This window comes from Anopheles stephensi, chromosome X (assembly GCF_013141755.1).
Source record: "Anopheles stephensi strain Indian chromosome X, UCI_ANSTEP_V1.0, whole genome shotgun sequence".
Classification (NCBI taxonomy): Eukaryota; Metazoa; Arthropoda; class Insecta; order Diptera; family Culicidae; genus Anopheles; species Anopheles stephensi.
Window position 1 is genome coordinate 21,731,977 of NC_050201.1, and position 59,015 is coordinate 21,790,991.

A 59,015-nucleotide genomic window follows, 5' to 3' on the forward strand; every position below is an offset into this window, starting at 1 on the left:
CAGAAGGCGCGCACCCAGCAGCTGTCGCCGTCTTCATCATCACTGATGATACCGCCACAATACATCGCCGCTGCCAAAACTGCTTTCTGTAGATTGGCACAAGACGCCTTCTCCCTAGAAATCCGACAACTGAAAAGAGGAGAAGCCTTAGCCAAGCAGTCAACATTACGCAAATTAAGCCCATTTATTGACGAGGAGGGTTTAATTCGGGTTGGAGGTCGATTGAAGCTGTCGCAACTGCCTTACCAATCGAAGCATCCCGTGGTACTTCCCAAGCATCACAAGCTCGCTCGCCTCATCGCAGAACACCATCACGAGGAGCTTAGGCACGCCGGCGGAAGACTCATACTGTCCCAGATAAGGGAAAGCTACTGGCCCCTCGACGGACGTCGGCTGGTGAAAAGCATCGTGAGGAACTGTTTCCGATGCAATCGTCAGGATCCTGCACTCGCCCAGCAGCCCATTGGCCAGCTTCCCCCTCGCGCGCCACACCTGGTCGTTCATTCGCGGTTACTGGATAGGACTACGCTGGACCGCTCTACCTGAAGCCAGCACATCGCCGAGCCGCAGTCGTTAAAAGCTACTTGTGCGTTTTCGTGTGTTTCGCTAAGAAGGCCGTGCACTTGGAGTTCGTGGGGGACCTCACAACTGCCGGATTTCTCGCTGCTTTACGCCGATTCATTTCCCGACGAGGCCTTCCATCCCAAATGCATTCCGACAACGGGAAGAACTTCGAAGGAGCCGCACATGAGCTTGGGGAGCTTTTCAAGCTTTTCGAGGACGAGCAACACCGGAACACCGTCGCTGCTGTTTGTGCTGATAAGGGCATCGATTGGCACTTCACCCCTCCAAAAGCACCACATTTTGGCGGGTTATGAGAAGCCACCGTGAAGACAGCAAAGAGGCATCTCTATCGACACCTTGGCAGCACGAGGCTTTCGTACGAGGGTTACTGCATTGTCCTTTACCAAATAGAGGCAGCAATGAACTCCCGTCCCTTACTACCGCTGTCACTCCCGCACATTTCCTGATTGGGTCATCTCTACATGCCGTTCCTGAACCGGACTACACGCGTCTGAAATCCAGTACACTCGATGATCTTCAGAAGTGGCAGCTACTGGTTCAACGCTTCTGGAAACATTGGGCAACCGAGTACCTACAAGAGATGCAAAAAACCAACACACAGTCGGGCGGCAACAACAGCAACATACTCACCGGCAGATTGGTTGTGCTGATGAACGAATAATCGCTACCAACTACGCGCTGGCCACTTGTGCGCATCCTGCAAGTACATCCCGGGGCAGATAAGATCGTGCGCGTGGTAACATTAAAAACAGCGAAAGGTATAGTTACGCGTCCCATTACTAAAATATGTGTCTTACCTACTAATCAAGACCACGCGATTTGCTAAGTTTATTGTTGTTGTTTGTTTTGACATTCGTCAAGGTGGGGAGGATGTTTGTACACAACCCTGACGTGTTGACAGTCAACGAAAGCACGATCGTGCTTTCGTTAAGTTGAGTATTAAATATAAGTGCACTAGGACAAATAAACTCTCTTACCTGCGAACTGCCAAGCAACACAAACGACGGTAATTATTCATCACTGCAGTAAAAAAAAAACACATCCGAAAACTCCCGCGAATGAACAGCTTGGTATCAAGTTCTCTGCAACGAAAACTGAGATGCATATATCTTTTCTCTTTTTAGCGGCACGACAAAAAAACAGGGAGAAGAGACTATTTGACCCGAAAATTTATGTCTTTTTGAACGGTGAAAAGGTATCAACTACCGACAATTTTCGATACCTTGGTGTTTGGTTCAATTCAAGGCTAAACTGGAGTACACATATCACCCATCTGGTGCAAAAATGCAGTAAAAGAATCAACTTTCTAAGGACAGTCACAGGATTCTGGTGGGGCGCACATCCATCAGACGTCCTGAGACTGTATAAGACAACGGTACTATACGTGTTGGAATATGGCAGCATATAATTATGAGTCGTTATTCCACACTTTATTAAATTACCGATCCGTCCGCTGTCACGGCTTGAAGCAAAGAGAGTGGTTCGCTCTATCTGCTGCGTTATCGTCCTAACGCAGGTGAGCTCTCATCTAGCAGCGCGTCTATTATTCCTTGTTTAATGCTTAACACTAGAACTTAATCTAGTTACCATAATTATAACTATATGCTTCCATTGGGCATCCATCCAACACGCATATCCTCAAACTAGAGAGGCTACAGTATCGTTGTCTTAGATTCCCACTAGGGAGCATGAAATCAACACATAACATGTCCCTAGAAGTGATGACCGGAGTGATGCCGCTGAAACTACGTTTTGAAATGCTGTCGCTTTGCCTTCTAGTCCGTTCTTCAATATCAAATCCCTTGATCGAAGAAAATTTTAAAGCACTTCTAGAGACAGGTTCTAAGAGCAAGATCTTGAAAATCTACGAAGATTTTGTTGCCCTACAAGTGCATCCTAGCGCTCCACAGGCATTAAACCGTGCTGCCCTTCCTGAGACCTACAGTTCCCTTTTAACAACAAATTCCTCGTTGCACGAGGAAATTAAGACCGTACTGAATGATCTTCGCCCGATGGTAGTTCCGGGCATTTTCAGGGATAAGTATGTGTTAAGACTTATGTATATATTCAATAGCATAGGTTCCTCTTCTCACTCCCATTCCTCTTTTGTACCCTTTCCAACCAACCGCATGGAAATTTCCATAGAGTTCTTCTCGCTTTCCTCGGTTCTACTTACTCCTTCATAACATCCGATCTACAAATATCCTTACCCTGAACACACGCATATAGGAAGACCGGATGCAAGGAAGAACAAAAGATTACCCTGGCCGATCGTAAACAATTCGCGAGAATTGGGCTGTGTACGCATCGGTCAGGATGCGTAACTACTCATGCTGACTCTCCTTCGCATTGCGGTCTCCTTTGCACTGCTTAACAATTTCTCTATTCAAAAAAGGGTATAAAAAGGGGTTGCATCCCTAATTAACAAGAGTCGTCTACAAACCTTCGTACAAGAGTCATCTTCAAATCATCGGAAAGTTCAGTTGCTAACCTAAGCTATCAGTTACGCGTCACACCAGCTAATAAAGATTACTTCAATCGTTGTGTCGAAACATTTGGTCCTTCGAACCGGATCAGCATCTAATACGAACGGTACTGTGAAAGTTACATCGGATCTCAATATCGATTTCTGACGATATTGTGAGAGATTGAAGTAATTCGCGGACGTATCTAATGCGGACGGTATTGTGAACGACACTTTATTCTTACTGAAAGCCTATTGCGAACGGCTTATGTGTGTCTAAGTTGTATGTACGTGTATGCTAGTGTATTTGTGTGTATGTGCGTGTATGCGAGTGATTGTGTATGTGCGTGTATTGACAGCGTGTGTGTACGTGCATCTTAGAAGCGAACTATAGTGCAGTGAATTAAAAGACAATGCCTATTGAACATTCGCCTGCAAAGTCAGCTGTTGAAGTAGCTGATCAAACTCAAACCTCGAACCTTGACTTCAGCTGTGAAGTGCAAGTCGATCTTAGCTAAATTGAACGTACAAGGAGCCATTTGGAATGGCAACTCGAACGCCTGGAGAAAATGTTCCAAGACAAACCAACCGAAGTGTACGCAGTGCGAACCATTTCCGATCGTTTGAAGTAGTTAGCGGAGCAATACAATGCGTTGTTTGCCACTTTCCTTGAATCGGTACCTACTGACCAGATTTCTAACACGTCCAAAAAATATGCAGAGTTCGATGATCGTGTGTTCGAATTAACGACCAGAATCGAACACCAGCTAGCGAGTCTTACACCCTTACCTGTGACACCAAACCCGTACCTTGAAACTGACCCGAAGCTGGCAGCACAGAACCGCGTAAAATTGCCAGAAATCAACCTACCGAATTTTGATGGCAACTTCAAAGACTGGCCTGCATTCCGCGATGCGTTTAAATACCTCATCGACTCCTCCGAACAATTAACGGACTGTGATAAGCTGAGCTACCTAATCGCTTCTCTCACAAAAGAGGCTCGTACTGTTGTCGATGCAATCAGCATAACTGCAGCAAAATATTCCGTAGCATGGAACCTGCTCACGGATCGCTACGAGAATAAGTATGTCCTTATTAAGATATACGTTGAAGCGCTCTTTGCAATCCAACCGATAAGAAAGGAGTGTTCAGACGTGCTAAACAGACTGGTGGATGAGTTCGAACGATATCTAAGAATGTTGGAAAAGGAAGGAGAGAATGTCGACAACTGGAGTACTCTGCTGGTGTTCCGGTTATGTTCTCTGCTAGATCCTGCTACCCTACGACACTGGGAGCTACATCGCAAATCCACAAACATTCCGACATATTCAGACCTGATTGCATTTTTGCGCAGTCATAGTCACATCCTAGTCCATTAGTAAGCCATCTAACAACAGAATACCAGAACCCGCACGCATCATTAACAGTGTTTCCAGACCACCAATGTTCAGACAACAAGCCATCCATACTACCGTCGAAAGTTCAGCAAAGTGTTTATTGTGTGATGGCAACAAACATTCCATATTCCAGTGTGAGAAGTTCAGCAATCTCAGTGTTTCAAACAGAAGAACCCTAGTGCAATCGAAAGGGCTGTGCTTCAATTGTTTATCACCATCGCATTATCGAGCACAATGTAAATCCAGTGGGTGTAAAGTTTGCGGATCCAAACACCACACCATGTTGCACCTTAACGAACCTGTACAAATTACCCCTGACACCGAACCTACCGCCGGACCCCGAGCGGGTACATCATCACCTTCGTTGGTACATTGTTCAACGAACGAAAGGAATACAACCGTGCTCCTGCAAACAGTCGTATTGCATGTTCTAGACTCAAACGGTCAACCGCATTTAGTGCGCGAGTTAACAACCTGCGTTGTCAACACAGCATTTTCTAGTGTTGTCAACCGCCACCAGCCCGATTGCACACGATCAGCAAACAGCGTCGATCAGCAAATCGTGTTGATCGTCTGATCCAGTTACCGATTGCAAAACATGCAATCGCCGAATCAGCAATAGTCATCAAGAATCGTCAATACCTTTCCCTTCCCCAACCAATTCCCAATAACGAACTTATATGTAAATCAAACTTAATAAACTCACTCCGATTTTGACCGCAGAACAAGCAAGTCTCGATTTCCTTCGTCTGTGTCCGAACCCTATAGTTTTAACTCGCGCTTTGCTTGACTCAGCATCGCAACTCAACGTAGTTACTGCACGATTGGTCCAACGTCTTCGCATTCCCAGACGACGCGAACATCACACCATCGGAGGAATTGGACAATCGACAACCATATCGATTGCAGCTCATCTCGAGCTTCAATCCAGATGCAGTAATTTCGCTACATCCGCCAAGTTTCGGATCTTAAACCAGGTGACGCGCGATCTTCCCGTTTTAAAGGTAGATACCTCGAAATGGGAGATGCCGGAACATATTGTGTATGCCGATCCTTCCTTCTGCGACCCCGGACCGATCGATCTCATCATCGGAGTAGAACTCTACTTTGAAATCGTAGAAGGAATGATAAAACTACCTTACGGAAAGCTGTCTCTGCAGAAAACTACTTTGGGATGGGTAGTATCTGGTAGAGTCGCGCTTAATCAACCTAACCCGAACCCATCTGTCGCCGTGCACGCCTGCAGTATGTCGATAGAAGACCAGCTAAGCAAGTTTTGGGAGCTTGAATCTTGTCAGTCCTCCAGTGTGCTGTCCATGGAGGAAACGCTGTGTGAAAAACAGTTTGTCGAAACAACAGTTCGGGATGCAAATGGTCATTTCATTGTGCATCTTCCGAAAAGGGAAGAGAAACTTGCTCTTCTTGGAAACTCTAAAGAAATTGCCATCCGTCGATTTCTATCTTTAGAGCGTCGACTATCATCTAACCCAGACCTGAAAAGAGCTTATTCGAACTTCATAGACGAATATCAGCAGCTAAATCATATGAAAGAAGTGACCGATCAGGAGCTAACAGAAACATCATCATCATACCATCTAACTCATCACTGTGTGGTTAGACCAGACAGCACCACGACGAAGCTACGGGTAGTGTTCGACGCATCGTGTGCATCAGACTCCGGAATATCGTTGAACGATGTTCTAATGATCGGACCCACCCTACAAGATGATCTGCTTTCCATCCTTCTTCGCTTCAGAATGCCGAAATACGTGATGATTGCAGACATTGAGAAAATGTACCGGCAGATTATCGTCAACGAAAATGACCGTCCGTTGCAACGCATCATCTGGCGTAATTCTCCAACTGAAAAATTACGTACCTTTCAATTGAATACGGTAACATATGGTACATTCTGCGCGCCGTATTTAGCCACCAAAACTTTACATGTGCTCGCTGAAAATGCAACTACAACACATCCTGAAGCTTCTGCAATCATTAAGCAAGATTTCTACGTGGATGACATGCTGACCGGCGTCAATACAATCGAAGAAGGAGTGAAAGTATGTCATCAACTGAGGGAGCTGTTAGCATCTGGTGGATTTTGCTTACGAAAATGGTCGACCAATTGCCAAGACATCTTAAAAGACCTTCCAACCAATCTACAAGACGAACGCAACACCTACGAGTAGGATTCTAAAAATGCGGTTATCAAAACGCTTGGATTGAAATACAATCTATCCGGCGACTATTTCATGTTTGATATACCGAAGTGGTGTCATGCAGATTTCATCACCAAACGGATCGCCGTATCAGATATAGCCAAAATATTTGACTAACTGGGATTGGTTGGACCCGTAATCGTTACGGCAAAAATATTTCTCAAGAATTTGTGGATGAAACAACTAACATAGGATGAACCTTTCGAGAGCAAATGATACAACTTAAAGCAGTAAGTATCCCTCGTCGAGTACTTTCTCATCAACCAAATCACCTACAAATGCATTGTTTTTGCGATGCATCAGAACGAGCATATGGAGCTGTAATTTACATTCGATCCGAAGATCCATACGGAAGAGCTACATCTAATCTCTTCACTGCCAAATCGAGAATAGCACCGCTTACCAATTCTCGCAAGCAAAGGAGAATTTGCTTACCGCGTTTGGAATTGTCTGCCGCACTCTTATCTACACATCTGTACGAGAAGGTGATCAACGCCTTAAAAACACCAGTAGAGACATTCTTCTGGTCGGACTCTACTATAGTACTTCACTGGTTGGCTTCAAATCCATCTCGTTGGAAAACTTTCGTCGCCAACAGAGTATCGGAAATCCAACATATGACGTTCGGGAAGAAATGGTGCCATGTTCCGGGGAAGCAGAATCCTGCGGATATAATATCTCGAGGAATGGATCCACATCTCCTTGAGTCATCCAGCATGTGGTGGCACGGACCCGAATGGCTCATCAAACCAACATCAGAATGGCCTGTTACCAACACAACGTTAATAGCTGACCTCGAAGCAGACGCATTAGAAGAACGTCAACAGTCGCTGGTAACACAAGTGGTACCAGTTAATCCAATCTTTGGGCTTCGATCTACATAGCCTGATCTTCGACGTTTGGTCGCTTGGCTGCATCGATTTATATACAACTCCAAGCGAATCAATCGCGAAAGCAGACGCAAGTCACATCTAACGTTAGAGGAGCTTGACATCGCTACAAAATGCTTAGTTCGTCTAGCGCAAAGTGAAGCCTTCGGTTCTGAAATGGCAGCTTTATCGAAGGGCAAACCTATAGAGAAAACCTCGTCTCTTAAGTCACTAACACCGTACGTGGAAGATGGATTGCTTCGAGTTGGAGGACGACTCCGACACGCTGCTGTACCACACGACCAAAAGCATCCATTTTTACTTCCAGCAAACCATCCACTGACCGACACAATAGCGCAGTATTATCATCGCAAGCTTTTCCATGCTGGTCCACAGCTTCGCACAACCAGCATGCAAGAAAGATTTTGGCCGATATGAGCCAAAAATCTGGCCAGAAAAACTGTACATTCCTTTCATCGATGATTTCATCGATGACCGCTCTCGACCAACACCACTGCAGCAAATCATGGGTGATCTTCCGGCTGAACGAGTGACGCCAACTTTACCTTTCATACGAACTGGTGTCGATCTGTGTGGTTCCGTTAACTATCGAGCATCTCATCGCAAGGCACAACCGATCAAAGGATACGTTGCGATATTCGTCTGCATGGTAGTTAAAGCGGTTCACATCGAACTAGTCGCTGACTTATCAACGAATGCTTTTCTTGCTGCACTACGAAGACTTATTGCTCGTCGAGGCAAACCGGCCTTGATTGAATGTGACAACGCTAAAAATTTCATTGGAGCATCACGTGAAATTGCTTCACTGACGAAGCAATTCAACAACCAATGGCGAGCAACGGTAACAACAGCATGCATCGAGGAAGGAATCCAGTTCAAATTCATACCTCCCCGCTCGCCTAATTTTGGAGGGCTCTGGGAGGCCGCGGTAAAATCCTTCAAAACTTCCTTCCATCTGCGGCCCACGTTGGGAAATGCTGTCTTCACGAGTGAAGAACTGAACACCTTACTCATCCAGATAGAAGGGTGTCTTAACTCCAGACCTCTAACTCCACTATCGAACGAACCATCAGACCTCGAAGTGCTTACACCAGGGCACTTTCTTATCCATCGTCCCATCGTATCCCTGGCTGAACCATCACTAGAAGACATCCCAGTGAATCGTCTCGACCGATGGCAACAAGTGCAGGAATATCTACGACGTCTTTGGAAACGATGGTCAACTGACTATCTATCAGGCCTGCAGCCTCGAACGAAATGGACGCAGGAAAGAAACAACGTACAGCTCGTAACAATGGTGCTGCTAAAGGAGGACGGACTACCTCCTTTCAAATGGTGTCTCGGACGAGTGACACAAATCATCGCAGGAGCAGATACCAAAATACGGGTAGTAATAGTCAAAACCAAAGACGGGGAATACAAACGATCGATTTCCAAAATTTGTGTGCTTCTGATTCGCGAGCAATCAACGGAAGAATCAAATAAGCTTATAATGTAATTGAATTATTGAGTAATTCAACGCGGGGGAGTATGTTAAGGCTTATGTATGTAGAGTGGAGAAATTTAACAAGAGTGAGCGGCGAGCAGCGAGTTGAGGAGTTAACGGCGAGCAGCGAATTGGGCTAGGGAGAAGCTATATAAGCCTCGCGTGTCGTTACGTCGGGAGATTGATCCGACGCTGCCTGCAAGTTATCGACCCATCAGTCTGCTGAGTGCTCCCGGTAAACTCTTCGAGAGATTAGTTTACTGGAGGCTTCGCGATGCAGTCGACGAGCGGCAACTCATCCCAGCGGAGCAGTTCGGTTTCCGGTCCGGCCATTCCTCCACACTACAGCTTCTTTGGCTCAAGAACACCATCCATAGAAACAAACGAGTTTCCAAATCCACCGCTGTCGTCCTGCTGGACATCGAGAAGGCGTTCGACAACGTGTGGCACAACGGGCTCATCCACAAGTTATGCAGGTTCGGGGTTCCAGCTCACCTGGTGAACATCCTGCACAACTATCTACAACAGCGGACGTTCCGGGTCGTCGTCTCCTCAACTGCCTCTGGTGCTGCTACAGTACCAGCCGGTGTTCCGCAGGGCAGCATATTGGGGCCTTTGCTCTATTTGCTGTACACTGCGGACCTGCCGACCCTTCCCGTCGGTGCGGACATGTTCCTGTTTGCAGACGACATGGCCATCGCGGCGAAGGGTAGGACGTTGGCAGAGTTGAGATGCGGCGCTCAACGTTCGCTGACCATCATCGGACAATATGCTTCCAGCTGGAAGATCAAAATCAACCACTCCAAGACCCAGGCGATGATCATCCCCCATCGCCCGTCAAAACAGCTCATCAATCCTCAAACCCAGCACATCTCCATCGACAGCATCCGGTTGCCGTGGAAGACGACGGTGCGATACCTCGGGATCACCATCGACAACCGTATGCTGTTCCATCACCACACCAAGCAAACATCCATCCGCTTGCTCATCCTACTGAGGAAGTTATATCCGCTCATGAACAGACGCTCCAAGCTACACCCATCCAACAAGATAGCCATCTACAAACAGATCGTCCTGCCCACAGCAACGTACGGCATTCCTGTCTGGCGTACCTGTGCAAGGACGAACCTGCTGAAGATACAAACCAGTTGCAATAGAATCCTTCGACTCATTCTGGACGCTCCCAGCTGGAAACGGCTTGAGAAGCTCTACGATGCAGCGAACACAGCACCATTCGACGTAATAGCAGACAAAATCATCAACCGGTTGCAGACTTCAGCAGCGGTTTCCACACACCAGCAGGTGGAAAACCTGATATTTAGAGAATAAGGTAGCTAGCTAGTTTTAAGATAGTAGTTTGATTTAGTTCCTAAGTTGTTAATTAGTTTGTAAGTTTAAACTAACACTTAGCCTAAGTGCTTACTACATCTATTAATTAACAAAAAGAACTGCCTCTTGGCATACAAAACGACAAGAGCGCTGAAAAACATTTCAGTCGATTCTCGCGAAAATATGTAAATAATGGTAATTCTAAGATATCAATCAATAAATTCTTTAACCTAAAAAAAAATTTTTTAGGAAGCAATACCCAGAGACAAATGGTTTCTTACAAAGGGTAATCGGATAGTAAAATTTTTACATGTTACACAAAATGATGAATCTTTTTCTATTACAGGGACACAATAAAATACAACATTAATTTATTTTCTTTTTTTTTCAACGAGGATGATCCTGAATCAGAATCTTCATCATCGGACATTCTCATTTATGAAATACCCGAAGATGTTCCGACACAAACCGTACAAGTGGATTTGGACTATATTCGATGCTAACTTTTGGCCATTAAACCAGCATCTAGACCTGGAACTACGGTATTTTTACCTTTTTTGCACACCCTTTGATTATATTTAGTGAATATATCTCTCTGAGCATGTTATAAATATTTGCCAACGTTTGCCACGATTTGCTATCGTTTTTGCAGATGTTTAAAATACCAACAAAATGGTTAAGGAGGAAACAGTGTACTTATTTCACTCTCATGTAACCGAGTGCATAGTATTCATTGAGTGTGAAAGAAGGTAACATATTATCTGTTAAGTAAAATGCAATTATTTCTGCAATTTTTACAAAGATAAATATTACAAATTTATTTTAAATACATTGATTTATCATATTGAAAGTGGAATATTTGAAAGGTGGAAGAAAAAGTGCAACCGATTTAATAAAACCAAATGCTAGTTTAACAAATAAGATGAAACATTAATACAATTAAAATTGAAATAGAGATAGATAAAGCATTATTCTGTCAATATTTCTGGTTGTCCATTCTGGTTGTGGTTGCAATCGGCATACAGCTGAAGTTATAATTTAATATTGGAAATTTCGTTTCTTTTTTATTGAACAATTATGATTGTTTGCTTCAAATGTAACCAGTTTTACCTTGATCTGAAGACTGAATGATATGACGCCGGCTCCTGCCTATAATAATTTGGATGATAGTGCAAGATGCCACTTAGTGTGTGCCTTGGCGTGTCGAGCAAGGGCTCTCACCTATACTTAAAATAAAAGTGTGAGACACCGATCGATTTGTGCACACGGTCCCCAGGTCGCGTTCCTCAGCTTAGATTTTCATAATCGAATTGGTATTGGTAGCGCCGACCTTTCACATGACACGATCGTTACATAATCCTATCCGTACCATTCGCCCATACGTCATACCGATTATCCTGAGCGTGTAAATAAAGTTCGGGTACGCCAAAACATATAGGAAGCATACCTTCATTTTCGCAGAACTGAATGGTGCGATACCGGCTCTTGCCTATCATCCTGATATTAGTGCAAGATGCCAATCTGTTCTTGCGCATAGGCTCTCACCTATCATGTAAATGATAGTGTGAGACGCCGATTGATGAATGACTTGGTCTGTGCTCCAGCTATATTTGGCTTGCCGGAACTATATCCACCTCCAAAAAGATAGTCGTTTCAACAAATGGGGAGTAGTAAATACAGAACCGTTCCTATCATAATCCTGTCATAAAAGACCAGCGCTACCATACCAACCTACCAAACCAGAAACACGGACAGAACAATGTTATATCTATCTTTCAATTGTAATTGTATTATTGTTTTATCATAATTGTTAAACTAGTGTGTCCTTTCATTGAATCGGTTGCTGTTGCGAGAGGAAGGACGGCGAACCCTGCAACCGGGGGAAACGGTTGTCGGACTTACAACATCCGACAGCAATTAACTGGCCACTAAACCGGTGTAGTAGCGTGTGTGAGTGTGTGGTCAGTTCGGGATCGGTCGAATCAGTACGACTGCAAAGGTCAAAGGCAGCGGAGCAAGGGTGAACCTTTTTTTTGAAGTTGATCTTTTTCTACGTAAAATCAAACCGATCGTTTATCAAGTTTCAATTCGTAGTTACTATCAAACGCCCGAAACGCGCCTTCATATTTCTTACAATTGCAATTGGTGCACTTTTTCTTTCACCTTTTTCTGTATAATGTAAATTTAAATTAAGCTTGTAATATCCATTTTTATAAAAATTGCAGAAGTAACTGCATTTTACTTTACAGATAATATGTTGCCTTTTTTCACAACCAATTAAACCCTACACACGGTTATATGAGAATATAATTAGTACACTGTTTCCTCCTTAACCATTTTCAGGTGGGGTTTTGGTTGTTCAATCTATAGAATGGTGCTCTGAATTGAGCTCTGTTAATAGGGTAGGATCCGAGGCTCCTTTCGGGGTTGGGTACACGGGCCTGTCCCAACCCCTTGGGCGGATGGTGGAGAAAGGCGAAACAGGAGGGGGGTGGGCAGACTAGGCAACTGGTCTGCCTGTACGTCGAGGGGGGGGGGGGTGGTAACCAGACGTTAAACCGAACTGCCACGAGGCCCTCCAGAGGTTCCTGGGGGCTTGAGTGCAGGGCCAGTCACCCTGCCTCAAGTAACATAACGACTACGGAAAGCTTAAACAATTATGCAATACCCGGATTCCACGATAACAGACCCCTGTACCGTCCAAAAAATAACATTCTTATGGGCTCATGGAACGTACGCACTCTCGACAGAGTCGGAGCCTTGAAGCAATTTGATGAAGCCCTAGCCATACTGAACATGGACCTCGTTGCTCTACAAGAGATCCGTTGGTTAGGGAATGGTGTGCATAACAGGCGTGGCAGTAAGCGCTACGACATTTACTTCAGCTGCCACGACCGCCACCATATGCTCAGAACGGGTTTCTCCGTCGGTCCGCGGCTGAAATCCGAAATCATCGGCTTCAAGGCTATCAATGATAGGCTATGCACCCTGCGCATGCGAGGCAGATTCTTCAACATCAGCCTCATCAACGTTCACGCCCCTACCGAAGACAAGAATGAAGAGGAGAAGGACCTGTTCTATGGCCGCCTCACAAAAATCATTGACCAGTGTCCCAGGCACGATGTTAAAATCATCCTGGGGGACTTCAATGCAAAAGTTGGTAGGGAGCCAATGTACCGCCAATACATTGGAAGTCACAGCCTACATGAGCACAGTAACGACAATGGTAGTAGATTGGTCCAGTTTGCAGCTGCAAACAATCTTAAGTTAACACGCAGGCTTGGCTCAACACGGACTCCCTAAAGGACAGTCACGTCCAACAGGCATTCAAATCCGCTTTAGGTGAGGCTCTACTACCAGAAAACGAATATGAAACTACGAGCGAACGGTGGAACGCTCTAAAAACAAAAATAATAAGCTGTGCCAATTCCACACTCCCACCACATCGGGGCAACACCAGATCTGGCTGGTTCGACGAAGAATGTAGACAAGTGACCAAACGTAAAAACTGCGCATGCCGAGTAATGCAGCAGCGGCATAGAATGCGGACATGCGCAGAGGAATACTCACGGCTCAGGAGAGAAGGGAAAAAAGTTCACCGCACCGAAAAAAAACTTTGAGATGAGCAGCGGGTTCGGGAACTTCAACATATCAGAGTGCGTTACGGAACAGGAAGAAAGTTTTACCAGGAGATAGCAGGTCGCCGAAATAACTTTAGACCTAAGGTGACCTGCTGTCGGAATAAGGATGGGGATCTGGTCAGTTACCAGCCAGAGGCCCTCTCGCGATGGGCTCAGTACTTTGATGAATTGCTAAATGATCAGTTCAACGAACAGCTAGAGGCTCCACTAGCAGATGATATCATGCTACTGCCACCTAGCATAGATGAAACACGAATGGCCATCCGTCGGCTCAAGAACAACAAGGCACCAGGCACCGACGGAATAGTAGCCGAACTGATCAAAAACGGTGGTGCAGCACTCGAACAGGAAATTCATCAAATTATTACTGAGGTATGGGATAGCGAATCGATGCCTTGTGATTGGAATCTTGGCATCATCTATCCTATATACAAGAAGGGAGATAGGCTAGAGTGCAGATACAGGGGTATTACGGTGTTGAATACCGCCTACAAGATTTTCTCTCTAATCTTACAAGATCGACTTGTCCTATTCGTTGAAGAGATAGTCGGAAACTATCAGAGAGGATTCCGAAACGGAAAATCACGATGCGGCAAATCTTGGAGAAGATGGCGGAGCAACAGCTCCACTCTTACCATCTCTTCATTGATTTTAAAGCCGCCTATGACAGCATAGCCAGGGTAAAACTGTACGACGCAATGAGCTCTTTTGGAATCCCGGCCAAGGTTACCAGGCTTGTACGAATGACAATGGCCAACATCACATGCCAGGTGAAGGTGGATGGAAAACTCTAAGGGCCCTTTGCTACCACCAAGGGCCTGCACCAGGGAGATGGGCTTGCCTGTCTCCTCTTCAATCTGGCGCTAGAGAGAGCCATCCGTGACTCAGAGGTGGAAACTTCGGGGACCATCTTCTATAAGTCAATCTTACAGTGTCTATAAGAGTCTTACAGTGTTCTTCATTTCTCAGCCTTGATGGGGCGGGCCCGGCCTGGCTGGCATTGGGTTCGGAGGTGATCGGCGGGTTCAACCCCGTGATTAGCAGAGACCCTGCTGTTGTGGAATGGAACTCGTCGATAGCTTCTGAGTTCGATGCTAGCTAGGTCGAGCTTGGGCTATCACTGCTGGGCAGTTTAACGAACACTGTTCACAGGCAAATGTTTGTGCTCTCAAAATTGTTGTTTATTTTTCTGTTTTGTTTCAGTCCAGATCCATTACACGGAAGGATGGAGTTCCGTGTTAACACAACTTTTGCAGCAACACAGTCATATACAGCAATAGACCCGGATCAACAATAGAACTGGACAAACACTCCGAAATATTCACACATCCACAACGAAGCACGTCCGGCATAAGGTGAAATATCAGGGAGGAAATGCCTTGGTAATTTTTTTGTGTTTTTTGGACATTTGAACTTTGTCAGCACATGCGGTGCTGACAATACGGCTTCAAGCAGTCATAATTAAAAATAAATAAATAAATAAATAAATAAATACTACGAGCTCTAAGAACGGGAAACCCCATCTAGGCAAAATTAAGATTTGGCGTAGATCAAGAGCAATTTAGTTTGCAAAAAGATTGCTTGATGCGTGGTTGCCGAGTAAACATACCTCCTACGTTGAGAATGAAAGTTCTTCGTGAACTTCACTCAACACATTTTGGCAAATCACGAATTAAACCTCCTGCTCGCTGCTGGTGGGAAGGCATAGACAGGGATATTGAAAACCTGGCCAATGACTTTATTTCCTTTCAGTCAGCAAAGGCAAATCCACCCTAGGTTTCATTTCATTGTTGTGAACAACCAACAGAACCTTTCGAAAAAATTCATGTGCATTATTCTGGTCCATTCATGGGGTTTTACTACCTCATCTTACAGTCGCTATCCAACCTCCGCTGCGTGTAGACGTAAAAATCGAGGCTACGAAAGTGCTAAACCACAGACAACAAATAGTGATTACTGATAATAACGAGCTTACCCACGATGGGTCATAGCTCCCACAAAAATAAAAAGCGGCCGATCCCCATGGGAACTGCTACCAGGCCGAAACGCAGAATACTGCCAAACATACAACAGTGTGCAGCAAATCCATACGCACCGTTAATATCGCTTCATGACAACGAGATCGACATCACTCATACCAGTCCCAAACCGTCCGGCAACGTCAAGCCAGAGCACGCACCACCACCAATAACAGTCGCCAGCTCTAATGTTCCGGACATCCACAAAAAGATCATGGCATCTGGTGTCATGCGCTATACAACAGCGACTACCTACAAAGGTATTATAGTCCGCACCACTACCACAGCAGATTTCAAAGCAGTTTGCCAAAAGCTAAAATCGACAAATACGGAGTTCCACTCTTACCAACTACACGAGGACAAAACGACTAAAATCGTCCTAAAAGGCCTAATCGGCATGCCAACTGAAGAGCTTAAACAACTTCTACAGCAAGAACAAATCAACCCGTTAGCTATAAAAAAGCTACCCATCAGGCAACAGCGCTATGACCAGCAGGCATTGTACCTGTTGCACTTCACCAAAGGCTCAGTAGACATGAGTGTTTTAAAAACAATCACGGCTCTCAACCACCAAATGGTCACTTGGCGTTACTTTTCCGGACAACCTGGTCCTATGCAATGCAAAAATTGCCAAAGATTCGGACATGGAGCTGAAAACTGCCACAGAGCGCCGGTGTGCATTAAATGTTCCTTGGGACACAAATCTTCCACGTGTCCATTATCTGCAGAAGACAAGATCCCGACGCACAAATTAAAATGTGCAAACCGCGATGGAAACCATACAGCCAATTATAGCGGTTGTCCTAAACGACTAACAAAATCAAAACCGAAAACCCAAAACGGAACAATGTTCGCAACTATGCAAAAACAGGTAAATTTATCTAGCAGTGATTTCCCTCCGCTTCCCTCCCGTAGTCAAAACCGTAGTCAATTCCCTACTACGCACACTAATCCATCCCGAGTAAATGATCAGTCACCTCTGTCATATGTAGACGCAACTAACAACTCAACCTTTTCAACTCAGAAGAACTAGTGCAAATCATTTCCGACACATTCCATAGTTTGCGTGGATGTAAAAGTAAAGATGACCACATCAAGGTAATCTTTACAATAGTTCAAAGATACTGCTATCGATAAATGGAGCAGTTAACAAACATTAAAGTCGCCTACTGGAATGCAAATAGCATAACCAACAAAAAAATCGATTTCACAAGATTTCTTAATCATCATGGTATTGACGTAGTCGCAGTGACGGAAACTTTTCTTAAGCCTGGCATAACCTTCAATATTGCTAATTATTATACTTACCGTCTCGATAGAATATCTGGCCCTAAGGTTGGGATTTTAATTCTTATCAAGAAAAATCTTAAACATTCGTTATTGCCATCTTTTAATCTCAAAACCATAGAAGCCATTGGCATTAGAATACACACTAGTCGATCTCAAATTTCATTTGTCGCAGCACACCACCCCGGTGGAAACGGCAATATGAACAAATTCAAACACGATATTAAGAAATTAACTAGCCTTAGGAACAAGTTTTTCATTTGTGGGGACTTTAATGCCCGTCACAATTTGTGGAACTGTGCCTCTAACAATCAAGCAGGAAAAACCTTATTTGACGAATTGCAAATAGGACAATTTTCCATCAACCATCCCAACTCACCTTCCTACATTCCTTCAAATCCTAATAACAATCCCTCCACGTTAGACTTAGTTTTAACAAACCATCAAGATCTATCAGAACCAATAACGATGCATGATCTAACTTCAGACCATCTGCCAGTGCTATTCGAATTTAAAGACGCCCAATTAATCAAAATACCGAAAAAACAAATATTTGATTATAAAAATGCAAACTGGCCTCTCTTCAAATCCGAATTAAAAAAATAATATTAATCCTACTGAAATCAACCTTAGTCAAATCGAACAGCCATCACAAATAGATAAACTGATACAAAAGCTATCATACCACGTTAACCAATCACACAATCGAGCCATTCCGCTCTTTACCCCGGGAGATTACAACATTCTCATTCCTCAATCAATTATTTCCTTGATAAAATTAAGAAATGTTTATAGGAAAAAATGGCAAAGACACCAATCTCTATTACAAAGACTAAATCTCTATTACAAAGATACCTACCTATCCTTGAAAAAAGATATCGAAACCAAGCTATGCATACTACGAAATACGGCATGGTCCAAGAATTTAGAATCATTAAACCCACAACATAACAACAATAGCAAACTTTGGAAATTCGTCAAAATAATTAAAAAACAACCCAAAAGTATTCCAGCTTTAAAAGATAACAACAAAACACTTCTAACGCCTATAGAAAAATGTGAAGCAATAAAAACCCATTTTCAAAAAGCCCACAGTACCACCTTTCACGATAACTGCCCTTTAAATAACAAAGTAAATACAGCAGTACACAGGTTTTTCCGTTCAAACCCAACCCCCGAAATTATACCAACCGATTTGATCAAACCTAAGGAAATACTTGAAATTATAAAATCAACAAAGACAAAATCTTCTTCAGGACTAGATTGCATAAATTATCGAACTATAAAACAACTTCCTATAAATGTTATTGTATACATTACCTTAATCTTCAATGCCTGCATAAAACTAGGATACTTTCCCAATACTTGGAAACAAGCTAAGGTTGTGCCAATCCCAAAATTCGGTAAAGATTTGAATCAAGCTTGCAACTACAGACCAATTAGTATTTTAAACTGCTTCAGCAAAATTTTTGAAAAAATTATCGCTAAAGATTAAGAACATACTCTGAAATTTGTAATATTATACCAAACTCTCAGTTTGGTTTTCAACCCGGCCTTTCCACGACACATCAGTTACATAGGCTCAAAAGCGATATAATCTTTAACCGACGCAATAAAAAATCCACCGGCCTAGTACTACTGGACATGGAAAAAGCGTTTGATACCATTTGGCATGATGGTCTGACTTACAAATTAATCAAGTATGGTTACTCAAATTATATAATCCATCTGATCAAGAGCTTCCTATCCAATAGATCTAATGCTGTTTATATCAACAATTCGCATTCCAATACCTACTCTCCCCCTGCGGGTTTGCCACAAGGGAGTGTACTTTCACCCATACTTTTCAACATCTTTACGGCTGACATACCTAAAATGGCAAACTGTACCCAATACCAATATGCGGACGATCTGGCCATTAGCACTTGCAGTAGATTATCGAAAACCGCGATTAAAATACTAAAAAAATCTTTACTCATCTATCAGAAATACTGCAACAGATGGAAATTGAAGATCAACCCTAACAAGTCAGAAGCAATATTTTTCACCCGTTTCACTAGCCGACGTAAAATACCTGATACCAATCTAAAATTGAATGGAGTAAATATACCCTGGTGTACCAATGTCAAATATCTAGGTATGATTTTAGATAAATCCCTTACATTCAAACAACATATTGAAAACCTTACCATCAAATGTGAAAAAATACTAAGAAGCCTGTATTGTTTCTGGAACAGATCATCAAAACTAAATATAAAAAACAAAATCCTCATGTACACCTCCCTGATAAGGCCTATAATAACCTACGCATCTCCAGTTTGGCACTCTTGCGCTAAAACACACAAATTAAAAATGCAAAGAATTCAAAATAGATTTTTGAAAACTTTCCTGAATGTCCCTTTTTGGTATAGAACTAATTACATCCACAAAACTTGCAATATTGAACCCCTCGAAATATTTATAAGAAAACTGAACTCCAATTACTTGTCACGAACTAATAATAACCTTAACCCCATACTACTGGAATCCCTCTCCCGATCATAACTATAATTGTATTACTAATCCTCAACTTCTTTCTATCCTACCTCTCCAACGAAATTCACTGTTAGATAATTAAGATTAGTCTTAGCTTTTTTCCTTCTTTCGTAACCTGTCGTAATTCGTTAAATATAGATAAAAAAACACAAAAAAAAAACACATAAAACATAAAACTTTTTTTTCTCTTGTCCTATGGTGGGTTTTGTAAATTTTCCCACCCCATTTTCCAATCACCATAAAGGTAATGCTAACTAGCAACGTAAAATCAAAACAGCAAAGCTATATAAAAGTTACTAGTATTGAGGAAAGCACTAAAACGAACCCACTGTATAAACATCTTGAAATGTACTTGTATTCTTATTATCACAAACAATAAATAAAACATTACTACTACTACTTACTACTTCTACTACGACCTAAATTTCAAGGCCGATTTGCGTTTCTAGTCGGCCGCCATCGATGCTCTGCTGAAGGGTAACAAAGCCTATCTGGTCGCTCTGTTCGAAGACACTCACCTGTGAGCTAATCATACCAAATGTGTAACTATCAGGCCGAAGAACATCCAGCTGGCGCTCCGTATACTCCTTAGTAATAATAATATTAACCTTTTATTTTATATTTCTAAATAAATTCATATAAACTACTATTCGTAAAAGAACGTAAAAGAGTACACTTATGCTTCCCCAAAAAATATTAAACATTACTGAGATTAATTAAAATCATGTGTCGGTGCATCAGCATATGGCAAAAGGCATTATAAACATCACTTTACTAAAGGCAGCAGTACAAAACTCACGCATATCAACTGTAATGTATAAAGCTTATGTACGCGGACGATATACAAATCTACAGCGTGATAAATAGTAGAAGTGATTGCGAAAATATGCAACACTCCTTCAATTGGTTCTCTAAATGGTGTACGTCTAATTTGTTAACGTTATGTGTCGAGGAATGCAGTATTTTTATAAGTTTTAATCGCAAAAAGAACCCGATAGTTTATAAGTGAAACAGAAAACTGAACGGAAAACTGAAATCCTCGACTTTGGAACTATTCTTGACTGTAAAAGAACATTTACTAAGCACTACAAATCTGTGATAGTCAAGGCCAAACAAATGTAACGATTTATAACAAGAAATGCGAAAAAGTTCAATAACCCTGTTGCAAACGTGTGTAACGCCCATGAGCGCTTGCTGCATGTATTCGAGCTTCATCGTATCGATATAAACGATAAGAAGTAAATGATCGGGTCGTATAAATAGAGACGAAAGATGCGCTCTAGCTCTCTTTTTCTTATACTCGCAAAAAAAGGACTCGTTCGTCAATGTTGTCGTAAGGCTACTAAAAACCCGTGTTTTTCACAATTATTATTCGCCAGGTTGCATTCGCAATATTCTTCTTTAACGAACGTTGTTGCGAACGCGGCAAAATAAAAGAGAACTATAATAAATGGACATGCAAGATTTACAGAAGCAATCCTAAATCAACTAAATATCTTTCATTTAGGATAAATTCTCACAGGCAAATATTATCTTAGAAAAAAAAACCTTACTTTACACCGAGAAAAAGATGAAACTATGATAATTTCTAAGGGTATGCACAGCTGCATTCGTCATGAATGTAAGAATGACGAAAATAGGTCGTAAACAAATGAGTAGAAACCAGGAAAAGACAAGGCGCGCAAAGAAACAACGTCTCATGTGCATGGTCATAAAACAATAGGTTCGGGGATCAAGTGCTTCACACGATCGACACGCCTATGCGAAAAACCAATTCTTCGTTGGGCTTCATAGCCTGGGATGAAGGCAACATTAGAATGCGTTTCATTATTGATGAACATGCTCCAAAAAAGGGATCATCGCAAGATAAAACAAAGCGCGATTGCACTATCCGTAGTGCAGTAAATGAAGGACCACCCGAAAGACAGGAAAATAAACAAACGCACTTGAGCTACACCTATGCATTACCCAGGGTCATAAAAAGAGATAACGGAAACATACACAGATAAGCGAACGTCGCTTCAATGTTCGGGATACGCCCGACACAGTAGGTTTATGTTACTGTCCGAAAGCGGTTCTATCTGATTCGAAGCATTCCTTTCCATTCTAACAACCGATCTTAAGGGATTGTTTTAAGTATATAAGACAGGATTTTTGAGAATAAAATCGACTTGTAATTCAGGCCTGAACGGAGAAGCTTGTGCGTTTCATTAGTAGGGTTTCTTTTACAGATCCGGGAAAGTTTCACCTTTGCCTTCCCTACGGATGTTGGTCCCGCACTCCTGTGGTGTTCCCCTTCTCCGTCGGAAGAATTAGGCGAAACTAGCCAGCTTCGGTCAACGGTTAAATACTTCTCCTGGTCATCCAGGAAAAAGGCTAACCCGCTTGACCGCTAAAACTGGTTCTTCCCGTTGTCCAACAAGGGTTGGTTGATGCGCGAGTCCGAAGTTAAAAACTTCTCCTGGTTATCCCGGAAAAAAGGCCGTCCGACTCTAGCTATTCTAACAAAGTAAAATCTGCGCGGAGGTTTCCGAATCAACCATTCCTTCGCGTGGTCGGTTTAACAACAGTTCGTTATCGAACTAACAACGACGCTAAACCAACCGCTACGGAAAATTACAGGGTGCTCAGAAACCACCCCTCGCAACACTCTTCATGCTAAAGCGGATGAATGGCCATTCCACATCAGATCCACATTCCTCTTACAAAAAACAATTATGAAAATCAATTGCCCACTATCTATTTAAAACAAGTGTCCAGATGAAATCGAACACATCACGCAACATTCCGGCTCGATAAAACACCTTTTTAGCAGACGCAACGATATTTAATAGATTTTAAATGTGATTACAACCACGCAAAAGCAGTCTGAAATAAAGTCCTTTACAAAACTATGCTAACACCTTTTTTAAGGAATGAAAAAGAAATAATAGAGATAAGAATATGGGGTGATCTGGTGACCGAGCCGACAGCGGCGTTGGTCTTCACCCGGCAGGACCAGGCTTCAAATCCCATCCGGATCGCCTCCTCGGACGCAGGGCTGACTACCTTATTATGAGTAAAATCAAGTCACAGAAAGCCAGTAATGGAACACCCGAGACTTTTCGAGGTTGTAGTGCCACCGAACATGAAGAGGAAGAGATTAAATTGACGTTATAGTAACTTGTAGAAAATAACAAAAAGCAAATTTTGAAGAAGAGTTATGATCTCACACACTTTTATACAAGTTGTTTTGGCACGTGCAAAATTGCTCCACATAACATTATTATACGAACAGTTACGGAAAATATTTTTCTGCTTTTGTAATGGCCTTAAAAGTCGTGCAAAAATACAGCATAAGTATTTCATTAAAGTAAATATTTTTTTGAATTAATTATGTTTAATTAACGTTTAGTTTCAAATATTTTTAGTCTTTTTGATATCGCATGTATTCATTCCAGTTTTTATGACTTACGGCAGTTTTAATAACCTTTTTTATGATGTGGTTGTAAGAACCTATAGGCAATTATTTAAAGGCAAATAAATAATAAAAATATAAATAAAGGTTGGCAAAAATCGAATGAACATTGCTTTTCATGGCTGCAGAAACTCGGAAACCTTATATAAAAATAGGGCAATTTACTTTTCAGAAAGGTGAAATGTAGCGGGAAGTTTATTAGAAAAATATAGCAAAATTAATCCAAATGCCCAAGTCGGCTAGGCACTCGTCGTGAAAAACGGCTATAAAAGCGTTTGTGCAATCGCTTTCAAACAAATCGCACAAGCTGGTGTATGATACTAATTTAACAAATACTGCCAGTCTGACATACCCATTTAATGTTTATTTTTACTAACACTATTAACCCAACAATGTTTTTATCACAATAAGAATATTGCAATTCACCGGTTACACTCAATCTTTCTGATAGCGATGCAAAGGGTAATATGTTTAACAATTTACTTTACGCTTCTGTAGCAGTTTATCAAGAAGAGCTCTTAGCCGAATATGACAGTGCTATGAGTTTTGCTATATTTTTCCAATATTTTGTAATATTTTACCTTTCCCAACAACAGACTACCTTATTTTTAATGTAGGTTTACGAGTTTCTGTACTCACATAAACCTAACCTTATCCGATATTTTCCGATCTATTTCTTGCACTGCTTACAAATACATCATTTGAAAACAAACCTTTAAAACTGCTTTAAGTTATAACAAATTGGAAGGTATAACTGCGATACCTAAAATATTAAAAACTCAAATATAAAAAAGTAGTATCTCTGCCGCAAAATCTGCATAATGAGAGACCAAAACATAAAAACAAAGTTATTCTAAATATATTTACATTAATAAAAAAACATCTTAAGGTGATTATATTTTTGTACAATTTTTAAAGCGATTGCAATAGCAGAGAAACATATTTTCCGTAGGTGCTCGTATAGTTATGTAATATGGAGGAATATTGCATGTGCCAAAATAGCTTGTACAAATTGTGTAAATTTTTGCTTCTTCAAATAACGAGGTTTTTTATTCTCTGCAACTTACTAGAACATCAATTGAAACAATATCGTTTATTTTATTTTATTAATTAATGATGACAGACCGATGCCGTATTGTCACTACCGCATGTGGTGAAAGTGAATCAAACTCGCAAAAAAAAAAAAACAATTAAACAAAATTAACAAAATGAACTAGGCATTTACTCATAGTTTTTACCATATCCCGGGCATGCTCGGTTAACTATCTCTTTTAGTTCTTATTTTATTCAAAAACAACAAGTGCTCGTATAGTACAGTAAATGACTGTATATCAGGGTCGAGAGAAACGACAAAAAACCAACCGTGCTTTCCAAATTACTAACAGTAAATTTTTGTGGGCAGTGCTTGTCTTGAGGAAAATGTCGGGAAGTGACAAAACCTTCAACATGGATTTTTCGGAAATACCACAAAAACCAACAAGAGCAGAAATTTAAAGGTCTTTACGGGTGCTTCCAAACTGCTTTTGACGACGGAGAAACTTTAGATGGTCCAAATGTTGAACCTCTATTCTAGTGCAATTGAACGATGACAAGCACATTTTTAAATGTAATGGTAGCGAATACGCAAACCCACGTACACACGTACGTTGCGAAAGAACACTAGGGCAACATCACGGCTAAGTGTCGTAACCGTAACCGAAGTATCGCGCGGAACAAACTCCGGACAGTCCGTTTGTGATTCCGTATCACATCTGTCACTCGAATTCGTTTACGCGCGCGAGGAGTGAATTCTCGTACCGCAAGACGCTAAGTGTCGTTTGTGAGCGATTCTGATTCTGGGAAGCGAACACATCACCATTGAAGAAACGCAACGCAGACAACTTCCACGTAGACCAGGCTGGAACAGGTAGATCTGCGTACTGCAGATCCCAGCAGTGTGGGTAGAAATCCACGCCACCGATCCGGGGTCAAGTGGGTCAACTCCGGTCAACGACGCGCACCAGCAACCACGGTTAGCGCGACTCGCGAAGACGACGTAAGAACGGCACACTCTTCCACACTCGCGACACCGATTACGCTGACGAATGCCGCACCACTCAACTTCACATCCACAATACCAAATCTACCGATAACATCACACATTGAGAGACGCCAACCGACGCCATCGACTAGTGTCAGTACGCCATCGCAGCGAAATCCACAGCCATGGCTCGATGGCCGACAATCGTCGCTTCATACGTTTCCGATGAGCTGGGAGGAAGTAGCAGTGATGGATTCCGAGATCCTGCACCGAGAAACGATCTCCAGATATAGAAAGAGAAACTACAGTCAGAGAGGCTTCAAGTGAGTATTTTGCAGCAACAAATTGAAACCGTTGAGTTGAACGCGTAGCGAGTTTATAGCGATGCCTTCGATCGTGCCGAGAGTCAACGTGGGCACACAAGGACGACGTCAAACCCAGTAGATTTGCCTCAGCAATGTCTGATGGATTCAACACGCATCCTCAGCTCTCAGCCCACACATCGAACGCTTCCGACGTGGAAGCAGAGTCAAATATACAGCCTGCGTTAAGACGGAGGCAGATGTAGATCGCGAAAACAGTGGGGTGTAGACGGTTGCAGATCTATACACCATCAACTGTTACACGATAAGGGACGAAACCGAACCAGTACTACGGCCTCGCCTGCGCCAATACCCACTGACGACGCGTGTACACCAGCAAGGAAGGTTATTGTATACACCCATTCGTCCACTAGCGGAGGAGTCTTATTGCAATACGTACCTGTGGTTGTATTTGGCGACAATAAGGCCGTGGAGACGTACGCGTTTTTTATATTGGTTCAACGGGAACGTCCATTGAAGAGAGTTTGATCGGGGAACTAGGTCTTAAAGCGACACCGCATCCGTTGTGCATCAGAGGGACCGGTGAGACTGAAAAGGATGAAAGTCGTTCAGTAAAGGTAGCATTACAAATAGCCAGCGTCGACAACACGATGAGGAAATTTACGCTCACAAAGGTACACACTCTGCAATGCCTCTCGTTACCTTCACAATCGTTCTCAGCAGATGCTACGTCTAGAAAGTATCTGGAAGGTCTAAAGTTGCGATCTTATTCCGACGTGACACCGCGAATTCACATCGGCATCGATAATTGTCAGCTAATGCGTCCATTTGCATTCGTGGAGGGAAGGAAACAGGAGCCAGCCGCCATCAAAACCCGCTTAGATTGGATCGCCTTCGGACCGTATCCCCGTGGATCCTTGCGGCAAGACGCAAACGCTTACGGCAATCACCACGTAATCACAAGTGAACCAGACAATCTACAAAAAACAAAAAAAGATGTATCACAACCAATTCGCTAGGTGAGGACAAAACGCCAGGAAAAAAACGATGAACGAGCATTACCGGAAGAGATTCGAATCATCGAAGCGGAAGGTGGCTTCGAAATCCGTAATGGGATGTACACGTTGCAACACGGGACTCGAACGGACAAGCGTGCGATTTTGTGCACGGGCGCCTTGACTGGGAAGATTCTACGAATGTCGTGGCGCGTTAGTGATCGCGGTGCAAACTTCATCGGCGCGACAGATGTCGTCAACTCCCAGCCACTGACGAAGGCACCCATCAAAACCTGCCCTTACGCCGAACCATTTCTATGGAATTCCGAACGAAGATCATCCGATGGAAGCGTTCGACGGCAGAGACGTGATCCTGAAAATGAAATCGAAGGCGTCACAGGTGCTAACAAAAAAGTTCCGGGAATCGTGGGTTGCGGATTATATACTCACCTTAACGCGATGAGACAAGTGCAGCAGACTAGACAGGCGAAAACACAAACGGGGTGGGCTTATTAGTGCGACTAACCACTTAACTGAGATGTTACACTTACACCAATGGTTAAGGAGGAAAATATTGATAGGGAAAACCAACGAAAGCACTAAAATAGCAGAACCGGGCAATCACGATGAAAACACGCGAAAACAGCCGCATGTAAACAAAGCCACATTCATACAATGTGCTCTTGCGCTGGGGGAAGAATGTCAAATTAATTTGACCCAACCGTCTCCATAGTACCGCGCGTTTCCAGTAGGCTGCCCCACTAGCGCAAAAATATATAAATAAAGGAAAAAAGGGACCGAAGGGAGGAGTAAGAGGAATGAGCGGTAATAAATTTCGAACCGTTAAGGAAATAGACTTGAGAAGGCCCTCGCCTGCCGAAATTTGTTCGTCCCAAGCGCTACAAATTGCTTGAACGACTTCTGAATGGGGTCATTTAGACTAAAGCTTGAGTCTAAATGGAATGTAAAAAGACCACATTTAGCAGGGGATATAAGACTGAGCTTTCAGGTTTTCGAAAAAGATAAGAGCTTACAAGCTCATCACAGAAGCGAAAAAGCTACGCAACAATGCTTTCCCCGTTTTTTACGCTTTCGATACATACCCCTTGCCTTCTGCTCTTTTCTATTCTCTTAACTTTGGACTTTGCTCAAGAACCTTTGAAATGAGTGGATAGGAGAGATACTTTTTTGTTCTATGGATTTAGTTGTGGATTTGTTCCAGAAACACTCGTTCGCTAATTCGAAGCGTTACAACTAGATCTGTGATGCCGTGTGATACGTCGAATGATAGGAGCGTACAAAATAGTGCGAAACAAAACGTTTGAGAGTGTTCAGAACTCTCTTCCTCCCGTTGTTAAAAGAGATTTATGCATAATGCGAAGGAATTATGCATAAATAAATAGTGCGAAGGATCGACGCGCGCAGTCACCCATTACGCAAGCACACACAACAAAGAGCGAGCGCGTGCATGATCGTGCATGCCCACATTCGCATACCACAATATGAACGAAAAAAAAAAAATTCACGCCAAGAGGTTTGCTTTTTGCAAATATGCCTGTGTGCGGAGGATAGGAGAAACAATCTCGATCATATAACTATTCGATAGTGAAAAAGCGCCATCTACTGAGCGCATCACTGAAGCACTGAAACTTTCATGCATCGAGTTTATGTCTCTGGGATATCGAAAGGACGCGATGAAGAGAGGAAACCTCTGAAGCTCAGAAACTTGAATTTTTATATGGACTCTTTGACTCAGGGATAACGAGAGGACGCCATCTAGTGGTCAAACCAATGAAGCTCTGAAACTATATGGACATTCTGTTTTCCAGTCGTTTAAGCATAATTTGTGGCGCGGGGGTATGTATTTTTAAGCTCGAAGTTTAAGTTTTAAGTTTAATGATAATTCTCGAAATCCAATAGCGTTCATGATTTTGTATAGGTATTTACGATTAAATCTGGTAAAAGACTCGAGAAGGCCCCCCATAGAATCTTTTGTATGCAGCACTGTGGCCTGTCATTTTTTATGTACAGTGGGATGTATGAATGGTCAAAACTCATTAGATATAAACATTGTGCATTGTTCCTTAATACTGGTACTAGACAGCGAGTAGAACATGATAATATACATTATAACATGTGATTTAAATGCTGATATTCCTATTTTTCCTCCTTTCCTGAATATCTTTGCCCGGGAAAAAGTATTCATCGAATTACGGTAAAAGACTCGAGAAGGCCCCCACCTGACAAAATTTGTTAGGCGCTGTAGGATTTACGCCTAAAGATATGCAATCCGCAGTACACGTTGCGAGAGCTTCACAGTGAGCTTTCAGTGTGCTTTCAGTGTGGTCAAAATTGGTTGAAGAAAGTCTAATAAAATATTGCTATTATTTGATTAAATCCCCTCTCCGCTAACCCTACCATTCATTTAGGGTTACAGGAGCTTCGTACTAGATTTCAGTTGCACTAAGGGTGAACAATCGGGCCTAAGACATGCACGGCGTTCTCGGACGGTAACGGAACAATAATTCGATGAATACTTGTTACCTTGCATTGATATTCAGCAAAGGAGGAAACATTAGAATATCATAATCTCAAACCACTTGTTACAATGTATTGTATCAAGTTCTACTCGCTGTCTATTAAAAGTATTAAGGAACAATGCACAATGTTTACATCAAAGGGGTTTGACCATACAGAAATCCCACTGTACAACAAAAATGACAGGCCACAGTGCTGCACACAAAAGATTCTATGGGGGGGCCTTCTCGAGTCTTTTATCCTCAAGTCTATTTCCTTAACGGTTCGAAATTTATTAACGCTCATTCCTCTTACTCCTCCCTTCGGCCCCTTTTTTCCTTTATTTATATATTTTTGCGCTAGTGGGGCAGCCTACTGGAAACGCGCGGTACTATGGAGACGGTTGGGTCAAATTAATTTGACATTCTTCCCCCAGCGCAAGAGCACATTGTATGAATGTGGCTTTGTTTACATGCGGCTGTTTTCGTGTGTTTTCATCGTGATTGCCCGGTTCTGCTATCTTAGTGCTTTGGTTGGTTTTCCCTATGAACATTTTCCTCCTCAACCAATGGTGTAAGTAAGTGTAACATCTATGTTAAGTGGTTAGCCGCACTAATAAGCCCACCCCGTTTGTGTTTTCGCCTGTCTAGTCTGCTGCACTTGTCTCATCGCGTTAAGGTGAGTATATAATCCGCAACCCACGATTCCCGGAACTTTTCTGTTAGCACCTGTGACGCCTTCGATTTCATTTTCAGGATCACGTCTCTGCCGTCGAACGCTTCCATCGGATGATCTTCGTTCGGAATTCCATAGAAATGGTTCGGCGTAAGGGCAGGTTTTGATGGGTGCCTTCGTCAGTGGCTGGGAGTTGACGACATCTGTCGCGCCGATGAAGTTTGCACCGCGATCACTAACGCTAGAATCTTCCCAGTCAAGGCGCCCGTGCACAAAATCGCACGCTTGTCCGTTCGAGTCCCGTGTTGCAACGTATACATCCCATTACGGATTTCGAAGCCACCTTTCGCTTCGATGATTCGAATCTCTTCCGGTAATGCTCGTTCATCGTTTTTTGAGGGTATCTTTCCTGGCGTTTTGGCCTCACCTAGCGAATTGGTTGTGATAAATCTTTTTTTGTTTTTTGTAGATTGTCTGGTTCACGTGTGAACACGTGGTAATTGCCGTAAGCGTTTGCGTCTTGCCGCAAGGATCCACGGGGATACGGTCCGAAGGCGATCCAATCTAAGCGGGTTTTGATGGCGGCTGGCTCCTGTTTCCTTCCCTCCACGAATGCAAATGGACGCATTAGCTGTCAATTATCGATGCCGATGAGAATTTGCGGTGTCACGTCGGAATAAGATCGCAACTTTAGACCTTCCAGATGCTTATACTTTCTAGACGTAGCATCTGCTGAAAAAAATGGTGAAGGTAACGAGAGGCATTGCAGAGTGTGTACCTTTTCAAGCGTAAATTGCCTTAACGTGTTGTCGACGATCATCCTTTTCAGTCTCGCCGGTCCCTCTGACGCACAACGGATGCGGTGTCGCTTTAAGACTCATTTCCACGATCAAAATCTCTTCAATGGACATTCCCGTTGAACCACTATAAAAAACACGTACGTCTCCACGGCCTTATTGTCGCCAAATAAAACCAGAGGTACGTATTTTAGTAAGACTCCTCCGCTAGTGGAGTGGAGTGTAGTGGGTGTTCACAATTACATTCTTTACTGGTTTTCACGTGGCGCCAGCGGGTATTGCTGCAGTCGAGGCCGGAGTTCTGGTCAGCTCAACGGTTTCAATCTGTTGCTGCAAAATACTCACTTGAAGCCTTTCTGACTGTAGTTTCACTATATGTATCTGGAGATCGTTTTGTCGGCGCAGGATATCGGAATCCATCACTGCTACTTCTTCCCAGCTCATCCGAAACGGATCAAGCGACGTTTATCGGCCATCGAGCCATGGCTGTGGATTTCGCTGCGATGGCGTAGTGACACTCGTCGATGGCGTCTGTTGGCGTCTCTCAAAGTGTGATGTTATCGGTAGATTTGGTATGGTGGATGTGAAGTTGAGTGTTGCGGCATTCGTCAGCGTAATCGGTGTCGCGAGTGTGGAAGAGTGTGCCGTTCTTACGTCGTCTTCGCGAGTCGCGCTAACCGTGGTTGCTGGTTCGCGTCGTTGACCGGAGTTGACCCCACTTGACCCCGGGTCGGTGGTGTGTGCCGCGAGCGGCGCTTGGCGTGGATTTCTACCCATACTGCTGGGATCTGCAGTACGCAGATCTACCTGTTCCAGCCTCGTCTACCTGGAAGTTTTCCGCGTCGCATATCTTCCATGGTAATGTGTTCGCTTCCCGCTCCGACGCTAGGCTGTCGCGATTCAGAATCGCTCACAAACGACACTTAGCGTCTTGCGGTACGAGAATTCACTCCTAGTGATCGCTTATTATGGACCACGACCGTACTATGTGATTCGGAATCGGTGGAGTGACATATGTGATTCGGAATCACAAACGGACTGTCCGGAGTTTGTTCCGCATGATACTTTGGTTACGGTTACGACACTTAGCTGCGGTGTTGCCCTAGTGTTCTTACGCGACGTACGTGTGTGCGTGGAATTGCGTATTCGCTACCGTTACATTTAAAAATGTGCTTACCATCGTTCAATTCCACTAGAAGAGAGGTTCAACATTTGGACCATCTAAAGTTTCTCCGTCGTCAAAAGCAGTTTGGAAGCACCCGTAAGGACCTTTAAAATGTCTGCTCTTGTTGGTTTTCGTGGTATTTCCGAAAAATTCGTCTTGAAGGTTTTGTCACTTCCCGACATTTTCCTCAAGACAAGCACTGCCCACAAAAACTAACTGTTAGTAATTTGGAAAGCACATTTGGTTTTTTGTCATTTCTCTCGACCCTACAGTCATTTACTCCACTATACGACCACCTGTTGTTTTTGATTTTTTAAACAACAAAATTGGTTTTATTTGACAATAATATTTACATTAATAGGTCGCTTTGAACATCCTGACAGGTATCCTCCTATTTAGTGTTTACGCTGTAGTTTTCTACCGAATTTAATTAATTTGAAGAAAATAAGTCATATTTTTATGAAGACCAGTTATACTAACTGGTAGAGGAAGGTCACTTAAGCTGCCTTCATGAAAGGAATCATCCCATATATTATTTGAATCTACTTAATCTATCTTACGTACCTAAAGTATCTAACTAACTAACCTAAATTATCTTATTTTAAACAAGGCAATATTTATAATATGTACATTTTCAAATCTCTTGCCTAATCATCAAGGAACAACGTCTGAATCATCCTAAAATTGGATGAGAGACATTTATGTTTAAGGTTATCCAGATTTTGTTGGATCTGATCCCCGTCAATCCTTGACGGGTGATTGAGGATCATTTTCAAAAATTTGTTTTGTATTCGCAGTACAGCAAGGATACTCCTGTTGGAGCATGACCCCCAGATGTGTGATCCATATAGAATTGCAGGTAGTATAACTTGTATGTACAGTATAAGTTTGCTTTCTATTGTAAGAGTGGACCGTCTTTTGATAAGAGGATATAGACTGAGTAGAAGACCGCATGTTTAGATTAAAGCTTTTCAATATGAGCGTTAAATGTCAGGAGGCTATCTAGTGTAATGCCGAGATACCGCATGGTAGGGGTCCAGGGGAGTGGATTGTCGTGGATTGCTATTTGAATCACTTTCCGTTGGATTGTCGCCATAGTACGCTTTCGGTAAGGTAGAACAATGGCCTGCATTTTACTGCTGTTCACCAGTATCTTCCAGTCGTTTAAATGTTTTAAATATTTATCAACGCTTTTTTGCAGTTCAGAATGGAGGTTTGCATAGACTGGAGAGCTATGCATTATTGCAGTATCGTCTGCGTAAAGAGAAAGTTGCGCACGTTGATTTAGGGATGGAACATCAGTAGTGTAGCAATTGTGTAGAAGAGGTCCTAAGACGCTCCCCTGAGGAACACCTGCACTGTTACTGTAGGGCTCTGATAGGATTCGGAAGGTCGGAAGGTAGCTTTGAATGATTTTTAAAATGTACTTTGGAAAATCTTGTACTTTCAATTTGTGCAGAAGCTCATGGTGCCATACGTTATCAAAGGTTTTTGTAATGTCTAAAAGTGTTAAGGCAGTGGACCAGCCACGGATTTTGCCCTGGTTTATGCTGTTAATCATACGTTGCAGTTGATGAGACGTAGAGTGAGCTTTCCTGAAACCAAATTGAACTTCAGTCAGGGTGTTATTCTCAGAGCAATGGTTTTCCATTCTTGCATGAATAATGCGCTCCAGGATTTTGCTGAGAACGCACAGTAAGGAGATAGGCCTATAACTGGAAGCCATGCAGGGATCTTTCCCAGGTTTCCTGATAGGAATAACCTTTGCATGTTTCCAGCGAGCTGGTAAATATCCTAACTCAAGGCACCTATTGAAGATGTTGGTCAGTAGGGTCAAAGAATTGACCAAGATGTTTTAGGCAGATGTTGAAAGAGCCATCCGGCCCGGTGCCTTGAAGGAAACACTGTATTTGATTATGAATTTCACTTCGTGAGGTCCTGTTTATGACTAAAGCAGGGTCAGAGTGGGAATTGATTTCACCAATACTATTTTGCACAATGTTTTCATGCGGACTGGTCATTGTGTCGCTGATGTTATGCGAGCTAGCAAAAACGTTGGCTAATAAGGATACTTTTTTTGTGGTGTAAAGCAAATAACAAATGGGGTTACCTTTCAGAGGAGGAATGGGTTTGGGCTTAGTGCGCGAGAAGGGTTGGGAATTTTTGGGAAGATTCTTTACCATCTTGGAGAATCGTTGGTTATTATGTAACCTAAGCCTATATTCGAAAAGTTTAGCCGCTTGACGGAAAGCGGAGGCCCTATCCCTGTCCTTTGGTAATGTTCTTTTGGTCGATTAGACCTTTTGTTTCACGGTCAAGCTGGATGAGTTTTGTACTTATTTCAACGCGAGGAACGCACGAACTTACCGCGTTGTTTAGACAGGCTTCGAGCATGGTGATGGCTGCGTCAATGTCGTTGATTGTGTTAAGCGGAATTTCGGCGTTGATAGTAGCTTCCGTAATGCGTTGAAATCTCGTCCAATCCGCTGCACGATAGTTTAGGCGTTCCTTCCTGGGCTCGGTCCCCGAACCATCGATTTTCATCAATACAGGCAGGTGATCTGAAGAAAGTGCTGTGATCGCTGTGGGTTCATTTACCACCATGTTGGTCAGGAACAAATCAAGGGTAGAGAAACTTCCATTTTTGTAGTATGTCGGCTGCGGTGGGAATTCTACTGTGTAAAATCCTGCCTGAAGGTCATCCCACAAAATTGTTCCGTTTCTGTTGGCGATAGATTTGCTCCATTGGCGGTGTCTGGCGTTCAAATCACCGGCGATGATGTATTGATGTGTATTTCGTGTAAGCTTTTGTAGATCATTTTTCAGGATCTGAATTGAACCGTCGCTTCCCCTAGCTTGCTTCGCACAATAGGCTAAATAGAAGCGGAGCGTTCCTTGTGTAGTGGAGATTTCTATTCCAACAGACTCAACCAGTTTGGTCTCTGTGAGAGGAAGTACACGGAATTTAAGAGACCGATGCACTGCTATCGCTACAACGCCTCCTAGGCTCTGCCGATCTACACGTACAACAGCATGCTCCGGAAGATAGAAGGATTGTGTTGGTTTTAAGTGCGTTTCCGTCAAGGCAAGCAATGAGATATCCTCGTTTTTGACGAAATCAATAAGTTCCAATAGCAATACGGCCAGGCCGTTCGTTATGAATAAAAAAAAAGTTCCAACCGTTTGTGGGCGATGGAACGGCATTCCAAGTACCACCTACAATCATTTTAGGGTCCCAGAGATGAAATCGACCATCGTTGTGAGAATCTGGTCTTTGGAGCAGTGTTTTACTACACGTTTGTATTTCAGCCAGAGCTGAACCACCACTTTAAACAGCTCTTTCTCATCATCCTCAGCTTCTGCACTGAGGTCGGCACGCAGTTTGTTGAGCTTGTCTTGGGCAGGTTGTCGATAAGGTTTTTGCTTTTGTGGTACACTGCCATGGGTTACAGTATCGGTCAACTGTTTTGGGATGCCTACGATGGTGTCGGGACGTAGATCGTGATTTAGTGTGTGTTGCCGATGGTGCGGTTTGTTGTTCATTTAGCTGCGGCTGTGCTGGGAATGGTAGCTGTTCCTTGTGCTCCGACTGTTGTTTGGGATTTTGCAGTTGCAAGTATTGTTGCTGGTGACTTTGCTGCTGCTGTAGCGCAACGATGCTGCATGCAACTGTGTTGGCATGGAATTTGATGTTGTTGTTGTTATAGTTGGGCGCTGGTTTTTCTGCATCCAATGTAGTGAGATGCAGCTGGTTGTGGAGCTGGAAGAAATCGCTCTTTAGTTGTATGCGTTTTTGAGTTATTCTTTTTCTTCAAGTAAGCGATCCGTGTTGGGCAGTTCGGATTGCGGGGGCCATGGTTGCCAGAGCAGTTTGCACACACGCGTTGATCTTTGAGTTCAGCTGTGTATTGCGTTGTGCGATGACTTCCACTGCATTTAGCACAACGAGAGAGCATTGCGCAGTTGTTCGAGCCATGCCCGAATGATGAACAGTTTTGGCACTGTTGGACTTCGTCTCGTCTTGGCGAATAGCGCTCCCACCTGACACTGGTGTAGTTGAGGTACTTGATGGACGTCAAGGGTCGTGATTCCTGTTTTGAAGGAAACCACGAATAGTTTGGATGGTGTCTTTAAAGCAACGCCAGCATGTAGCTCACGCACTTGCAAGGGCTGAAAGCCGCATTCCTTCAACATGTTTTCAACGCGCAACTCATTGCCGAAGCGCAGGCCCTTAAGAATAACCCGAAAAGGTTTATCCCCCGGGAAGTCGTGGGTAAAAAACTCACGGTTGAAGCTGGCTAATAAAGATTTAGCAGCTTCGTGATCTTTCCACGTTTTGCAGAATATTCTGCAGCAACTATCTGCAGAGAAACTAAACGATGCGTCCAGTTCACCTCGTTGAGTAGCAGCACAGAGAGAGCTGTATTGCTCTTCGTTTAGGTTACGCACCGTTATCGGTGGGACTTTTTCATTACGAAAGAAAGTGCTCGCCGCAGTAGTGAGAGTATCGTCCATGGTGGTGCTCTTATCAGCTTCAGCATCAGCAGCAGGAGTGACCTCGATGTCACCTTTGTTTAAGGAAGCCAGCGTTGCGGCTAGATTGCGTGATGCGACACGCTTGCGAACGATATTGGTGTTGCATTCTTCGTCGAGATTTGCTTTCGGACACGCAGCTCTTTAGCGTTTCTTCATTGTTATCGACCTGCACACGGAATAACTGTCCGCCAGGCCGCAATTGGATAAGGTTGCCTTTTCACTTTATTCGTATGATCCGTAGGGTTCAGCAGTTTCCAGGAATGCTGATCTCACTAACACCAATACACTCTGGTATTGTGCCGAGTGTCTTTCGAGACAGGCAGATGCACGCACTTGTTACTTGCTCGGCAGACACAAGAAGACTGTGTTGTTTTTGAATTAAACAAGAACTAAAAGAGATAGTTAACCGAGCATGCCCGGGATGTGGCAATAACTATGAGGAAATGCCTAGTTAATTTTGTAAATTTTGTTTAAATGTGTTTTTTTCGTGAATTTATTTCACCTTCACCACATGCTGTAGTGACAATACGGCATCGGCCCGTTATCATTAATTAATAAATTAAAATAAAAGATATAGTTTAAATTGATGTTCTAGTAAGTTGCAAAGAATAAAAAAGCACATATTTTGAAGAAACAAAAATTTACACAATTTATACAATTTATTTTGGCATATGAAAAATTCCTCCATATTACATAACTATACGAGCACCTACGGAAAATATGTTTCTCTGCTATTGCAATCGCTTTAAAAATCGTACAAAAATATAATCAGATTAGGATATTTTTTATAAATGTAAAAATATTTTAGAATAACTTTGTTTTAATTTTTTGGTCCCCCATTATGCAGATTTTGCGGCGGAGATACTACTTTTTAATATTTGAGTTTTTATTATGTTAGGTATCGCAATTATACAAGTTACGAAAATCCCATTCGAGTACAGCTTGTGGAAAAGGGGTGATTTTATTAGCTACGACTATATTGGTCGGACGCGTAGGAAGAACTGATTTGTGACGATCGCTGTTTTGTCGTTGATTTCGTCAAACTCGTCGATAGTTGATTCTGCTGATTGCGCGGTTCCTATCGATACTCGTTCTCGGTTCGGGTCGGGGTGGTGTTGTCGTGAAGTGCCCTTGCTGGTTTCGGGTAACTGCCACGTGCCGTAACATACATTCCAATTTGTTATAACTTAAAGCAGTTTTAAAGGTTTGTTTTCAAATAATGCATTTGTATTGAAGTAGCAATTCCTGCAAGCAGTACTAGAAATAGATACGCAAAGCGAAATATGGAAAAATATCAGTTAAGGTTAGGTATATGCGAGTACAGAAACTCGTAAATATACAGTAAAAATAAGGTAGCCTGTTGTTTTTTTTTTTTTTATTCATAAAGAACGGCCTGGCCGTATTGCTAGGTAGCCTGTTGTTGGGAAAGGTAAAATATTACAAAATATTGGAAAAATATAGCAAAACTCATAGCACTGTCATATTCGGCTAAGAGCTCTTCTTGATAAACTGCTACACAAGCGTAAAGTACTTTGTTGAACATATTACCCCTTGCATCGCTATCAGAAGGACTGAGTGTAATCGGTGAATAGCAATATTCTTAATGAGGTAAAACTTTGCTGGGTTAATAGTGTTAGTAAAAATAAACATTAGATGGGTATGTGAGACATCATACACCCGCTTGTGCGATTTGTTTGAAACCGATTGCACAAACGCTTCTATAGCCGTTTCTCACGACGAGTGCCTAGCCGACTTGGGCATTTGGATTAATTTTTCTATATTTTTCCAATAAACTTCCCCCTACATTTCACCTTTCTGAAAAGTAAATTGCCTTATTTTTACATAAGGTTTCCGAGTTTCTGCAGCCATGAAAAGCAATGTTAGTTCGATATTTGCTAACCTTTATTTATATTTTTATTAAGCAATACGGCCAGGCCGTTCTTTATGAATAAAAAAAAATATATATATTTTTATTACTTATTTGCCTTACAATAATTTTCTATTGGTGTCTCTTTTTCAATACAAATACACCATAAAAAAAGGTTATTAAAAATGCCGTAAGTCATAAAAACTGGAATGAATACATGCGATATCAAAAAGACTAAAAATATTTAAAACTAAACGTTTATTAAACTTAATTAATTCAAAAATATATTAACATTCATAAAATACTTATGCTGTATTTTTGCACGACTTTCAAGGCCTTTACAATAGCAGAGAAAAATATTTTCCGTAACTGTTCGCATAATAATGTTATATGAAACAATTTTGCACGTGCCAAAACAACTTGTATAAAAGTGGGTGATATCATAACTTTTCTTCAAAATTTGTTTTTTGTTATTGTCTGCAAGGTACTAGAACGTCAATTTAATCTCTTCTTCTTCATGTTCGGTGGCACTATAACCTCGAAAGATCTCGGGTGTTCCATTTCTGGTGTTAATTCGAGTCGACCAAGCGAAGGAGTGATCGATTCGGGAAATCTCCGCGCAGATTCCTAGCCTTGTCAGAGTTGCTTGAATCAGGCGGCTAATCTTTTTTTCTGGATAACCAGTAGAAGTTTTTAGCGGCGGACTCGCACTTGACTAACTCGGCGTGGACAATGGGAATGCCGTGGCGCGACCAGATGATTAACCTTTTTTCCTGGATAACCAGGAGAAGTATCTAACCGTGGATCTTGCTTGGCTTATTTTCGACTAATTCTAACAACGGAGTGGGGAGACACCAAAGTGCGGGACCAACATCCGTAGGGAAGGCAAAGGTGAAACTTTCCCGATTCTGTAAGAGAACCCTAGAAATGAAACACAAGCTTCTTGTTTGAGGTCGAATTACAAGTCGATTTTATTTTCAAAAAATCCTGTCTTATATACTAAAATTCTGTGGGAAAAAGAACATGAAATGCATTACATCGATCTTCTTCATCCTAACGCGGTATGCCGATACGTTTGATGCTATGCATCGTCCTTTGCATATTCGATAGGCTAAATCTGTAGCTCAAGTGCGTATGTTTATTTTCCTATCTTTTGCCTGTGCGTCGTTTACCCTATTCGTTTAATGTTTTTTCGTTCACTGTACTACGGATAATACGTGGTTGGCCCCTTTTTCGTGAAACTGATTGCGCAACGATAATATATGTGCTGGGCTCTAGCGTTAACCGTTTTCGGCCCATGTTCTTTACTCTCGTATTTTATTACATGGCCTGAGTTTATTTATGATTTCCATATGTCTGGATATTGTCCCTTTTCCGATTTTAATTACGCACCATACTGTTTTCTCATGGTAAGAGGTCGCCATCTGTGAGTTAAGGTTTTTTTTTCTGTAAGGTAATATCTGTCTGCAAGGTTTTATTCGAAAGTGAAAGATATTTAATTATTTAAAGTTGTTTATATAACCTTCGCATGCCGTTAAATTTAGTTCAATTTGCGGCGTTCTTAACATCTGGCTTTCTGTGACTTGATTTTAGCCGTAGAAGGTAGTGAACCCTGCGTACGGGGAGGCGGTCCGGATGGGATTTGAAGCCCGGTCCTGCCGGGTGAAGACCAACGCCGCTGTCGGCTCGGCCACCAGATCACCCCATATTCTAATCTCTAATAGTTCTTTTCCATTCTTAAACATAGGTGTTTGCATAGTATTGTAAACGACTTTATTTCAGACTGCTGGTTGCGTGGTTGTATTCACATTTAATATCCTTTAAATATCGTTGTGTCTGCTAAATAGGTGTTTTGTTGAGCCGGAATGTTGCGTGATGTGTTATTACATCTGGACACTTGTATTAAATAGGTAGTGGGCAATTGATTTTCATAATTGTTTTTTGTCTGAGGAATGCGGATCTGACGTAGAAAGGCCATTCAGCCGCTCTCGCATGAAGGGTATTGAGAGGTGTGGTTTCTGAGCATCCTGTTATTTTTCTTAGCGATTGGTTTAGTGTAGTGTTCATAGATATGATCTCCTTTTTATTGGCGTTATAGCTTAGTGATATGCCATACTCTAGACTTCCCCTAATTAGGGTTCAGTGGAGTTGTTTGGCCTTCTCAGGAATGATGTTGAAGGTTCTATTGCATACTATTTTTATGAAGTTGAATGTCTTATCTGCTTTGGCGATCTGGCTTTTTGTATGATCGTGGAATTTTAAGCCAATATCGATAACAATTCCCAAAAAATGGTGTGAGTTGACTTGGTCAATGGGTGCCCCGTTTAATGTGATTCGCATTCTGCAATTGCTCTCATTTTGTTCTCGTTTAATGTGTGACATTCACTGGTGTAAATGTTGAAGAGTATTGGCGATGTATAGTTATAGAAACGACACAGTGGGAGTACTTTTTACAAAAAGCTTACTTTATTCCCTGATCTCTGAATCGTAACTGACTAACATCGGCTGGAATATTTGCAAATGACCCGCTTTGGCGTTAAGCTGACCTGGCTGGTTCGCTGGTAGCGGCTGTCGTGGAGCGGAAGCGCGTGTCCACGTGTCGGGTCCGGTTACCAGCTCGCTGTTGACATGCGCGTCGGAAAGTGCGCGCGTGGCGACTTGACGGTGTCTTATTATGCGTAACTATATGTGGATATCATATTGTTGGAGAGGCAGTTTTTTAGAATTTGTACACTGTTGTACACTGCTGTATGCATCTACACTGTTGTATTCATTTTTAATATCAACAAATAGTACTGCAGTGTGTCTGTTTTTTCTGTTATCACACATTAGTTTGTTCACCAAGCAGTCTACCGCTGGTGTAGTGGCACGGTTTTTTCTATAGACAAAGGAAAATTCGGGAAATAGTCGGTACTTTTCCACATCGCTATAAATATTTTCCAGTATTGCTGTGTTTGTTACCTTAGTAATTGTTGGTAATATGGCTATAGGGTTATATCTAGTAGCTTCGTTAGGGTACTTCCCTGGTTTTTCTATTGCAACTATTCTTATCGTTTTTAGTTTTTTTACTCTGCTCTGCCCGACTTATACATGTTATTGATATCATCAATAATGGCTTGTATATTTTTTCTGTTTAATTTTTTTAGCGTACTTGATATTTCATTCGATTGCGAAATGATTGATATTTCATTCGATTGCTAAAAGTTGTGCGAACAAGTGCAAAAAATGTCTAGCTCCGTAAATATGTGGAACCCGTGCGAATTGTACAAGCGCGTAACGTGTGTTATGATGGTTCGTGCCGGCCATACGAATGCCGAAATTCGGAAGGCGGCGATGTGTTCGCTGAACACCGTAAAAACAAAACGCGTACAGCTCGAGGAGTGTGGTGAAGACGTGGATAGTGTTATTGTTCGTAAACAGCATAGCAGGCGGTCGGATTGTGTGCTCCTGGCCGGATTGCAGCAGCGGGCGACGGCCGATCCCGGCGTCGGCCGTCGGGCCCTGGCGCGAGACGTTGGCGTGGCCCCGAGCACCGTCAAGGTGGCGTTAAATGAGGACCTGCGGTACGCGTCGTACAAGCGACGTAGGGGATAGCTCATAACAGCAAAAACGCGCGAAAAGCGGCTTGCCAACGCTAAGCGCTTGCTGAGCTGGCTGAAGCACCCGGCGCAGCCAGGCACGTTGTGGTTCTTCTCTGGCGAGAAGAACTTTTGTCAAGGCCAGAAGCACAACGTACAGAACAACCACTGGCTCGCTTACTGTGCTACTGATGTGCCCCGTGTGCCGCAGACGAAGTTTCCTCAGACGGTGATGGTGTTCGGGTGCGTCTCGTCGGAGGGAGTCGTGATGCCGCCACACATCTTTCCCCAGGGCCTGCTGCTGAATGCTGACGGGTACATTGACCTGCTGGCCACCGTGGTGAAGCCGTGGATTGAGACTGTGGCCAATGGGCGGCCGTACGTTTGGCAGCAGGATTCTGCACCATGCCATACGACCGTAAAAACACGCCAGTGGCTCACTGCCAATTTCGACCGATTCGACCAGCACCGACGTTTGGCCACCCAGCTCCCCTGACCTTAATCCTATGGATTACTTTGTGTGGGGCACAGTTGAGCGGGACACCAACAGGGCGTCCTGCAATACCAAAGCGGAGCTGGTGGCCAGAATAAAGGCCGTGTTTGCGGCCATCCCCAGAGACATGGTTGTCCGGGCTTGCGCGCGGTTCCGGAAGCGGGTGCAGGCGGCCATCGACGCGGAGGGGGGGTACTTCGAATAAAAAATGCGGCAAACATGGTAAGCTAAACTTTGTAGATTTTTTTTTTTTTATTCATAAAGAACGGCCTGGCCGTATTGCTAACTTTGTAGATTTTTTTTTTATTTCAAAATTTAACATACATTTGATAAAAATTCCTTTCCTATTCCCTCTGAAACTGTCAAATTTATCACCACACAATTTTAACGCACACCATAAAGCTATTGTTGAAGATATAAATGAAGCTAACATCGTGCGTCACCACGATGGCCGTACGGGTGTTTTTCAGTTGGTTATCTACCTTTCTTTTTAGTATCGTGACTTCCAACGCTTTTTGGTCTTTCAACCCATCCAGAATTTCGGCTTCCGTTAAGAATCCGATATCAGGGCACCTTATCATACCTTTACAGGTATTGAGGGTCGGGTGCTCTGTTGTTTTTAGCATAATGTCACCTTAGCAATCTTATATTATTTTGATGCCCTGAATCTTAATAGCCTGTCTTTGATTTGCTACCTTTATTAGTAGTTTCCTTTAATCGGTTTACCTGACGTGCCTTTTCCCCTATCACATCGTCACTTATTTTCACCATCTGGGAATGGAGGAATGGGTTCACGTTACTTAGGTCCCTATTGAGAGTTCCTACCTCCATGATGAGGAAGATTTCTTCATCCCAAGATTCTTTCCCTACTATAAGTGTTTTCGTCTTCTTTCCGATTTTCCTTTTTAGCTCCGTATACTCTTCTAGTCCATTATAGTAGTTTCCGAGGGGAATCCCCCCCCCCCTGGGTCCGAGACCCCCATACCTTCCACTTCCTCCTATCCTCCGTAGGATTTGTTTTTTTTTCACACTTTCCACTTAGATTTTTTTTGCACTTCACTTCTCTCGAAATTTACTCGTACTGGGTTGATCAGTCTAACGGTTTTTTTAAACACACGTGTATATTCTTCATATGCTGACTGTCGAATGCCTGCACAATAACCCAGGCTGCATGGAACATATGAAAAGACCAAATCCCTCTTTATACAATACTAAGTCAGCGAGTTCATGAACTTTTTAAGGCTTTTTACCTAATAATAAATAGTAAAATCATAAAAAAACATATAGAAAACTCATTTGTTTATTTAACATGTACATTTGATTTGGTTTTAAAAGATTTTTCATTGATTTTCAATTTTAATCAAAAAATCGAGAGCAATGATATTGTTGATATTGGTTCCCTGATCAGCGATTGTTGTTGTTTTGCCTGTCAGACTGGCCGACGCGCTACAAAAAGAAAACTTCTATCCGTACAAACAAAAATTTTCCGAGTGCTTCTTAATTACGTTTTTGCTCAGTGCCTTCTAATATCACCAAAAAAATGAGTGACCAATTCACTAAACGAGTAAAATATAATTCATATTCGTATCGTTATCGCGATGCTACAGAGCGCCGAGCAGCTTTGCTAGAGCAGAATGACGAAGAGCTAGCTGCAGGAGGAAGTTCATACGGTATAAGACGGGCAAATATCATTGTTAGTTGCTTTTATAACATGGTTAGTTTTGTTTTCCAGTTATTGGAAACAACCAAGGCGCAGGCGATGCACCTATGGATTATCATTCAGAAGGATCTTCCAATGTGATGGCAGTAGAAGCCGGTGAAACGACAAGCGAACCTGAATGTGATGAGTTTGTTACGGACTATTTAGTTGAAAGCTCTGACGATGAAAAAATGGACACAGAACGCACAGAAGGGTATGATGTAGAAGCCGAATTACGTCGATGGGCAATATCCACCAATCAATCATATAATTCTATAAGTCAAGTTATGGAAATCATACGAAACGTGAAATGACTCAAATGAAGTTGTAACGATAAACGGAGGCCAGTATTGGTATGACGGGATAAGACGATGTCTGCTCAACGAACTAAGGTGCGTAGCTAAAAAAAGTTGTTGACAACAATCTTTACATAACAACGTTACGTTTTGTATTTTGAGCCGCAGCGATATAGCTCTCGATTCGTATTCTAAGCTGGAACTTAATGTTTCTATTGATGAATTACCCATATTTAAAAGCAGCAATCTTCAATTTTGGCCAATATTATTAAACGTTCATAACATTCCAGAAGTGCCGGCGACGACCATTGCTGTTTACAGCGGATCAACAAAAACCAGCAGATATCGATCATTTTCTTCAGCCCTTCGTTGATGAACTTAACTTCCTTATGTAAAATGGAATAACCATCGATAAAAAAAAGATTTTCATAGAATTACGTGTCATTATAGCTGATCCTGCTCGAGCATATATTAAAGGTAAGACAAAATGTAAGATTGAAAATTGCATGGAACTTAATATACGTTTTTAAATAGGTGTTGCTGGTTTCAACTCACGAGATGGTTGCTTGAAATGTGCAACGAAAGGAAGAAGCCTTAATGGAAGAACTGCATTTTCCAGTCATACTGAACTTGAGCGAACAGATCATGGGTTCAGATTACGAATTTACGAAGGTCATCATAAATATTGTACTCCATTGTTGAAACTAAATAACTTCGACATTATCAAACAAATAACCGTCGCAGATCAACTACATTTGATAGACTTAGGTATCACCAAACGCACGATCGTAAGTTTCATGGAAGGAAAATTTGGCGTTAAAAAAAAGCTTAACAATACACAAATTAACAATTTGTCTGCAATGCTGACCAACATCAAACTTCCTATTGAAATTCATAGAAAGTTCCGTTCATTGCGTGGCTATAAGCACTGGAAAGGCTCAGAATATTCCTCATTTCTATTTTATGCCAGTTTCGTTATACTCAAAGAGATAACAAATGAAGAACAATACACGCACTTCATGCTGTTCTTTTGTAGCTTAACTTTGTTTTCCTCAAATGTTTACTAAGAACATTGGCCTTTAGCAAACACGTTGATTCTACTTTATGTAAAACATTACGCAAATATCTATGGCCCGGAATTTATTCCAAGCAATGTACACAATCTGCTACATATATTCAAAGAAGTTGAACAATTTAGTCCAATTAGTAGCATATCTTCTTATCCATTTGAAAACCATTTGCAGCATTTAAAACGTTCATTGCGTTCTGGCTGGAAATGCTTAGAGCAAACTATAAATAGACTTTCCGAAAAAGAAGTTTATAACACTCGTTCAGCTAATCTATGTTTAAATTTCCCTTCTGTTCATACCAGAACTGGCACGGTAACGTTACATGTCCGCAAAGCCTTTCTTTTAAAAACTGGGGTACGTAACGAATGGTTTTTGACCATAAGTGGTAATGTGTGCAAATTTATCACTGCACATGAACAAGGCCGTAACATAAAAATTGTTGCGAAAAAATTGTCTCAAACGATTGCTTCGGCACATTTATCGCCGAGTTCGAGGAGAATGCTCGACTGTTGGGATGGACGGAATTACACAAGTTGGTCTATGCTAAGCGGCTGCTTACGGGTCCGGCTAAATTGTTTATTAGTAGCGCAAACAGTATGAACTCATGGAAACAGTTAAAAGACGCGCTTGCAGCGGAGTTTAGTGATGAAACGAAAAGTGTAGATGTGCATGAAGCAATGCGGAAGACGAAGAAGAAGTGCATAGACGAATTATATACCGAGTATGTGTACGCGATGCAGGCGCTGGCAAAGAAAAGGGAAGTCGATGAAGAATCAATTTGTGAGTATATTGTTCAGGGTATCGACGATGATCCCAGGAATAAAGTGTGTTTGATAGGCGCGTCAAGTCTGGCCGAGCTGAAAATTCAGCTTAAGAAGTATCAGGCGATGAAATCTCAGTTGCCAAATGAGAGTTTCGGGAAAAGTAGTGTAGCAGTGAAAGACATAACTCGAAAATGCTACAAGTGTGGAAAATGGGGACATTTGTCCAACAATTGCAACACAAAGGATGTCGTTCTAAAGTGCTACAATTGCGGCTTACCCGGTCATGAGGCAAAAACGTGTCGAAACACAGCGCGAACGAAGTGTTACCGTTGTGGTCAAAACGGACACAAAGCAAACGAGTGCGGGAGAAAGCCAGTGCCGGGAGTTACCTCGAATTTGATTGTAGATGGTGAGGAGCCTACGGTAAATATGATGATCGGCAATTGTGTGCTATATGCTTTGTTTGACTCTGGCTGTTATTTTAATTTGAACGTGTACCAGTAGAAAACGTGTCTATTGAACTACACGGTTTCGGAGGGAAGCGTACTCGGGCTGCAGGAAGAATTTCGACGGATGTGTTGATAAACTTGCGAAGGTATCAGGCAGTGCCATTTTTCATTGTACCGGACGGAACAATGAAGTACGAATGTGTTGTTGGGAGAGAATCGTTGTTGCTGTTCGATGCAGAAGTTACAAAAGACGGAGTAAGATTAATTCCTCGAAGTGAAAAGATGGAAACAAACAACGTGGATAATGTTCTGTTCGCGAATGGGTTTGAAATAGATAGCGAGCAAGAAATAATAGTACCTGAGAAATATCGCAGCAAAATAAACCAGTGGATCGAGAATTATAAGGTAGTACGAAGTGAACATCGAGCAGAAGAGAGTTCAGTGATATTAGAGATTGTGACCGAAGAGCGAATTCGGCCGTTTCGACATGCGCCCTCTCGCTTAGCATATCCCGAAGAAGAAGCAGTGTAAAAGCAAGTAGAAGAGTGGCTACGGCAAGGCATAGTGCGTCCTTCATCGTCTAATTTCGCAAGGTAATTGTTGCATCCTGATTAGAGCGTAGCCTAACCGTGCGCTCTATGCCGTCTGGGAATTGACAGCATCCGATGTGTAGCGGATATGGCTGTCTCGCTCTAGCAACGATCGGGGATGCGCTTCAGGAGCGTAGAAGTTCGTGAGTAAGGATCGTGCGGATCCTGGGGGGACTCTCTGCTCATCACGGTTCCGGGACAGACGTGGCTCGCGCGCGGCCTCGTATTTTACGTTTGTTTTAATGTTCGTTTTAATTGTGTTTTAAGTGAAATAAAAGAAATAAGTACCAGTGTACAAACACATAAGTGGCGACGAGAATTAGTGGAAACGATCGACGTCAAGCAGAGAAACGCCGCAGAATGTCCAGCCCAGAAGAGACGCCTATCACCGAGGAGCAGCGTCGTCTCTCGCAAAATGGAATCCTTAATGCCGGGTTCATCAACCTCCAGCCAGCGCAGCACGTGTCATCGGATCCAACGCCGCTGCAACAAACGCTGCAACTTTTGCAACAGCAACTCGTTCAACAGCAGCAGCAAATGGCACAGCAACAGCAGTTATTATCACAGCTCGTGCAACAGCAACAACAGCAACTGCAGCCACACATCCCGGACCAGCAACCTGTGTCAAAGCCGAGCAACCCGGAGCTGATATTGGAAGCCCTAGCGGGGAATATTAGTGAGTTCCGGTACGATCCAGAGGCGGGAATAACTTTTGCATCATGGTACACACGGTATGTAGACCTGTTCAGAGAAGATGCTTCCCGCTTGGATGACGCCGCCAAGGTTCGACTCCTAGGACGCAAACTTGGGACCGCCGAACACGCCCGTTTTAGCAACTTCATATTGCCGCGTGCACCCAGAGATTTCACCTTTAACGAAATGGTGGACAAGTTAAGCGTTCTTTTCGGCAAAATGGAGTCGGTGTTAAGCAAGCGCTTCAAGTGTTTTAATATAACGAAAATGCGCACCGAGGACCTGCTAGCATTTACCTGTCGAGTGAACAAAGCGTGCGTCGATGCGGAATTTTCTTCAATGACGGAGGAAGATTTTAAATGCCTCATCCTTGTGTGTGGGTTGAAGGACGAAAGCGTACAGGACATAAGGATGAAATTGTTAGCCGCCATCGAAGACAGGAAGAACGCCACTTTGGAGCAGCTAGCAGCGGATTGCCAGCGATTAATGCGCGTGAAAGCGGATAGTGCAATGATCGCTACGGATGCCAGTGAGAGAGTGCACGCGGTGCAAGCTAAAGGCAGCCGTCACTTTTACCGGAACAACACCGACCGTCACCCCAAATCAGGCCCGCGAAGCGAAACTTCTAAACCCCGTACCCCGTGTTGGCTTTGTGGTGCCCTTCATTGGACCCGCGAATGCACTTACAGAGCCAACAAGTGCCGTGATTGTGGACGTACGGGTCATCGAGAAGGGTTTTGCAGCTCTGCCCACCGACGCAAAGCACGGCCGCGGTTCGATCATCGTCGTGCCGTATCATCTCGAGTAGTACGAGTCAACGTGTGCAGCGTGCAGCAGAACCGCAAGTACGTCAACGTACTGATCGGAGAAAAACCAGCTCGACTACAACTCGACACCGGATCGGACATTTCGGTCATCAGCTATCGTCTATGGAAGCAACTGGGTATGCCTCACCTTAACCCTCCGAAGGTAAGAGCAAAAGCAGCTTCTGGAGATGTATTCGGCCTTGAAGGTGAGTTCGAAGCCAACGTGGAAATAAACAACATGATCAAGCGAGCAACAATCCGTGTGTCAAAAGCCGATCTGTCGTTGCTCGGGGCTGACCTTATTCATCTTTTCGGTTTGGCTACGATCCCAATGGATAATTTTTGTAATCACATCAGAACAGCGGAACCACGATCATGGGAGGAAAAATTTCCGACAGTTTTTCACGGAACAGGCCTGTGCACCAAAGCGCAAATTCATCTACAGCTGCGACAGGATAGCCAACCAGTATTTCGTCCGAAACGTCCGGTCGCATACGCGATGGAAGATGCCGTAAACAAGGAGCTAGATCGGCTTGAAAATCTGGGGATCATCACACCTTGTGACTTTTTGGATTGGGCTGCACCAGTCGTTGTGGTTCGGAAAGCAAACGATAAACTACGATTATGCGGAGACTATTCGACTGGATTGAATGCAGCGCTACACCCTCATGAGTATCCGCTTCCGTTACCACAGGACATTTTTTCAAAGCTAGCCAGATGCATTATCTTTACACAAATTGATCTATCCGACGCATTTTTGCAGGTGGAAATAGAAGAGAAGAGCCGACCCCTGCTTACCATCAACACGCACCGAGGCCTGTATCATTATAACAGGCTCCCTCCAGGCATCAAAGTGGCGCCTGGTGCTTTCCAACAAATAATGGACAAAATGCTTGCCGGTGTAAATGGAGTGTCCGCATATATGGATGATGTAATCGTCGGAGGAAGAACGCAGGAAGAGCACGATTCCGCCCTTGAAGAAACCCTGAAGCGCATAATGGATTACGGGTTTACCATTCGAAAAGAAAAGTGCGCATTCAACAAGCCGGAAATCCGTTACCTTGGGCACATCATCGACAGCCGAGGCCTGCGACCCGACCCAGCCAAGATCGACGCCATAAAACAGCTACCTCCTCCGAAAGACGTCACAGGTGTTCGGTCATTCATCGGTGCGATAAATTTTTATGCCAAATTTATCCCAAACATGCGCAACTTACGCTATCCTTTGGATAGGTTGCTACTAGACGGAAGCTCGTTTCAGTGGACATCAGACTGCCAGAAGGTGTTCGACCAATTCAAAGCGCTTTTATCATCGGAACTCTTGCTAACTCACTACGACCCGAAGCGTGACATAGTTGTTTCCGCCGATGCATCTTCGGTTGGATTAGGGGCAACTCTATCTCACAAGTACCCAGACGGATCCTTAAAAGTGGTACAGCATGCATCCAGAGCGCTCAGCAAAGCGGAAGCTGGTTATAGCCAAATCGATCGAGAGGGACTGGCTATAATTTTCGCTGTAACCAAATTTCATCGCATGATATTCGGTCGTCATTTCACGCTTCAGACCGACCACCGACCACTAGTACGCATATTTGGCAGCAAAAAGGGGATTCCAACGTACACGGCAAACAGGCTCCAAAGGTTTGCACTTACGCTTCAGCTGTACGACATGGACATCGAGTACATTCCAACAGGCTCATTTGGAAACGCTGATGTGTTATCCCGGCTAATTCAACACCACACGAAACCTGAAGCCGAATACGTGATCGCAAGCGTGGAATTAGAGGAGGACTTAAGGTCAGTTGCCGTTAACGCGCTCAGTTCATTTCCCCTATGTTTCAGGGACGTGCAGGTAGCTACACAGGCTGACCCTTTGCTCCGGAAAGTGCACAAGTACGTGCAAGACGGATGGCCACATGACGATTCTTTCGGAGCAGAATTGGCACGGTACCACAATCGGAAGGAATCCCTCTCAACCGTTGAGGGTTGTGTACTTTTTGGGGAGAGAGTGGTCATCCCGGAGAAGCTGCGTTCCCGTTGTTTAGTTCAGTTGCACAAAGGACATCCGGGGATGCAGAGAATGAAAGCCATCGCGCGAAGTTTTCTGTATTGGCCGATGATCGACGACGATATTATGAGCTACGTGGCCTCGTGCGGATCTTGTTCGGCTGCCGCAAAAGCACCCCCTCGAGCGACACCAGCGGCATGGCCAACACCAACGGGCACCTGGCGTAGAGTACACGTGGACTACGCTGGGCCATGGGAAGGTTTTTACTTTTTAGTCGTTGTTGACGCCTTCTCCAAGTGGCCTGAGATCTACAAAACATCGAGCACAACAACATCCGCCACTATTTCCATGCTACGGAACATTTTCGCTCGCTTCGGTATGCCGGAAACGCTGGTTAGTGACAACGGGCCCCAATTTACAAGCAGCCTGTTTGAGGAGTTTTGCAACAGCAACGGGAACGACCACGTCACTACGGCGCCATTCCACCCACAATCGAATGGTCAGGCGGAGCGTTTTGTCGATACGCTCAAACGAGCGCTGCGGAAGATCCAGAGCGACGAGACATCCCTGGACGAAGCGCTGGAACTTTTCCTCATGGCATACAGATCGACACCAAACGCGCAGTTGAGCCAGCAGAAAACTCCTGCTGAGGAAATGTTCGGCCGCCCCATCAGAACAGCACTGGAGCTGTTGCGGCCCCCTTCGTCACACTCATTATCTGCTCCCTCCTCTATTTCAGTGCGGAGATTTCAACCAGGCGAGCTCGTTTCTACAAAATCGTTCCACCGAAACTCTTGGAAGTGGATACCTGGAAAGATCGTGCGAAGCTGTGGAAGAGTTATGTATGATGTCATTGCGGACAGCGGACGTTTACTTCGGCGCCACACAAACCAAATAAGGCGACGTGTCGCTAGCAGTGCAACCCAGAAGCATCAGATTCCGCTCGACGTGCTGCTAGCGGAATGGCCTTCGTTTTCCCGACATGAACCGATCCAGCCGGCGCCGGAGACAAGCAGGTGCGAATCGTCCGCGCCACCACCGTCATCGTTCGCATTAACATCACTAGCACCGAGCGCCCCGACGGATGTCCCTGTGACGACATCCCAATCGTTTCATCCTCCCGAGCTTTCCAACCGTTACAAAGGTAGGACCTCTCAGCGGCTGTTAGATTTGCCACGCAGGTCTTCTCGAGTTAGAAGACTTCCGCGTCGGCTTGGAGCCTATCAGCTCAATTAGCCGGGGGAGATGTTGCATCCTGATTAGAGCGTAGCCTAACCGTGCGCTCTATGCCGTCTGGGAACTGACAGCATCCGATGTGTAGCGGATATGGCTGTCTCGCTCTAGCAACGATCGGGTATGCGCTTCAGGAGCGTAGAAGTTCGTGAGTAAGGATCGTGCGGATCCTGGGGGGACTCTCTGCTCATCACGGTTCCGGGACAGACGTGGCTCGCGCGCGGCCTCGTATTTTACGTTTGTTTTAATGTTCGTTTTAACTGTGTTTTAAGTGAAATAAAGAAATAAGTACCAGTGTACAAACACAAAAGTAATAGTTAAAAAGAAAGATGGTACGAACAGAATGTGTGTCGATTTTAGACAACTAAACTCGATGGTCCTAAAAGATGGCTTCCCCATTCCAGTGATTGACGAAGTACTGGAAAAACTTCAGGCAGCACGGTGGTTTACGATCATGGATTAAGAAAATGGGTTCTTCCACGTGCCTGTTCAGGAAGAAAGAAAGAAGTTCACTTCCTTTGTGACAAAGAGAGCCCAGTACGAGTTCAATGTTGCACCATTCGGTTTTTGTAATTCACCAACTGTGTTCATTCGTTATATAAACGATAAATTCAAAACTTTGATAAGTGAAAACGTGATGGACTTGTATATGGACGACATTGTAATACACGGGATAACGGACGAAGAATGTTTAGAAAAAACGGAGAGAGTGTTGGCGGTAGCGGCTAAAAGTGGTTTATCGATAAAGTGGAAGAAGTGCAAGTTTATGCAAACAGCGGTGCATTTTCTCGGACATACTGTGAGTCAAGGAACGATATCTCCAGGAGCGGAGAAAACAAAGGCCATAAAAAACTTTCCCATACCCAAAAGTGTTAAGGCGGTACAATCGTTTTTAGGACTCACGGGGTTCTTCCGAAAATTCGTGAAGGGATATTCATTCATTGCGAGTCCCTTGAAGAACACAGAGTTTCACAAAAACACAGCTGCAAAAGAACACAGAGTTTCAAATGAGTGAGCGAGAGATCAATTCGTTCGAATCTCTCAAAAATCTGCTGATAACGGAGCCGGTATTAAGAATCTACGATCGAGAAGCGGAAACCGAGATTCATACAGACGCGTCGAAGGACGGGTTTGGAGCGGTGTTGCTGCAAAGATTTGATGGAAAGATGCATCCAGTTATGTACTGGAGCAAGAAGACTACCGAGAGTGAAGCCAAGCAGCATAGTTACATCCTGGAGGCGAAGGCGATATTTTTGGCAGTGAAGAGATTTCGACATTACATCCATCCATTTCAAGCTGGTGACAGACTGCATTGCGTTCAAGCAAACTCTTCAGAAGAAGGATGTTCCTCGAGAAGTAGCGGCATGGGTAATATACTTACAAGATTTTACTTTTAGCGTTGAACATCGACCAGGAAGCCGATTGCAGCACGTTGATTGTTTCAGCCGATACCCCAATGAAGTGATGCATATGATCGACGATGTGACCATCCGGATAAGGAAGGCTCAACGACAAGATGAGACGCTGCTACCTATCATCGAGCTAATCTCTAAAGGATTATATAGCGGATACACGATCAAGAGCGGGGTGGTTTACAAAGTAGTAGAAGGGAATGAATTGCTTGTGATTCCAAGATGTATGGAAAGAGAGGTCATTCAGGAAGCTCATAATAATGGGCATTTTTCTGTAGCAAGAACGTTACACGCCATCAAGCAGAAATTTCATATTCCTCATTTAGAGCAGAAGGTTAAGCAAATTGTGGATAACTGTGTGCAGTGTATACTGTTTAACAAAAAGGTAGGCAAAAGGGAAGGTTTTTTGCATTGTATCGACAAAGGGGATAAGCCATTGCACACCTTGCATTTAGATCATGTTGGACCAATGGACGCGACGTCCAAACAGTATCGATACGTATTGACTATTGTAGATGCGTTTTCAAAGTTTGTATGGCTTTTTCCAACGCGCACCACAGATTGTGAGGAAGCTTTAAGGAAATTGAAACTGTGGTCCTCAATTTTTGGTAATCCAACACGTATTATTACCGACCGTGGAGCAGCGTTCACGGCGCACGCGTTTATGGAACACGTTAAAAACGAAGGTATCGAACACGTGGTATGTACTACCGGAGTACCTCAAGGTAATGGGCAAGCAGAACGTATAAACCGCATAATATTGGCTATAATTGCAAAGCTATCCGCCGATGAGCCATCGAAATGGTTTAAGACAGTAGGAAAGGTTCAAAGAGCTATTAACTCTCACAGTCAATCATCGACAGGAAGATCACCTTTTGAATTGATGTTTGGAACTACGATGTACAATAGGCCTAACGAACAATTGCGAGAATTATTAGAGAACGAAATGTTCAATGCATATGACATGGAAAGAGCGCGTATGAGAGTTGAAGCTCGTGAAGCTATTCAAAAGGCACAAGAGAACTATAAAAAACAATACGATAAGCGGTGCATAACGGAACGTTCATATGTGTTAGGAGACATAGTGGTTATCAGAAGGACTCAGTTTGTTGCGGGTAAAAAACTAGCGAGTGATTTTTTGGGCCCATATGAGGTGATCAAAGTAAATCGAAACGAAAGGTACAAAGTTAAGAAAATAGGAAAAGGAGAAGGACCCAATGTAACTTCTACTAACGCGGCGAACATGAAACTATGGAGGTATGTTACAAACAACCCAGAAGAGTTAGAGCAAGAGATTAGGGACAAAGACTTTGAAGACGAGTAATTCTTCCGGGACGAAAGAAATATCAGGACGGCCAATTGTAAGAAAGTAAAAAATCCTGAACGGAAGGATCACCCTGTGCTCACGAAAGAGCCATATAAACGTATGTCCCTAAAGAGCTGGAGTCAGTAATTAGCCAACCGTCGTGCAGTACGAAAGTTACGAATAAAGCGCTGAAGCCACCTGGAATTCCTGGAAGTGTACCTCTTTACTTTTTACATATTATACAAGTTACAAGTCTAACACTTGTTGGGTCTTTTTAAAAAAGATTGGTTCTTTATTACTAACTACTTTAACCGATAACGAACCGAACCGAACCGAACCGAACTGTTCCCAAGTGCTGCCAAACTAGAACTGATGAATCCAGGTGACGCGTTGCTGCTGGCCGGTTGCCGGGTACGCCGATATTGCTGATAGTTCGTTGCGCCTTCTCACGGTAGCTGGCCGCTTCCTGTTACGCCGATATTGCCGATCGTGCGTTACGCCGATATTGCCGATTGTGCGTTGCGCGTTCTCACGGTAGCTGGCCGTTTCCTGTTACGCCGATATTGCCGATCGTGCGTTACGCCGATATTGCCGATTGTGCGTTGCGCGTTCTCACGGTAGGCGATTCTGCTGATACTGCAAGCCACGTGCTGGTGGAGTCAATGGACGGTGCACGCGCTGTCTTCGGTGCACATGCTAACTCTGCGTTCCGCGGTAACTGCTCCCCTTTCAGAGCGTTTAACCTCCTGGTTAACGTTGTTGATGTGAGTTGGCCAAAGTTGGTGGAGTAAAATATCGAATGGTTTCTTGGTTATGATTTTCTACTGTCTCTGTGGATATTCGTATGGTGTTTGCTTTTGATTTTTTTCCTAGCAACATTAATGGTGTGATACCTATTATTGAGATAAGCAAAGTCCAAGCTGGCCACGAAGCCTGATGCGTAAAGATGTGTTCTAATTTGCGAAGGCGTGTTCCTTCCAGTATCTCATTTGGGTTGCTGTTGATTCTTTTGACTCTAAGGTCTGTAGCTATTGTGTACACGGGGTGTTCGACTTTAGCGATTTCACTATTGGAGAAACTGTAGTTTTTAAAGCGTATAGAACAGTTCCTGTAATGTATTAAGTACGCTCCTTTGAGAGGTATTTCTGTCGAATCGCAGGTCGAGTACAGGGTATCGTTCGCATCGTTAATAAGGACTATGGTTGGACTAATCTCTAATACTGTGCTTCGATCTATGGCTGTTACGAAAGCACATTCACATGGGTGTCCTAGTATCATATTGGCATCACTGTTATAATGTACGCACAAGGAAGTTTATTCTACTAACTTCTTGCTTTTACGAAAGCACACCAGAAAAGAGACTGGAACCCACCGCGTGCACACTTATATATCCCTAGGTGAGTTCCCCGTGTGGAACTCCCTAACTTAACGACACTTAACGTTCTTATCGATATAACTCTACTACAGTCGAGTACCACAACACGCCCAATCATTTTTTTTTTTTTTTTTTTTTTTTATACATGCCATTCTTTTATCCTATTCTTATGAACTGTATCTGTTTTTGTGTTATCTTCAATTACTACATTTTCGCCATTATCCTGTAATATTGTATATGGGCCGCTGTAGGGTGTTTCTAATTTTTTTACATTCTCTTCTCTGATTAATACCTGATTGCCTGGTTGGAATATTTTGTGTTTCGTTTTCTCATCGTAATATTCTTTGCTCTTAGCCTTATTTTGTATCAGGCGTTTTCTTACTTCATCGTGAGCAATCTTCAGTTTTAAACCTAGTACAGTTGCGTAATTGTCTAGATCGTATTGCGCTCTATTCACTTTTTCGTTTATGACGTTAGATGGTACATTTACTTGCCTTCCATACATAAGGTAGAACGGGGTATAACCTGTAGCTGTGTGTACGGTATTATTATAAGCAAACTCGTAAAAGTTTACCCATTGATGCCAATCTAACGCTTTCTTATAGCTGTAAATTCTAAGGAATTTGCCTAACTGTTTATGCGTGTTTTCAAGCGCTGCTACTGTTTCGTGATGATAAGCAGTGGATTTTAGTTTTTCTATTTTCAAAAGTTTACATATCTCATTAAACAATGATGAAAGAAATTCTGTGCCTCTGTCTGTACAAATAGTTTCTGGCACTCCGTATTTTAGTATTACTTTCTCTACAAATGTTTTCGCTACTGTTTCAGCTCTTTTGTTTTCTATTGGCGTGGCTGTCACAAACTTAGTTAAATCGCATTGTGTTGTTAGAATGTATTCATAGCCATGTGAGTTCACTAACGGGCCAACAAGATCTATAAATATCTTTTCCATACTCGTTTTTGCTGTATCTGTTATTTTAAGTGGTATTTTTGGTGGTTTAATTGGTTTGTTCATTTGGCATTGTTTACACTTGGCAATCATTTCTATAACATCCTTATCTATTCCTGGCCATGTATATCTCTGTTTAATTGTGTTAACAGTACGATGAAAACCTGCGTGTCCTGCGGTCGGTAAGGTGTGAAAATCATTCATAATAATAAGTTTCTTTGCTCTTTCATGATCCCCTAATACTTTTACATTTTCATTGAGTACTATTATCTCTGGCATTCCCTTCTCATTGAGGGTTTTTAGCTGTTCCATGAATTGCTTTGAAGCTTCATCTTGTTTCTTTATCACCAAGTATGTTTTATTTTTAAATGATTTGATAAAGGCTTTTATCCTTACTAACATTCCTCGTAAGTAAACGATAGTATTGGTTTTGGGTAAAATTATTTTATTTTTTAGAATAACAAGATCATTTGCATTACGACAAAACTGCAGCTCAATATAGTTTACTTTAGATATTGCTGAATTATTACTATCATTTTGGCAAATATCGTTGCTATCAGTTTTAGTTTTAGATCTTGTGGTTATTAGAACTTTTTCTTGTATATTTATGGCTTTAATATCAGATAATGGTAATCTAGATAAGGTGTCGGCTACTACGTTTTCAGTACCTTTTTTATAGCACACAGTAAAATTGTACTCTTCTAGCGCAAGTCTAAATTTAGTTAAACGGCTCGAAGGATTATTCATAGTAAACAAATAGACTAAAGGTCTATGATCTGTAAAAATATTGAAATGCCTACCATAAAGATATGGACGATAATGTTTAATGGCCCACACTATGGCTAACAACTCTTTTTCAATGGTTGCATAATTTAGCTCGCCTTTGTTAAGAGCTCTACTGGCAAAAGAAATTGGCTTTCCGTTTTGATTACTAAGCACTGCACCAATAGCACTATTTGAGGCATCTGTATGCAAAACAAAAGTATTTTTTTTTGCTAAAATCGGGAAAATCTAAGACTGGAGGGTTCACAAAATTATTTTTCAGTTGATCAAATGCTGCTTGGCAAGTAGGTGTCCATTCAAATGGAACTCCTTTTCGTGTTAAATGGTTTAACGGCATGCATATTGAGGCAAAATTCTTTATGTGCTTTCTATAATAATTAGCAAAAGCTACAAAACGTTTCACTTCATCTGAAGATTTAGGGGGTTGCCAATCATTGATGCATTTAAGTTTTTGTGGATCGGGTTTTATCCTTTCTGCGGAAATATAATGACCTAGATAAACCAACTCTTTCTTCAAAAAATGACACTTTTCCGGGTTTAATTTGAGATTCACTTGTCTCAATCGCTCGAATACATCCAACAAATTTCTATTATGTTCCTGCATATTTTTACCAAAAACGACAATATCGTCTAAATATATGAGACATTGTTCTGCGTTTAAGCCTGACATTGCCACAGTCATCATTCTTGAGAATGTAGATGGGCTTATTTTAAGTCCCATTGGCAATCTTGTCATCTGGTATTGACCAGATGGCGTGGTAAAGGCGGTAATTGGCCGATCTTTTTTGCTTAACTTGCACTGATAGTAACCTTGAGACAAATCTAAATGCGAGAAATATTTTGACCCAGATAAGGTATCTATCACTTCATCGATATTCGGTAAAGGAAATTTATCATCCTGCAGTACAGTGTTTACTTTGCGATAATCGATTACAAGTCTCCATTTCTTTGTATCAGTACTAGTCTTTTTGGGAACCAATAATATTGGACTGTTCCATTCAGACTGTGTCGCTTCTATAGTTTTGTTTTTTAACATTTTTTTAATCTGATTATCAACTTCCTCTTTTTGAGAATAAGGAAGTCTATAAGGTTTTGAATATATAGGCATCGTATTATTTTTAATTTTTAAAGAAGCTTCATAAACTTTAGTAGTACTCAATTTATCATTTTGCAAACAGAATATGTCATTGTATTTAATGCAAATTTTGGCAATAATTTCTTTATCGTTTTCGTGTAAATGTGATAAATCCAGTTCTTTCAACAGTTGGTTAGCATGATCACTATCATGTTGAGGAGTTTTGAATTCTA

General features: G+C 42.8%; 2 protein-coding genes and 3 long non-coding RNA genes across 7 annotated transcripts in view; 3 read left to right on the plus strand and 2 right to left on the minus strand.

Moving 5' to 3' along the window:
* LOC118514519 overlaps window positions 1-1,668 on the minus strand; it is a 3,093-nt gene extending 1,425 nt beyond the window's left edge. Inside the window, exons 1-2 of the long non-coding RNA XR_004906657.1 lie at window positions 247-1,668; window positions 1-129 (exon numbers count right to left, since the gene is read on the minus strand). The exon at window positions 1-129 is cut by the window's left edge and continues 555 nt beyond it. This is a non-coding gene — a long non-coding RNA (uncharacterized LOC118514519). The remainder of the gene's footprint in view (window positions 130-246) is intronic.
* Window positions 1,669-19,886: 18,218 nt separating this feature from the next.
* Window positions 19,887-27,448, minus strand: LOC118514459. 3 transcript variants are annotated; one of them, XR_004906633.1, is made up of 5 exons: window positions 27,097-27,437; window positions 26,714-27,019; window positions 26,354-26,628; window positions 26,091-26,239; window positions 19,887-20,438 (listed from the first exon to the last, which is right to left on the minus strand). It is a non-coding gene; the product is annotated as an uncharacterized LOC118514459 (long non-coding RNA). The 3 variants fall into 3 exon arrangements; XR_004906632.1 differs by lacking the exon at window positions 19,887-20,438 and having other exon boundaries at window positions 26,222-26,239; window positions 27,097-27,124; window positions 27,198-27,440; XR_004906634.1 differs by lacking the exon at window positions 19,887-20,438 and having other exon boundaries at window positions 25,616-26,239; window positions 26,322-26,628; window positions 27,097-27,448.
* Window positions 27,449-29,507: 2,059 nt separating this feature from the next.
* On the plus strand, window positions 29,508-34,972 carry LOC118514444. Its single transcript, XR_004906629.1, has 6 exons — window positions 29,508-29,736; window positions 29,814-29,841; window positions 29,919-30,211; window positions 30,308-30,588; window positions 30,668-30,816; window positions 30,908-34,972. It is a non-coding gene; the product is annotated as an uncharacterized LOC118514444 (long non-coding RNA).
* An 11,781-nt stretch (window positions 34,973-46,753) lies between these two features.
* Window positions 46,754-49,156, plus strand: LOC118507119 (uncharacterized protein K02A2.6-like). Its single transcript, XM_036045165.1, has 2 exons — window positions 46,754-48,847; window positions 48,999-49,156. The coding sequence occupies exons 1-2, from the start codon at window positions 47,503-47,505 to the stop codon at window positions 49,154-49,156; spliced, it is 1,503 nt and encodes a 500-aa protein (XP_035901058.1). The 5' UTR covers window positions 46,754-47,502.
* Window positions 49,157-50,310: 1,154 nt separating this feature from the next.
* LOC118507176 (uncharacterized protein K02A2.6-like) lies at window positions 50,311-52,345 on the plus strand. Its single transcript, XM_036045284.1, has 3 exons — window positions 50,311-50,438; window positions 50,484-51,793; window positions 52,287-52,345. The coding sequence occupies exons 1-3, from the start codon at window positions 50,311-50,313 to the stop codon at window positions 52,343-52,345; spliced, it is 1,497 nt and encodes a 498-aa protein (XP_035901177.1).
* The last annotated feature ends 6,670 nt before the right edge of the window (window positions 52,346-59,015 follow it).

Excerpts from the sequence above, each read along its gene's own strand:
- LOC118507176 (XM_036045284.1), top strand. The coding sequence starts at position 50,311 with ATGGACATCGAGTACATTCCAACAGGCTCATTTGGAAACGCTGATGTG. Across the intron at positions 50,439-50,483 it reads GAATTAGAGGAGGACTTAAG|GGACGTGCAGGTAGCTACAC; the intron begins GTCAGTTGCCGT and ends CCTATGTTTCAG. Across the intron at positions 51,794-52,286 it reads GCTTTCCAACCGTTACAAAG|TGATTGACGAAGTACTGGAA; the intron begins GTAGGACCTCTC and ends TCCCCATTCCAG.
- LOC118507119 (XM_036045165.1), top strand. The coding sequence starts at position 47,503 with ATGTCCAGCCCAGAAGAGACGCCTATCACCGAGGAGCAGCGTCGTCTC. Across the intron at positions 48,848-48,998 it reads AGATGTATTCGGCCTTGAAG|AACAGCGGAACCACGATCAT; the intron begins GTGAGTTCGAAG and ends TAATCACATCAG.